The following is a 72,089-nucleotide window of genomic DNA, read 5'->3' as shown; positions in this document are numbered from 1 at the left end:
AATTGGCTTCATCTGTGAGTCCTGCTAGGGTTATCGAACCTGTAGGGTGCAGGTCACTTGTAAAACGGGGCAGTGGTCACTTAACTTCCCTTGATGTCATCCCTTGAGTTCTGGCATGGTTTGTTTATGCTTAGAAGAAAGTGTAGACAGCAAGTTTTTTCTCACAGTCACAGTCAGTCTTTTCACAAGTCACAGGCCATGTGCAGGCTGTTTTAGGAGACGGCATCAGTTCTGTGTGGAATATGTTAATTGTTCACCATCATCAAATTTCCTACAAGAGATAGACAGATAACTATCTATCTCTCATAAATAGATTTTTTAAGAATGTCTTAAATTATATCTCTCTGACTACAATAAGTGTAGAGTGTGAATTGTCATTCAGAATAAAATAATAATGCTGTAGTCACTACAAGCAGAGACTACTCTATTGCAAGACGAGATATATTCAGAGACAGATATGTTAATTTACATCATCAAGTATCATCATCAAGGAGGCAAGAGGTTTTTCTCAACTCATGTAGTGTTATACAGTTTTACTTCAACTCCACTAATCAATATTTTCATATCAAGAATGGAAATAAGGTATCTGTCTCTGTGTAATGTCAAAGGTATGGTGGAAATAATATCTATGAAGCATTTTAGTGTTTTCATGTCATTGTTTTGATTTTATGGACCACAATATAACTGTTTTGTTTCACTCTTGTTTTCAAGCCACAACAGGTAGCTGTTTTCAACAACAAAAAGGCTGTGATAAACCCTGTGCATGCTGCATACCCAGCACCAAATGGCAGACAAAGTTAGCAACTAGCTGATGAACATTGTCAAGCATTTAGCTTCTGAGCCTAGTGTTTTTTTCAGAGGTTGGTAGAGACAGAACACAGAGATAAAATGAGAATGAATATTGGACTTACATTGAAGCATACTTTTGCCTAACTTGTAGCCAAGAAAGGATATTAGCAGATGCAATATGTTAAATGAAGCCAAATATTAGTGTAATGAGTGTTGCTTTCACTCGAAGAAAGACACTAGCTTACAAAAATGATCTGCTGGCTGCTGAAAACAAGGAGGAGAAGGGAAGACATGTAGATCATTTTTCTCTGCAAAGTTTAACACTTTTAAACCTGAGGTACTCCCAGGGCACAAATAGCTTCTTATGTTCTCAACAAAGTTTCCAGTGTGGTTGTCCCTAAATTCCACCAACAAAATACAGATATTAGTGCACTCACTTCAATTCTCTTAAATCACTAAATTTACAGTACACAATGTAATTATATGTACAGTAAAATTAAACCAAGGGACATTTTGATCTGTGAGGTAATATAGGCAGCCGGACATGATACTATGAAAGCTAATGAACATGTCTGCTTTCTGTTTATTCAGTGTTCTCATTTGGTTCATTGCATATCCTGTGCAAATGCATTATGGCAATCTGTGTTGACACTGGGAATACACAGACAGGGGGGGGGGGGCATTATTTGCAAAGTTTAAAAATAGGTCAACTCATGGTGCCACAGACAAGGACCACAGGACAGCCAGGTCTTCAAAAATGTCATAAAGTTATGTCTTCAGGGTCAGATCAGAGTTTGGCAAACATATATCAAAATGTATTTTAAAATAATATACCAAATATCCTAATGTTGTGTGTATTAAAATAAACTACAAAATACTGCAGCCATGTGTTAAAACAAACTACTTTATATTTCTATTTCAAAATCCTTTTAAATTGCAAACCTTCTACCAATTGGCCTATCTGAGCTACCCCTTCATTAGTACACTGACTCAGTTGATTAAGTGGACAATGTTTGAGAGCAACAGCTTTCCTCTGCCTAACGAGTCATGCAATAAATCTGACATATGCAACCAGTTAACAGATAAAATATTTACATATCCATGTGATCACCCAGATGAAGGTTAGTTTTAAATAAATCAACAGTTTAATGTTTAACTAATAGTAATGTTAACTTTGAGAGCTGCTACTTGGGCCAAATAGTTGGCTAGAACATTATGTAAATTGGTAAACAATTTAGCCAAGGCTACTAAAACAAACACCAATACTACTATTAAGAATCGTAGCAATTTATGCTAAAAACCTTTCTCATCTTGTCCTTCTTCTTTGGGTCTGAATCAATTTTTTATTCTGACTCAACAAGTCTGGATAAATTACTAAGTTGGCACCAGTTGGAGGCGGCATTTTAATGATGTCATTATAGACTTCTCAAAAAGTATTTGAAAGTATTTTTAAACTACAATACAGTAGTTTAAAGCAAATACCTTAGCTACGAGGAGGTAATTGTATCTACAAAATGTGATACACACATGTATTTTAAATAGATGTATTATAAAAACTGCCCATCCCGGCTCTAGATAATTAATGAGTGGAAAGTTCTAATTTTTAGGTGATTTTTTTCCTTAATTGTATTTCTTATTAATTAGTGATAAGTAGATAGTTGTAGGTCCTTGCCGTTATGCTCCCTTGAGGGGGGTTGTGCCAGCTCTAATAGCCTGGTGGTGCTGCTTGGTGCACAAACAACTACATTCTTTAACAGGCTTCTGCGCACACACATGTAAACGCACACGCACACTTACAGACACATTCACCCACACGCACACAGACACACACAGTCTCACGCATAGACACAAACAAATTTTGGTTGTCCCTGGTAGAATTATTCCTGATGCTTTTCTTTTCTTTCTTTTTCCAGCTCCAGTGGCTGTGCTGTGTTGCTTATTTATTGTGCGTGACTGTTTCTTGTTTTCATTGTTTAATTTTTCTCTTAGTTGTCTTACTATGTCAGCTGTTTATTGCTGCTGTTCAGCTGGTTGTCTTTTATTATTAATATTATTTTTATTGTTTATTTGTTATTGTTTCTCTCCTCCCCAAGCCCCCCTCTCCGTTCTATTGCAGATTTTGTTGCTTTCTGCAATTGGTGTTTCCCTCTGCTATTCCCTGTTGTCCCCACCTTCCATCTCCCTTCTCTTGCAGGTGTTGTCCTTTCTCTGTGCTGTCGGTTTGTACCCCCCCCCCCCCCCCCCCATCCCCGTGTCTGCCCCCCCTGTGACAAATCAATACATAATTAAATAAATAATAAAACAGACAAAGGAGTATATTAATACTCTCCTGTTAAAGTAAAATCTGTCTGGCACAATATGGTATCCAGCTCCTCATACTCTATACCAGGATTCTGGGTGGGACAGGTTAATTAATTTTTTTTTAAATAGTTGTATTATTTATAAGTAATACGGAATGTGATTCTAATAATAATCAATCAATCAATGAATCAAATCAATCATTTATTCTCGACCACATGACCAAGGTTGGTGAATTTTGTTTTCGGTACAGTATGGTAGGCAAGCTCAATTCAACTGAGTCTGTAGCATCAAACATAGATGACTAACACAATGACTAGCACAACAGACAATATTCATAGACACTTTTGACAAGATCCATACAGGAGTTTAAGTGAAGGTACATCTGTCATTTTTGGTGAGAAGTTTTTAGAGTCCTTATTGCAGTGAGGGGAAAACCGTTTTTAAAATAGGATGATTTGGTGGTCAGGAACCTATAGTGCTTCCTCAGCTGGAAGAGGTGGAGAGTTGGGTGAGAGCGGTCAGTGATTTTTTTTTAGCTCTTTTGATTGTGCATTTGTGAACTCAAGGGAGCTTTAAAACCTGATGCTGGAATGCTGAGCGCTCTGAGCATTGGATGAGAAATACTTAACATAAAGTAATAATAAAGTTTGCAGCAGTGCCATTAAAAGTGTCCTCCAACGATTTAGCATCACTGTCCTTTAACATTGTCGCAATACTAAAAAAAGGATTAAAATTGATGCCACTAGCCTCAAGCAGAGATGAGGAGCGGACTACAGAGGTCTGATAATCTTTCCTTAAGTGGAATCACTTGTAGCAATGCATTTGAACGAAGGTTACGATATGGTAACCTTAGTTCTATAAACACAGGCGGAGCCCTCTACTGGACTCTATGGGTACTACCTCCTCCAATCACATGCACGCACTTGCCCACGTCGCTACCGATACGTGCGTGACGTATAAGTAGTGTCCCTACTGCCTCAGCATCCGACCGCCTCTTCAGCAGATGGCATCAGAGCAGCAGGGCTCATCGGTAGAGGGCTCCGCCTGTGCTTATAGAACTAGGGTTACCAGATACTCCGCTCACTGCAGCAGCTGTGGGGAGCTCTCTTCCCAAATGATCGCAACCCCAGGCTGTTGAGGTGCAAAATCAACTGGGCTGTGTGGAGAAAACTCAAGGCTTCAATCTCTCCATGACCATGAGGTTGTGAGTAGAAAGGAACGCTCATGCCCTTCTTGCGCAACGATTGTAGTGCGGTGAATCTGCTGAGTGTGTGGGGGCTGGTAAGTAGTTGACAGGGAGCCTAATGTATTTGTAGGCTACGCCCTGAGAGGAGGAGCCTAGAAATTCCCGGTTACTGTGTCACCTTGACATGAAATAGTGTCTTTCAGGTTGCACTGGCTCCAGCATTTTCTTGATCATCAGCATGTGGAAACGCCCTCTTGTCCATTATGCTGGTTCAGGTGGCGGAGATCCAGAATGGCTCAGAAGCTTTTTGGGGACCAAAAGTACATGGTCCAAGACCTCTGTGCATGTCATGCGCAGAGATGCCCTAAGACAAGACAGCCTGCTTCAGCAGAAGTTGCTGGATCTCGGCGGCCAGGAAGTCCACTTCCTCTTGAGAGGATAGACTGGCTTCCATTATGTCCAGGAAAACTGGTGGTATGCAGCAGAACTGAAGAGAGTAGCCACGTCTCAGAATGCTGTCCACCCAGTTTGTCCGCATGCAGCGGTGTCACCATTCTGTATGAAAATGTGCACACGTGAACAACGCATCTTTGGCACTTTCCACCGCCAACTTTCCATAAATGGAAGTTTAGCCCAAGGTGGGGCCCAAAGTCAAACGGGCTATAGTGTCCTTGAACGCACCAGGGCCAGTTGCTCCCTGGTGTCTTTGAACGCACCACAGCTTGCTGCTCTGTGGTGTCCTTGAATACTCCACGGTCTGTTGATCCGTGGTGTCCTTGAACGCACCACAGCTCGCTGCTCCAATGATGGCCCAACGTGCAACAGTGTCAGGACAGGGCATCCTCCTCTCCTTGCTAGCCGGCTGTCCGGCTAGCAAGGAGGAAGCCCAGGTAATACTACCGTCTCATTCGGATGCCACCAGGAGAGTCCCGCTATACCGACAGAGACCTGACTTTGGCTGTCTCTCTCTGGCTATAGCAGACTAGCCTAGCTCCGCTGTGACCGCTCGGCGAAAGAGATGTCGGCAGGGTGGCTTGTCTGTTTATGTAACACGCTTTCACCGCTAGTGAGCTAGCAACGCACCCGTGCGAGTCCTCGTGGGCGCGCTGGGAATGCAGCGCTACAGTTCACTGAGGCGGGGCGAACCATTAGCTTAGCGTCGGTGAGCGCAGCCACGCGTTCAACACGGCTAGCTCAATGGGATGGGGTTGGTGGTGGGGAATTAGCACTTTTAAGAATGTAATGTGTTTCTAATAAACAGTTTAACATTCACAAGCATCACCACAGTGTACACACAAGGAGCACATGTTAGAACAGTGGCTTCATGAACACAAGGCCGCAGGGCGAACCCTTAGCCTCACCCCAGGAGTTAACGTTAGCTCTTTGAGGAATGTAATAAACATTACTCAAAACAACGGTTTCCACATTATGAAAAGCCTTGCCATAGTTTTACACAAGCAGCACATGTAAAACAGTGGCGTCTTGAACACCAGAAAGGGGATTGTGGCAGCGTCAGCAGGCCTCTCTCCATAATGGTCACTTGGCCAGTCGCTCCCTTTCCCAGCCGCAGGTCGGCTGGCGGGGGGTGGGGGCCTGGACTCGTCCAGGCAGGACATGGGTCACCTCGCCCGGGTGCAAAGATAATTTTCTAGAAGTGTCCAACGAGGGTTAAAATGAAGGGCAACTGGACTTGGTTGAAGATACTGGAAGACGTTTCGTCCCTTATCCAAAGGACTTCTTCAGTTCTGACTGACTGGCAGGGAAACTCAGCTATTTAACCTCAGTGGGGTCGTTGGCCCGGGTCATCGATACCGCTGGTTCGTTAGTGTTCCTTGGTGTTGTGACGACAGTCGTTACAGTCGTTGAGACTACCTGTGGCCAAGACTGAACGACCATCGTTGGTATCTTCACCTGAGGAGTTGGCCCTTCTGTGTTGAGCCATGCGTTTGTGTAGTGGTTGTTTAGTCTCCCCAATATACAGGTTATCCCCCACTTACAATGCTGTCCTTTCATCACTTCCCAGGAAACTCAACAAATGTAACCTCTTGGCCTCAGGTGAAGATACCAACGATGGTCGTTCAGTCTTGGCCTCAGGTGAAGATACCAACGATGGTCGTTCAGTCTTGGCCACAGGTAGTCTCAACGACTGTAACGACTGTCGTCACAACACCAAGGAACACTAACGAACCAGCGGTATCGATGACCCGGGCCAACGACCCCACTGAGGTTAAATAGCTGAGTTTCCCTGCCAGTCAGTCAGAACTGAAGAAGTCCTTTGGATAAGGGACGAAACGTCTTCCAGTATCTTCAACCAAGTCCAGTTGCCCTTCATTTTAACCCTCGTTGGATAACTATGACCTGGATGACTGAGAATCTTCATAGACATCTTTCTAGAAGTGGCAACTCCATCCGTGGAGGTGGTGAATTCAGTGAGCAGTTCGCGGTTTGCTGAAGAAAAAAGGATGCTGAGGCAGTAGGGACACTGCTATTTTTATACGTCACGTCTACGTGCACGATAAAATTTCAGTGGGCAAGTGTGTGCATGTGATTGGAGGAGGTAGTACCCATAGAGTCCAGTAGAGGGCGGAGCCTGTGTGAAATAGAACAGCTCCCTCTGGAGCCACAAAATATATATACAACTTTTTTCACATAGCATTGCTTGCTAAGATCTCCACTTTAAATTATTTGCTGCTGTGCTTTTGTTTTGCATCTTGTGGTTGAATGCTTGTTTTGGCATTCAGCACAGCAGTGCTTACTGGTAACTAGCTCTGTAATACTGAGAACTGATGACAAATCTAATCTCAGGAAAACCACTAGACACCACTGTGTCAAACTACTGACCTGCCACTCCAGAGGTTTCCTCTATTTAGGCATACTTTTCTTCTAAGCTTTTTTTTATAAGTTTCCCCTGGTCTTCTGAGAGAGCTTGGCCTGGGTCCGGAAGTCATCCTTGTGTCGACTTATAAAGCTCTAAATGTAGCAGAGCTATAAAAATTTACTTGACATGACTTGACTATACTGCTTGATCTCGAACACCAAGAGTACAACAGCCAGCCAAAAGCATGTTAAAACCATCAAGGATTGAAAGTCAGGCTGGGGCATTTCTTGATGTTGTTCCACTTGCATGATATTTACTGAAAAGAGTTCAAGCAAATGTTGGCACTTTAATATTCATAGCTTGAGAACGTACTGTCCACTTGTGGCTACATGGACATTTGTATATTCTTATATATCTTAGAGACTTATGCGGTATGTACAGTCAATATATGTAAGCAATTCAATGACCTTTTACTTAAATAACATAATTTAATTATCTGGTTGACACCTCGTAACCTTTTGAAATACAATAAAATAATATCCACCAGACTTGAATCCCTCCAAACTGTACAGCAGGAATCTGCACGGCTTTGTTTCTGTTCTCTGTCGCTGCAATCATCAAGCTCCACATTACTTAAAATTTTAAGTTTAATCAAATGTAATCAAATCAAAATACACCTCAATTTTCATAAATATGCCCAGCAGAAACACTTACATATTTCTTTTTATTCATGCAAACATGGAGGATCGTACATCCTGAGGGGTACATAATAATTCAAGAGCAGGTATTTATATTGTTTAATCCTGTTTGTTTCTCTCAAAAGTGTAATTTTGCTGCTCTACTGGAATGATACATCAAGTCCACCTATTACAAATACACATCCAAATTTTATTATCCAGTGTTGGTGACTCATATTCATTTATTGAACATATTCTATCTACTGTACATGCTACAGAGAATGTGCTGGCATCTAACCATATCAACGCAAATTAAAGAAAAACAAGCTCAAAACATGCAGACTGTAAGAATAACAACACTTTGGTCTAGATTTCCAAATTAGAAATACTGCTCGGATAATTAGCACATTCTTGCTGCTTATATTATGCTGTGTTACTTTGTATAAGATGTTAATTTTGTAGGTGTCATGGAAAACATGGATTGTGCTTGTCACATGACCTGCACAGGGTCTACTTAACACACAGGGTCTACTTAAAACAAGTGTTTTTGTAATTTCATTATGTGAGCCTGAAGAAGCAATGGGCGAAACGCGTTGCTCACAATAAAGGTAGTAAAGTCAGACCAGTGTGCTGTAGTTTGTTTTTTGATTTTTCTTAGAAACACTGCCATTGATCACATCTATCTGCTCTTGTGTTTTAACAACAACAATTCACGAAATATCATGATCCCATACACATTTTTCTCTCTGCACTTGTGATCAAAAACATAAAAGGAATCATTAAATAGGTTACTTATGTAACCAAGACTGTAGATAGTCAAGTTTAACATATATGTCAGACAGGCATACAAAAATCATCCAGACTGTTTTCTGTGTCCATTTGAGACTATCATACACATTAGTGTATTAGTTTCTTCGCTTAAATTCCTAGAAATCATGTATCATAATCTTAGGATAAGGTTATGAAACAAGGTTACCATGAAGCTAGTTCTGTAAGAAAGCTCACATTGGATTGGTTATTGTGTGAATGTAGAATATGTACACAGTTAATGTTTAGGCTCCAAACTCATACCTCAAAAAGAAACACCACAGCAGAGAGTGGGGAGTAATCATAAACTTCGTAGGGAGAGAACTCAGAGCCTACAGTTTCATGCTATAGGGTGTAGGCTTGCACATGACACGTGACTGTGGCACTTCTTGGGGAGAAGTGGCCATACCACACATGAACATTTTGTTTAGTATGGCAATCTGCTGGGTCTCAAGGAAAGACGATAAATTTACGTTTATTAATTTAGCTGACGCTTTTCTCCAAAGCGACTTACAATTGCTACATATGTCAGAGGTCGCACACCTCTGGAGCAACTAGGGGCTAAGTGTCTTGCTATCTCTCTCTGGATTTTTTTGAATTTGTACCAAACTTGCCGTGGATGGCCGTCACTAAGGAAGAAATTATTGCAACACGGTTACAGGAGCTGAAAGCCACAATCAGCATCTCTCCCTCCCTCACTTCCCTCCACCCCTCTCTTTCTAGATGTTTAGGATGTGATATAATAGAAATTACCTTCATACACTGTAGTACAATACAGTAACTGCATCACAAAAAGCAGTTAATACAATGCCACCACACATCACACAGCTGAGACATTTCATAAATATTAGGTCATGGCAAGACTAAATGCTGCAATTTGATCCATAAAATAAATTGCTAAAACTCACAAAGAGCCTTGTGTAGACTGGAACAGAATGTGTAGTAGGAAGGAAGGAAAGAGCGCCAAACTGAAGACCAAGCATTAAATCAACGAAACACCTCTAGGTTCAGTTGTAGTTTATTTATTAACTCCTCTTACCTTAACTACTACAGTATCACTCAAAGCTCATTTGGTACACATGCAAAAGCAATCTGCATTTAAGTACATTGATGACAAAGAGAACATTTATTTAAGAAAGTATATGAATTTGAAATCAATTTAGTGTATAGGTGTTGGTATTATTAAACAGTTAAAAGTTCATGATCCTAGGCTGCCGCATATCAGGAAAGCTTGACCTTTTGTTTTTGCCAAGGTGTCCCAAATATCAAGCCATAACATGTCTCAGTGAAAGTACAGTGAAAGTGAAAGTACATGCAGCTGTAGAAATTTACAGCACTGTACTTCCCTTGTGTGTTTTGCATGCCAAGAGGATAAGAGAGGTTCTCGTATATTCTTACTTTAAAAAGGTTTAGGAAGTCTTTCAGCTCTCCTGCATTGACAGTCGTCATGTCTCACACAATTTTAGAAAAACAGCATGTGACCTTTTCAAGAAATAGTTTTTGCTAAACAGTTTAATTGTCATTTTACGAGAGTGTTAATCATCAAAGCATAACAACACAAGTGAGATGCTCTGAATCCCTGTGAGAATGGTCAACCCTTTTCAAAATCCAATAAGTTTTTTTTCTTTCTTTTCATTTTGTCTTGTGGATACATCAGAGAAATAATGACGCGGGTTATACACAAAGTCAGGTTTTTGATAGTATCTTATTTGTTGTCATTAAAGTGGTATTATTACAGAGTATGCAATCAATTGTCCCATGCTACATTTCTATCTTTATTAAAATGTATGCCATGTGATAAAAGCTATGAACAACAGCCCAAAGGAGACAAGACACGCGCAGTCCCTCATCTCCCTATGATGCTGTAATTGATCCAATCAGTTTTTATTAAACTTCCAATATGAGGGCTATGGAGGACAAAGCGTTCTCGTCTTCTGTCAGCGAGGGTAATTACACAAACTCTGTTGTTGCGTGCTTCGGACGTATGCCTACAAGTGAGCTCACCCCAGGCTAGTGTTCAGAAAAAGTTACTGAAATAAAGAGAAATTTTGACAGTTCTAAGACAATAATTCATTATTTAGGTAGAGTAAATGTATTAGCTACTTAGCCTACTCTAAATATTTTACAAATACCAATCCTAGACCAGTAACAAAACATCTGTTACTAGCTACACCAATTGTTATCCGTTTTTGTCCTCACCGTCGACCACATTCTTTTTTTACTGTAATCCTTACTTTAAATTCCAAGTTTCTTTTTTATCTGGAACATCAGAAACTTTTCTTGGAAACTTCTTAGGTATTTCCAATATAGACTCTGCCATTGTCCTAGTTGCTGTAGCCTACTCCATCACTATGGTTTCTCCAGAGCCATGTGGAGATGGAGTTCTGTCCTGCACTCCAACAGAATCAACAGGTGTCTGGCACAACCTGTTTTTGATCCATATATTCAAGTGATATTTTCACAATACTGATGAGCAAGTGTTTGTGAAATACTGTACAGCAGAGACTCATCAGGAAATCAGTTATATCTGGTGATGACCAAATATTTCACAATACAAAATATTTTCTAATAAAAATATATTTGGTTGTTTGCTTTTTTGGCTTGAGAACACATGCACAGGCGTGCTTCTTCCAAAAAAAGAATACGAGCTGCAATGTGAGTTCAGACACACACGTCTTCGCATCTGGCAAAGCAATCATTGCGTCACTGTTATTGATCAATGACAAACAACCCTATCAAACCCACCAGTGTACTACAGTCTACTCTCATGGGAAAAGGATAATTCATTGCAGCTTCCAATGTACATGATCAGAAATACTCTGGTAGATAGTTATTGTCAAACTCATGTTGAATTTCACATACTCTTCGACAAAAATAATCAGAAAATTACCCCAGATAGTTTTGGCAAACCTCTGTAAATACTGTAATAAATCAGGCTATGTTTGACAGATTTACAACATCTCATGGAACATTCGGCAAGCAAAGTTGGATATAAGCTACCAAACTACTGATAAACGATGGGCCTGATCAAAACCAGATTTTTCATTCAGGCCAAATTTCAGTTTTGTCATCAATCTTCACTTAAATTCTGTTACTAATCAAAAATAAAAGCACAAAGAAAGAAAGAAGTGAATAAGTTACATTTGTTTTCTAAAATTGTCTAAACTTCTAATACTTTACATTAACAACTTCAAGCACTTAGAATAAATCTTTATTCAGCAGCGGTTCACCGGGTGTACATGTTATTGTGCAACAGTGCTTAAAGGATAACTTCAGTATTTTTCAACCTGGACCTTTTTTTGCCATTATGTGTCTATGTGACTAATTGGGAAAACATTTTTTGAAACTGGTCCAGTATTGAGCAACTGTGCTACAGTCATCAGCAGCAAGATGCAATTGCGCCCTGTCAAAGTATGTCCACTAAAGTGCTTGTTTTTGCCACTGGCTCAGATTGTTATTACAAGTGTCTCACAACATTGTTGTTTTTTAAAAAGAGAAAGATCCCTTTTGTTTAACCAGGAAGAGTCACTATATATCTCTCGTCAAAGCGACCACCTTGCAGAATACGGGAGTTGCTCTTCTACTGTCTTTGTTATTTTTGTTTGTTTGTGTTTTTCTGTGCCTTGCTGGTTTAAAAATAAAAAAATAAATAATAATACTCTTTATTTGTATAGCACCTTTTGTACATAAAATGCGGTTCAAAGTTCTTTACATCACGAGCACGTAAAAATAAATAAACAAAACTTGCAATACAGTAGCATCCACATACGCGACAAGCACAAAACCCAGGTATTAAACCTGGAAAAGGGTAGCAAATACAAATATAAAAATGTGTTTACTCGGTTAAAAGCAAAAGCACAAAAGTAGGTCTTGAGCTGCTTTTTAAAAGTATCTAGAGAGGTAGCTTCTCTTATCTGTAATGGGAGTTTGATCCAAGCCATTGGTGCATAGAAACACAACGCTGCTTCATCAAACTTTTAACTTTTTAGTTGGAATATAATTATTAGATTAAAAGTCAGATAGATAAGATGGTGCTTAACCATGAAGCGCTTTAAAAAAAAAAAAAAAAAGTAAAATAGCTTTAAAATCGATTCAAAACACTACAGGACGCCAGTGCAGAGAAGCTAAAACTGGAGTGATGTGTTCTCTCATTCTGGTTTGTAGCCTATTAATATATTTTCTGGGTAACCAGTAAACAGTGTATTACAATAGTCCAATCATGAAAAAACAAAAGCATGTAACAACTTTTTGGCATCTTCAAAGGCGGGGAAGGGTCTAACTCTGGCAATGCTTCTTAAATGAAAAAATGGGACTTTTAATACTGTTAAAATCCAACTCAGCGTTAATAAGGACTCCCGGGTTTTTGACAACACTCTTTTTCTGCACAGACAGAAACATCTATTTAGGGATCCTTTCCACAATGTTGTCAGACACTTAGATAATTAGTGGTGGAAGAACTACTTAAAAATATCTTACTAGTTACTTAAAATTTTCATTATAAATGACAGACACTGCTAATTCAGCTTCCACAAAACACATGTTTGCCTAGTGTAATCTGCTCTGTTGCTCTCATGCTCTCCACTTCAATGCATTGTTTTCTTTTCTGTCCAACAACAAATATAAACAGGACTCGTCAAATAATCATGATTAAGTTAAATTAACTAGATCAGATATGTCAAAGACGTCACCAACGTTTGAGGAAAGCAAACTACCACCCTCAATTTTGTTGAGTTTCTCGACAGCTTCAGTGATGTTGATAGATTTTATATATAGTGAGTCACCTTATGTACCTGTATGTAGCATAGGGATATAGCATAATGCATAAATTAATTAATTCATGGATACATACAGAATCTGAAAACATAAGCTGCTTTTTCTGTTTGTTTGTTTTTTTGCATGTTTGCAATAACTTCACTGGTCCACTTGCACTGCCGACTAACACCAACATGAACCTGACTGTGCTCCGATATCCAGGTAGAAATTTGAAGGAGTGTGTTGTTTTTCTCCCAGCTGATTGTATGACCAATAATCAATATACTGTATCATTCTTACTCTTACTGGTTCACACCTTTATAATAATTATAATACATTTTATTTATAGGCATGTTTTTGAACACTCAAGGTCACCTTACAAAACATAATAAAACAGTCCAGCAATAATCAATAAAATTAGCAACTATAATTACAGTGCATAAAATCAGGGTAAAAAACAACTGGAATCAAAGATTGAGAAAGATTGATCACGTGGGATATGTCAGTTTAAATAGATGGGATTTAAAAATGGAAAGTGAGTCAATGTTGCGAATGTCTGGTGGAAGAGAGTACCAGAGACGAGGGGCAGAGCGGCTGAAGGCTCTGAGAGGAAGACCAACGAGAAGAGAATTACAATAATCAATGCGGGATGTGACCAGTGTGTGAACAAGAATGGCTGTACTAGTGGGTGAGAGAGATGATCGGAGGTGATTAATGTTACGTAAATGGAGTGATATTATTAGAACCCGCCCTGAGTGCAATGTGTTTTTTGAAAAGTTGCAGTGTTAAACATGTTTATAGATGGTATGGTTAGGATTTTATTGATACTAATACTCTTATCGGTTAAGTTCTTTATCACTACTCTTATTGGTTCTTTTTCATTACTTAAAGTGCCCCTTAAAATATATTATTTAAAGAAAAGAATACATTCAGAACATGATTAGAATAAATATTGTTTCTGGAGCATCACTAAAGCTGCAATAGCAAAGTAACTTATACTCTACGCTGTATTTGTTTTCTACATGTTTACATGTTTATGCTTGTTCAACAGGTGTATTGATAGTATGGGAGTTATCTTAACTTCAGCTGGTTCACTTCAATATCTCCACTGCAGCATCCCTGATCTGTTGACCTCTTCAAAAACAAAAACACAAGAACAAGAATACTGTGTGGAAGCATTATGGACGCTATCAGAGTTTGGGATAATGCTAGCAGCTGATACTCCAGAAACCCCAGCCCAGTGCCAACGTTCCCAGAGATAGCGTAAGCCCTCATCCTAAAAGCCTTTAATGTTACTCTTGTAAAGCTAAAATGAAAACAGACAGCAACAGACAATTACATTATCTAAGAAGCCAAACATGTTTGTCATAATGAAATAATCATGAAATAATAACTACTTCCATACAAGAACAGGGCTGTTTCTTTATTTCCATGACATACCGCTTTAACCCCAGTCTTTAAGCATGGTATCATTTACGTAACCATGAAGTGCATATTTTTATTTAACTCCTTTTACAAGATTCACATTTTAAAACAAGTCAGCTGGAAACATCACCTGGAGTCTGACGTTTTATCCAACTCATACTTTTGCCTACTTCTGCAAACTGCATTATGTGCATTGCAACAGTAACTTTGGGGGTCAGTCAAACAGTCAACTCTTACTGCACAACAGCACATATAACCACTCTACAGAAGCAACAGAGGGTTACTTGTAACTTTCCTTCTGGTACTTCCAATAGCAATGTAGTACTTATTATTACTCAGTAGTGGAAAATATACCTATTAATTTATATAATATGTTTTTTACTGGTTAATGTTTTTATGTTTATGTCCTTTCACACATCTGTCCTACAGTAATAGCTGCACAGGGAGAGAAACTTACAAAATAGTTTCCTGAAGCTGTAAGTGAGCTTGAATATCACTGTATTTTTCATTTCACTTTACTGTCAAGCTCAGACAGTAAATTATATGATTTTGGTGGAGCGTGAGGTGTTTTTTCAAATACTTTTCAAGGCATTTTAGTTTATGGACTGTGATAAATAAAATAAAAATTAAATGCCCCTCTAGATGCCCCCTCCTATGTTTATTATTTGACCTTGGTTATATGTTTCAATCAATTTTAAAACTTCATTGTTTTTTAGATTTTACATTGACAGTATGCAGGTATGTTAACACATGATGTTCCAAGTGCACACATCTCTCTGTGCATTTTGGATGTGGATAGAAAGATGATCTGCAGTCCAGCTATTTTACTGTCAGATAAAGGCCCAAACTAAGTGGAAACATGGTTCACACCATGAAATGGTCACCCACCTGGCATACCATCCTTTTCATCCATAATCCTCCTTAATCTCAGCCTGCTCAGGTCGATCATCATTCCAGATGAGCCGTCTGGAGGAGACAGCAGCTGTTTTCAGTGCAACAGGGCTGCAACAATCATTGACTTTCAAGCTCCTCTCATAAGGAGGATTTCATGCCCTTCACCAGGAAGATAAAGACACGGAAAGTGTCTACCACACAGTCACAATTTATATTTATATGATAACTGAACACTGGTTGTGCCAAATGTGCTAGAGGAAAGAGCAACAGAGACATTTAATGTGGTTATAGTGGGATTTGATTTGGGATTTTCTCAGGCCTTTCTTCCCCTCCTCTGAATGGCTGAGCCCCAGAGGTGATGTAAATTTATGATATTGTGAGTTTGCTAAGTGAAAGCTGGACCTTGTCTTTGTATTGCTCAACCCCGTTTGAAACATGAAACACGCAGAGGCCATGCAGTGAGGCCATGAAAAAAAGGTCAACACAGCGTTGGTATTGATCATAAATTGATTCAGCAGGAGGTCACTAAACATGATTTGAGTTACCTGGCCTGCTGCTTTGAATACAATGGCCAGCCCTCATTCAAACTGAGCAGAGTCACTTAGAAGAAAGCATATCATATTGACTACTTGTGAAATTATATTTCTGTGCAGATGTTCACGTTGTTTTTCTCTCTGTAAGTGGTGAACCGATACCAGATAAGGGGAGGCTTTCTCATCCACAGCTGCAATAAACAACATTCTTGCCAAGACCCTGGTATCATTCTCCGATCTATAGTATTTAGCAATGTTTTGCAAGAACTGATCACTTGTTATTTTTGTGTGTCTGCCCAGTTTTGACCTCTTTATCACACTTAGTCATGATCTGCTGGGAGAATTAAAGAATTATCCCCATTAAAAAGGCATCATCACTGGTAAAATGATTGCATATTTTAGAAATGATATAAAATACTTCTGAACCCACACTTCTGGTAAAATAATTGATGATGGAAGAAATGGAAACTAGCAAAGTATGTTCACTCAGTGACTAAATACATGTGTGCAAAAGTTTGTTCTTCTTTAATTGCTAGTTACATTATATTGTGAAATGACTCCTTACACAATACCAATGTGACAATGAGGTTTAATTTTAAAGAGTTTTCATCAAAAATTGTGTGAAAAGTGTAGTGCAAGACTCAAACATTAGCCCCTAATTTTGGGGCAGGTAACAGGAAAATTATTCAGACTAGTATTGGGCAACTGTGGCTCAGGAGATAGAGCGGGTTGCCCATTAATCAGAAGGTCAGCAGTTCAATCCCTGGCTCCTCCAGGCTGCGTGTTGAAGTGTCCTTGGGCAACATATCAAATTGCCCCTGGTTCCACCAGTGTGTGGATGTAAATTTCTGTTTGAGCACTGTTTGGCTCAGTGTGTCTGTCTGTGAATGGTGGGTGTAGTGTAAAAGTGCTTTGAGTGGTTGAAAATACTAGAAAGGTGCTATATGAATACAGAGCATGTATGGAATTTCTATGAAAACACAGTTTAATGTTAATAAGTCAGTTGCTTGACCTCCCTCAAACTCTATCATGTGTTTAACTTGCTTATGACCAGACTGAGGGCAAAGACCCCTCCGAACAAGCAAGGGGGTGAGGAAGTACAGGCCTGGTATCACATTAGCAGCAAGGAAGCTTTTGCTTATGTCTGTGGACTGTTTGCACATTGGCTGTTCTCACCAACCTTTTAAAGGATAAACAGAAGTTTAGAGCCATTTAAGCTAACATTAAACTCTTTTTGGTTTAAATGTCCAGCATAGAGATGGGATATGTTTAGCCGATCTTAGTTCAAAGACTGAAACCAAGGGAAAGATTGTGTTATGCATGAAACTAACTTGGCTTGTCAATGGTAAATCCTAACCTAAGAGGTACGCTATTCGGTAGGCTGGTCCCTCAGGAAGAACTATAATATCTTTGGTGATCTTCTGATTTTTTATCCAGCACCATTATCGTTAACATATCCACTACTTTGGTTTGACATTCCCTTTAGCCTCAGCTGTACGATGTGTTTAGTGCTAATTAATAAATGTTAGCATGCTAATGCGCTACACTAAGATATCATCAAATGGGTCAAAAAAATTGCAAATACGAAGCAATCATAAAAATTATTTAAAAAAAACATCTGTCACGGTTTAGACATTTCTGGGTATTTGTTTGTGTTTGTGTTCGGGTGGCTTTTCTCTCTCTCTCTTTTTGTGCATGGGGGCGTGGCAGTCATCACAGCACCTGTCTTTCTTCCACACCCGCAGCTCATCAGCCTGCTACATGTCAGCTCTTAAGCTCCTGCTTTCCAGACGGCCGGTGCCAGATTGTTTTTGCCATCTGTGGTAAAACTGGTTGTCCAACTAGCGCTTTGATCGTACAAATTTGTTCATTCGCTCTTTTTTGCCGCAGACCTCTGCTGCCAAGTGCCTCAGCACCTCTCCAGCCACACGCCAGCTCACAATCCACTCCACCATCTCCAACTTTGGGTTCCATAGCCTTTTCTCTATTTGTACCAAATCTCAAGCTGCATCTGTCTGTGCCTGGGTCCAACCACCACCAAACCCTAACAAAAACTAAACTAAACAAAGAGAAGCAGCGTTCAGTTATTATGCTCCGTATATCTGGAACAAACTCTCAGATAACTGCAGGTCTGCTGAAACAGTCAGTTCTTTTAAATTAAGACTGAAGACTTTTCTTTTTACTGTTGCTTTTAATTAAATATTTAAGATTTTGTTTTTATTGATAACTTACACTGCACTGTAACTTTTATTGTCCTGTTTTCTTTTTCTTTGTTTTTAGCTTTTTATCATTGCTTTTAATTAAATATTTACACAGTGAGAAATGAGTAGGTAATTAAATTGGGGGATTATGGGAGTGAGATTGAACAGAGTGAAGGAAGTGGTCTTAAATCTCGCGCCCGAGTGATTTGCAGGAACATCTGTCCACCTGTAAACGCACAGGTGGGTCTAGAGTATAACTCGATCAAAGTGGCCTGCTGATAGATAGGTCTCTGTAGTGTCCAAGGGTTTTTGGAGTTTCAGTGGACCCAAAGATTGCTGTGGACCCGAGTACAGACTAGCTAGAGAGAGTAAATTAAGTGTACTTCTCTGTTTATTCTTTTTTCAGAATAACTGTAGCTCAATTATTTGCACAACCCCTCAGCCTGTTTTTATTTTCCATTTAACTCTTTTAACCCTGATTGTACACTGTAACTTTTATTAAATTTTATGTTGCTTTTAAACTTTTTTATATTTCCCTGTTGCTTTTATGTTTTATGTAAAGCACTTTGAATTACCTTGCTGTTAAAATGTACTATACAAATAAACTTGCCTTGCCTTGCCTTGCCTAACAACATCAATTAATACCTTATATTCAAATACAGAATATAGTGGCACTCGGAAGTATACCGTTTCAATATGTGCATTCTAAAGGGACCTCACCTCCACAGTGCCATCTCAGTGTTTCTGCCGATAGCCGGCCTAAATGGATTACATCAATATGTTGGGCTGTTCTGGTAATCTTTTTGGGTTTATTTTAGGTGAGGGATTTTTGTGTTTGAGTTGGATTGGATATGCCACAAGAAGGATGCAGAAGGCAAGACATTTTGGAGACAACTAGAGACAGAGTTTGTTCCCATACCAACACAAACTGTTTGTATACACCTTTTAAACTGAGCGTCCACATTGCTGGCAGTCTGGACCAACGGAACGGCTCCCAGGGAACGTCTAGAGATTTTGCCAGGTCTGAGTGAGCTCTTTTGGGAAGCAAGAACACACACACACACACACACACACACACACACACACACACACACACACACACAAACACACACACACACCACACACACACACACACACAGCCTAGATAGGAAAGGTTACATTCATCCAGGGGAGTATAGGTCACATTTTCACATATGCAAGAAGAGGCACTAGGTTACTATCAAGAACCTGGGTTAGTGTGGCAGAGTGACACAGGCATTTACATTTTACCAGCTGGTAGCGCAGCTGAGGGTATGAGAGTAATGTGGCAACGAGAAGCCTCAGTGGGGTCTGAACATATCAAGTCAATGTGATATTGACATGCAGCTACTTGAGTGCTCAGGGGGAAATGGATTATTGACTGCTGTATTGAATTAATTTGTCTGGGGAAAACCTCAACTTTGTATCCACCTGCTTAAGTTTTGCAGTCTACGTACTTCAGAAAAAAATCAATATGATGTAATATGTACCTGACCTCTGCTCTGTTGCTTCCACTTCATAGATTGTATAGATCACATGTTTGTTGTTTCTCTAATAGTTTCAGTGTGGGTTTGACAAAATGAGTATTGTACACATTATTCATTAATTCCGGTTGAATGAATTCCTTTCACTTTCCCAAAACAAAACTTCAGTCAGTTCACAGTGTTATTCTTCTGGGAGCTGCTTCTTGTTGAAAACCCGACTGGTGTGCCTTTATCAGTTTTATCTTGCCATTCCTCAGCATTTGAATCTCCTCAAGAACTAAATGGATGCTGACACCAATGTGAAACTTTTGTAATTCACTACCCTCTGTGGAGCTTTATATCTGTGTGTGACAATGGTATGCCTTATTCTACAATTTTGTAGAAAGTAGCAAATATTTCACAGTGCTAGATCATTTTGTTGAACACTTCCATATGCTTATTAGTAATTACAAACAGGCACAAAACTGTTTGAACTTAACAATAGTTGACACAAAATGTCAGGGTCTGCAATCACTCAGTACATCTGTAGCATATTTACCCAAACCAAACAGTTTTAAATATAACACGTGGCACATGTGCACGTTTCTCTCCGCCTTTTTTCATATACTTTTATTGCTCAACCATTCTGACAGTTTTTCATTCAGTTTTCTGTGGTTTAGAGCATATCACATGTGCACATTTAAGGCTCTGGAAAATTCCCTAAATGCTGATGCTCGTCAGTCCCTTGCTCTGATTCCCAGCTGCTGGTACAGTGTTGACTATGCTGTCAGTGCTATTAGTGGTAAAAGAGGCCTTAGCTGAAGTCTACTAGCTCTTAAATATATTAACCCTCTATTTTCCTTCAATTCCTTCAGTTATGTGCATTAGAAAACCAGACAAATGAGCAAATTAGTATGCAGTCTCAGGCAATCTCTGTCCAAATCTTATCCAATTATTTACATTCAATCCTGATAGTTCATATACATTTTAAAAGGAAATAAGTGTCAAGAATCATGTCAAATGTATTACTCTTTTAAACTACTTTATATTTAAGTGAATGATGCATACAATTTGGGTGAAAGCTACTCCAAGCCAAATATGCTATTAGCTCAAAGTGCCTGAGAATATTGTTTCAAGGACAAAGCAAGATGCCAAACTGTTTTTTGTATTTTTTTTGTTAAAAAGTGTAAAGATAGATTTTTGTTTTTTAGACAATAAATCTAAAGTTGAGAGCACTTTCAAATTTTACTTTAGTTATTCCTCTTTTAAATACAAATTGTAAATATATAATATACACTGCTCAAACAAATAAAGGGAACTTTATGTGTTTATGTGTATAAAAGGGTTTATGTGTTTGCCCTTTGACATGTTGTTTGAAGTTAAAAGAAGTGGCCATATTTAAAAAGTCAGTTGCATTAACATTGGTGGGGTCATCAACATGAATATTAAAGTCGCCACAAAGAACAATTCTGTCATAATTTAAAACCAGAGTAGATAAAAATTCAGGAAGTTCTGATAAAAATCCTCCAGGCGGTTTTGGGGGGCGATAAATTACAACAAATATGATAGGTTGCAGCCCTCCAACTTTAAGAGTGAGAACTTTAAAGAGTTAAATCCATCACAGCGTACTTGATGACATTTTAAATTTTTCCTATACACGCTCACTAGCCCACCAACACGACCACTGACCCTCGGTTGACTAAAACAATCATATTCAGGCGGACACAGTTCAGCTAGCTGGCTATAGTCATTCATTTGCAACCAGGATTCAGTTAAAAACATAAAATCTAGATTTGCAGACAAGATAAAATCATTTAAGATAAAAGTCTTACTTGACAGAGATCTCACATTGAAGAGAGCCATTTTAAATGAGTTTGTTTTGGGTGCTGGAGTTGGTGCAGTTGTCCTAATCCTTAAGAGATTACTAATATTTCTGTGTGGGATGTGCACATTTCGGTTTACTGGTCTATGCGTGATGATGACAGGAATAGAAGTCTTTGGAACAACGCTGGTAGGAGACGGCTTTACGTGCCAGCAGGTGGAGACAGGAACTTCTCAGTTCCTATGCTTCCTGGCTGATGTTTTGGTCACTTTTGAATGCTGGCGGTGCTTTCACTCTAGTGGTAGCATGAGATGGAGTCTACAACCCACACAAGTCGCTCAGGTAGTGCAGCTCATCCAGGACGGCACATCAATGCGAGCTGTGGCAAGAAGGTTTGCTGTGTCTGCCAGCGTAGCGTCCAGAGCATGGAGGCGCTACCAGGAGACAGGCCAGTACATCAGGAGACGTGGAGGAGGCCGTAGGAGGGCAACAACCCAGCAGCAGGACCACTACCTCCGCCTTTGTGCAAGGAGGAGCAGTAGGAGCACTGCCAGAGCCCTGCAAAATGACCTCCAGCAGGCCACAAATGTGCATGTGTCTGCTCAAACGGTCAGAAACAGACTCCATGAGGGTGGTATGAGGGACGTCCACAGGTGGGGGTAGTGCTTACAACACCGTGCAGGACGTTTGGCATTTGCCAGAGAGCACCAAGATTGGCAAATTCGCCAATTGGCGCCCTGTGCTCTTCACAGATGAAAGCAGGTTCACACTGAGCACATGTGACAGACGTGAAAGAGTCTGGAGACGTAGTGGAGAATGTTCTGCTGCCTGCAACATCCTCCAGCATGACCGGTTTGGCGGTGGGTCAGTAATGGTGTGGGGTGGCATTTCTTTGGGGGGCCGCACAGCCCTCCATGTGCTCGCCAGAGGTAGCCTGACTGCCATTAGGTACCGAGATGAGATCCTCAGACCCCTTGTGAGACCATATGCTGGTGCGGTTGGCCCTGGGTTCCTCCTAATGCGAGACAATGCTAGACCTCATGTGGCTGTTCAGTTCCTGCAAGAGGAAGGCATTGATGCTATGGACTGGCCCGCCCGTTCCCGAGACCTGAATCCAATTGAGCACATCTGGGACATCATGTCTTGCTCCATCCACCAACGTGGCGATGCTTTAGTCCAGGTCTGGGAGGAGATCCCTCAGGAGACCATCCGCCACCTCATCAGGAGCATGCCCAGGCGTTGTAGGGAGGTCATACAGGCACGTGGAGGCACTACTGAGCCACATTTTGACTTGTTTTAAGGACATTACATCAAAGTTGGATCCGCCTGTAGTGTGGTTTTCCACTTTGATTTTGAGCGGGACTCCATCTCCAGACCTCCATGGGTTGATAAATTTGATTTCCATTGATAATTTTTGTGTGATTTTGTTGTCAGCACATTCAACTGTGTAAAGAAAGGAGTATTTAATAAGTTTATTTCATTCATTCAGATCTAGGATGTGTTATTTTAGTGTTCCCTTTATTTTTTTGAGCAGTGTATAATGAATGGCATGTTTGGAGAACATTTAGGGACTTGTACACATAAGTAATCAGTTGGACTCTTTTCAGTCCGATAAGGTTATCACATATAAATAGAGTTTAACATTTTTTGAGGCTATTCACTTCTAAATTAGTATAATAATGTACGTCCCCTTTTTCATGTTATTACAAAATTAACTACTTCACTTACTTATTCTAGAGATACTGTGGTATTCTTGCAGATCATAATAACATGAAAATCAGGAACCAACATGTAACGTTTCATCTCCAGTAAAGTTGGTGCAAATTGCTGCAAATGCCTGAGGAAACTCTGATCATAATAAAAGGTTGACAAGGAGGCTGAAAATCTCTCTGGTTCTGATAAAAGAGTTTCCATTAGTCCCTCTGATGCTAATAAACTTAAATAATGCAAAGATTTGAGTATTTTATACATGGCTACACTGCACTCCCTATGTTGTTGACAATACGCAAAGCCATACCAAATCAAAATCTAAGCAGTAGAGGAGTACATTTATTTTATTAGTTCATAATATTAAAAGCAGTTTCAGACTAGAGTGCTAACAATTACAGTTGTATGTGATGTATCTGTGTGCTTGTATGTGCATCATACTTAACATGGCTTTTAGTCTGAGAATACAAGAGTAATTTTGTTGGTGAGAAGTGTGGGCTTGTCCTATCTGGCTTATTGATTTGTTTGGATGGGTCACTTTCATGTGACTTGCTCACTTACAGGAAAGAAAAGCAAATACTGTGTTAACCACAAAAGCAGCCTTCGTTCATGATGGTAAGGACATTTAAAGGGTGAAACTGAATTGTGGTAAGAGATTTAGTAGGTGAGGCTGACCACAAGTAATCATATGTAGACTTGATATGTAAACTGTTTTAACACAGTTCCTTTCAAATAGAGCAGATGAGATGTATACTGATTTAATTAATTTATGTCCTAAAAGGTTCCATCTAATATAACACAAAAAGCACAGAAATGTAGCTGCTTTACCTTGAAAATAACACCACAGTAAACACTTGCCAATTCCATCTCTAAGGACTTAACATTGTTATGCAGCTAATTTGCATATAGCGATGTATATTCACTGGAAACGTTTAGTTCCATAGCAAAAAGCAGTGTGGTGCTCATACAGCACAGGAAAAGTAAGAGTGAGGCGGTCAACAATGAAGGCTTGGGTTTGTATCCAACCTCATGATTTAAGTTAGTCATACTTTACCTTTCCAAATATTTTACCAAGACCACAATGATTTTTCTAGCCTTAAAGAATACTCCACCAAATATCTATTATTTGAGTATCAAATACTCACAGCCTTCAGGCTTGAAAGGTTGCTCTGAAACGTTTGTAGCTTGTAGCTTGTATTGTGTAGCTGTAATTAGCTTGGATTGAATGTTATAATTCAATAAGTTCTGGAAAGTGTGGCTTCCTTTTTCATCCATATGTAGGGGTAGCAGGGTAAACGCTCCCCATAACCCTAATTACAAGATTTGTAGGTGCAGGTTTGCTCCTTTCTCTTCTATCTATGATGCTATGAGTGTAAGCTTGCCTAATAATCTGAGACTGACTGATTTACCGTTATGTTTTCCCCTTTTTCTCTTTTTTAAATGTAATTTTTGTTTTTGTTTTATTTTATTATTATTATTATTATTATTATTATTATTATTGTTGTTGTTGTTGTTTATGTGTACAGTTTTAGGTGTTAAGGTTGTAAAACCCAATAAACAACTTCTGAAGTGTTAGGAGGCATCAGTACCACAAAGAAGCAGTATTTTTTACCGTGTTTGGATTGTTTGGAACATGCTGTACTGAACATACGGATCATTTCGCCTAAACTAATTACCCTTAAAAAGCAGCGACCCACTGGGATTACTACTGAAATTTCTGCGTACTACACTACCACTGGTTTCTCCAAAACCTGGGAACACGTTTTGCTGTTGATGCATTATAGCGAACCCCCTCAGATTGTGACTGGGTTGCATCACATTCATTATAATTTTACAAATATCCAGCACTGCTCTTGTTTGGTCTTGTCTTGCCAGAAGTCTGTAGGATTTTACGGGACTAAAGCCCATAAAGAGATTTTGAATGCAAGCTTTAACCTCATGCTTAAGCAGTATAGGACCATCTCATCCATGTTACATGTGGATTATGCAATTGTGAAAACATTATGATGCAGGTCTTGTCTCTGAAGTACTGTATCACATAATAGTTGTTATGATAGAAAATTGTAAAGTAAGCCTTCTCCCATTTGGATACACCTAAGATCTGAGACTGAATCTAATTAATAATATTAATTGGAATTGTCCAAGTAACATTTAAATGAGGTTAATCACCCGTGTTTTTAATTAATGTAAGGCAACATTATTCAATGTGGATGTTGACCATTTTAAATGTGACAAGTGTATTCATGGTGCTTAAAAGTAAACACTACTACATCCAAGCGTGATAGTATGTTTATCATTTCTCTCCACTGTCTCCAAGGGGAAGAACTTTGATGTGTACATGCATGATAGAATTCCATGGGATTTCACATGGTTCCCACTTGTTAACAGAGTTGAGGTCTTCTTCCATGTGTTCTGGTTTTAGCCCCAGCACTTTTGTTAAGCACACACAAACTGTCCTCCAATGAAGCAATGTGAGGATGAACAGCTCCTTTACTGAGCCAGGATTCCCACTGTGAGTGATTCCCTGAGCACTCACAACGGTTGGAAACAGTTGGGCTTCATCAAATGTGTTGATGTTATGAGGATATTTAGTGTGTTGTGGTTGCCAGGGGTTTACTATGTTTGTTTGTTTCTGTGAACCAGTCAGTAAGTCATGTGCCATTGTTTTTAAAATGGTTGGGACATGTATACAAAATTGCATTCTTCCACTAAACAATAATATGCATGCAAATTCTGTGGTTTCACACACATCTATGTTTATTATATACCCTATTATAGTATAAGATTATGTACATCTGAAAATCCTATTTGTTAGCCTTGCTTGGATGCCCAGATAATTGGATAAAGCTATTGATTCTTCATCTTCTTGTATTGATATCCAACTTCATACTATCAACATGGATTTGTCATTTGACTTGAGTGAGTAATGTATACAATCACAAACAGCTTGTTCAAATAAACTGACATTTTTAGAAAATTGGGAAAGTAAATTACTGTCACACTCATACACTGTTTAATATGAATGTATGTTGTTGTATATACTGTAGACCTAGGAAAAGCATTGATCTTCTTGCATTCTACACTCAACATCACTTTGCATTGTTGAGCTTGAACATAGCTGTTGTACAAGCACATGGTCACTACTTTCATCAATAAATGGGCAATGGCTTTCATCAATAAATGGGTAATGCTCATTTGTCATGGAGATGGCTCTTACCTGTTGTAACTGTATACACCATAAAAATTATAAAAAGCACTACCTACAAATTTGATGGTCTTTTTTGAGGCCATAATAATGCAACATGCCAGCATGTATTATTACTACTTTCTCTATAACAGTGTAACAAGGAGATTCTCTTCTTACATGTCCTCCTCCTGAGGGATCAAATGTCATTGCTGCCAAACACCACCTAAGATGCTGAGAGATATTAATTGTTCTGTCCAAATGCAACTACGTTTGGATGGTGTTGGTCAAAATGCTGTCTGAGAACACGTTTGTCCTGGTCAACAGTGGTCTCTCTATATTTACTGGGAGAACCCCAGCTGCTCCGTTGTGTTTTCTCATGGTTAGTGTTGACTCATTAAACATGAACCGTTCCATTCAGTAATTGCATGCCACTACGCTCCCTCCCACCTCTTTGATTCTCAGCTGATGTGACTTGGGATATTGCTGTGGTTTCCTGACTGCAAGCCAAGGTTCCCAGCCGAGCAGACGATGAGAAACAGTCAAATCCTTTCCAGATGTTCTGACCATTGGAACCAATGGCCCTCATTTATCGACTTGGTGGTGACCTGGTGGGGAAAATAGGGATTAATTTGGGATAAGTTTGTGGCCTCACTCACAGACATCATGGGTGCTTCCTAAATTAAAATAACACTACCCTGTCAATGCGCAGCACTTAAATTTATGCTACCAGCAGACAATATTTATATATTAAAGAAGGGAACGAAAAAATAACATCTGATCATCAGAAAATTTTTACTGCATGAAAGGAATATTGTTTTAGACTCAACCAAGAAGCCTACTTTATTGAATACGTAATAGAAAGAAAACCTTAGATTTTGTGGTTCGTGCTCATGTGGTTTATGACATCTGCACCAATTTAGCTGTCTTTGCTTGTGTTACTGTTTCTTGCCTTGTCTTGAAGTTTTGTAGCCTACTTTTGGAAGTAGGCCTATAATTTCCTTTTGAGGAATTCAAGAATAAAGTATGCAAGCTTTATATTACATTTATATCGTGCCTGTGCATGATCTACCAAACATGTTGTGTTTGGTAGATCTATTTATCTTTTAAAATTAAATTTCTTACAGAAATGCAAGAAACCCCCTAACTGTAATGTTTGTAATTTAAGTAGATATGAGAAGTGGTAAATGAGCTGGGTATCTTGGCTACATCTGCAATACAATGCAAAATATCACATTTTTACTTAGAATGACTGCACAAATGTTGTGACAAATTTAAAGTCATGTTTGACAGAATGTATGAAATCTAACCTAGCTTATGTTAATTGTTAAACATGAGCTTTGAAGAACAGTATAAGTTATTAACAATTACGTATATGAAGCAGAATGTTTATATGAGTATGTCAGTGTGTGTATGTAGGAGTATGCAAGGGTAAGTGAGCAAGCATTTAGGTGCTATTATGCCAGGTTTGCTTTAGTTATATAACAATTAAGAATTTCCCACATTCCCTGCTTTGTACACCAATTTTATTATGTCAAAATTGTATTGAGCAGTGTGATTTTTTTCTACAGACCTGTACAAATTTGAATGGACTGGAAACAACTGCGCGCCTTTCGCCCAATGTAAGCTGGGATTGGCTCCAGCCCACTGCGACCTTGTACACAGGATAAGCAGTTGACGATGGATGGATGGATGGATGAAAACAACTGCCATTAATATTGAATTTAATGAATATGTTTTGGATAATTTATGAATATTACAGCAAATACAAACACCAGCTATCTAATGTTTAGGTTGTGATCTTGCAAAATTGTGTAAACAGTGACTTAATTTAGTCCTCCAAATGCAAAAAGATAAACTATGTCAGATATCAGACAGGATGCATTTGTTTCAGTGAAAGGAATCTTTTTCCTGTTGTTTTCTATAGGCATTAAGGGATTTGCTCTCATTACTTCACTGAAAAAAAAAAACATAAAAAACACAGCAAGCTGCTCTTGCTCTAAATTGTAGGCTTGAACCAAAATGCAGTTGGGAGAGTGCAGCAAGGGCATGAGTCATCCAGTGGCGTGGGGTGGGGTAGAGAGAGGGGATGTCTTTTTTGGAGGGCAATTATCTAATGTATTGTGCTATTACAGTGTAGGGTATAATTTTACACAAAATTGAATCATACTTTCAAGATGCACACTATCTGTTATCAATACACACCCTGAAAGTTGCATTTACCGACACAGACACCCTCTCTCTCTCCCTCTCTCTTTCTCACTCACTCACTCTCTCTCACCCTAAATAGCATACATAGCCCGCTGCTTATAGTGCACAGTACAAATAGGCTAAGGTTAAGAATACGATACGATAGCAGTGGTGCTTGTATCAAATAGGCCTACATAGTTCTTAATGCTTGGCCAAATGTTCATAACACAACATCACTCAAGACTAACAACCGAGTACCAGTCCAACAGAGTAAAAACAATTATTCAGGTAGCCTAACCTGGCCCAGTGTCTATGGTGCTCATTATCTATGCGTACACAACTGCAGTAAAAATAATAAGGTTACTGAAGCGAACTATTCATTCACAGCTAAATCCAAGCAAGCAAAGCAAAATAAACAATATAACCACATCAAAAATCGCACACATAACTGCAGTTCAGTTACGTAAGTTCAGAGAGAGAAGGAGGACGAAGTGGTCAATACCCAAGTTAAAGAATTTCCCACTGGCTTTTAGGTCCTCCGAGTCAACTGAAGTTTGGTGCTACCAGCTAACATTAGCCACTCTGTACGGATATAGTTTTCCTCATTGAACGTCCAAAACCCCTTTTTCCTCTCCACGAGCTCCAGTTTTGGCGTTGGTCTTCCATCAGATTTAATCTTAAATTGCTGCTGTTGTGGTAGTTTAGTGAAACTATGTATAATTAAAAACTCCAAATCTCCACCCTCCATAACTGCACCAGCTAAAGTTGCTAACAGCGCCCCTCATTTCATCTGAATTACGTTGATCGCATGCTGTAATTTGATTGGCTTGAAGCCAGACAGCGGCTGGCTTCCCTTGGCATAATCCTGACACACTTAGGCAGTGGCATGACAGTGGCCTCATCTGACTGGTTAATCATTTAATTTTTTTACACAAAGGGATGCCAACTCTGCCTGGCCTCCCCGCGTAGTCAGACTGCAGGTCAGTCTATGGTGGTGCAATATAGTGTTTCACCACACATCAAACGTGTAGCATTTAGAGGGGTGCTGTTTCACTTATTGTAAAATAGTGAGTGAGAAATGGGGAAGAGATGACAGCAACAACTTATAAGATTTATCCAAACTAAAAACATTGTGTTTTTATTAAAATGATAAATAGAGTCTGGTAAAAACAGGGGAGGCCTGGCTTCCCTTGGCCTCTGGGAGAAAACACCACTGGAGTCATCTCCTATAATGGTAGCCAAGACTTTGCCCTGATGCTGGGGCCACAGGAAAAGGTCAAGAGGTATAAAAATTTATGAGTTTTTTTATTTTGGAACAGACAGATAAAAAGGCAGCCTATTGATGGCACTGTTGGAAAGGTCATTGGGTCTCAAAAGTCAACAGCTTTCTCAAACAACAAATTCCGTGTCAATAACAGGCAGGGGTATGTTCATTTGAATATTGAATTTTGGCTGATGTAAAGCTCATAGAGACACCAAAATATTTTTGCTTTTTGATCATTCGTTTTCAAAATATGTTGGTCAAAGACAGACAAACAAGTAATTAGATGTGAATAATGACATAGTTCTTTGAGATCTTTTCATATTAAATTGTAGCAGGCCTAGTCTAGCAGAAGAAAATTAGGAAAATGTGTTTGTTTCAGCTGAAAATTCACAGTTTGATGGTTATTTATTACTGGTTGTTTTTTTTTTATACATTTGAGTAATAGTGAATGAAATGGAACACTTAAAGGAATTATGTAGTAGCTGAAGTTGAATCACAAAAAAAAAGTGGCAGTAAAAATGTTCAAAGAAGTTCAATATTTAAAAGGTCAGTTGGAGCGTAAGCACAAAGTTGAAGCACTTAATGCAATTAAAATATATGTTGCAGGGAAGAGATTTAATAAATTGGAAGTGCTGAAACTGAAATGTCTGATTTTGATATAGTCTTAAATACTGTTTCCCTTCATGTACAGTTATTGTATATACAACCAGACCACTTTTGACAGAAAGCCAGTGCTGGGCGCCTTGCATTGATCCAACAAGTTTCCCCTTGTGCCAAAGAAGAGCAGTTAAGCAATTCCCTTAAAAAGTACTGATGTAGGGTTTTCCCTTACAGCACTGGTCAGATTTCATAACCACAGTGTGCTCTGCAGATTAATCTTTGTATTTCACCACATGTCGTATACATGAGTATTCATAGTATATCCTTCCATGCATTCTTGGCATCAGAGGGAGAGCAGTAAGAGACAATTTGTGGAAGCGGACATTTCTCTCTTCCTCAAAGCTTGTCCCTTCCTGAGCTAAAAATGAAGTGGTCTTTGCTGTAAAGCCACTTGAATTGTTTTAATTAACCTTACCACAAAATGCCTTTCTAACATGAATGGCATCAGCTCTCTGATGACAAACAGCAGATGGTCCAGATAAGGGATATCATTGACTTCCTGTTTTAAGCCCAGTTGCGTCAGACTAAAAGGCAGCTCCGTGGGAATATTGTGCCCGTCTTCATTTCCCCATTTCCAGTATTGCATCACTGTTCACTCAGGGAGTAAAAAGTGTTCACACTCAAATCACAGAAGGTTACTGCTAATACACACGTGAATGTTGTCCCCCCCCTGCAAGCTTCATTCCACCATTAACACGACACCTTTCACAGCTCTTGCAGGGGGACCATTTGTCCACTGTCAGTGAATTTGGTGTTGATTAGCTTCTTGTGAGAAAAAATCAAGTCTTGTGGGGCACTGCTTGGGTCCATCAGTGTGTTTTGACAGGAAACACGTGTGCTTTCCCATGACGTGAACAGAATGTAACTGTATTAAATTAACATTCAGGCTGTGTCTGTATATAACACTGTCAGATAAATGGAATAGCTAAATTTGTTTAGGATGTTTTATTTATTTGACCACTAAACAAGCATGCATATGAAGAAATACGAGATTGGCAACACCAAACCTTTTTTTAATGCAAAGTCATAATCTCTGAATAGAATTTGTTTAAGAATGTTAAACTAAATTCTGTGGCTGAGTCAGGCAGAATTATTAGAAGTAGAGGTCTGCACCAAAGAGGAGTCCTCTCAACCGTTCTTTTTAGCCACACTGGAGGCTGGAAGAGAATGAATTCTATAAATCTGGTGACTTTTCCTCTAATGCCACCATGAGGCTGACACTTTCATATAGTGAAATGTCTCTACAGCTGTCAGATGGATTGCTATGAAATTTTGTACACATCCTTGGTACTCAGAGAATGAATCCAGCTGATTGTGCTCTCCTCACTTTTTGTCTAGTGCCATTCATCGGTTCAGAATTCTCATTTGTGCAATACTTTAGTTCATGACAAACTACCTGCAAATATTTTAGCCCGCTGACGCTCAAAACACTGTTGTTAGTATTGCCTCACAGAGATGCAAGCCTGGTTTTAGACTCTTATGCTGGTACACCGAATACTGCAGATTGTATTGCTGTTAAAGGGTGAATGAGAAAGTTCTTATCAGGATGGAAGAGGAAATCAGTGTGTTTAAGTTTACTGGTACAGATTAATAACTGTTCTGTATATACTGTACTTTGGTGTAGTTTTAATGATATGCTGACTTTGAGTGAACACCTTACAGATAAGCGAAAACAATGTTTAAGCTACACGAAGAACTTTGAATAACCTAATATGACTGTTGAAATATTTAAAATGTTTTTTATGTCTGTTAGGAAGGAAGATATTCTTTGGGATCATGCTGGATGAGAGACATCCTCTGCACTAAACTCATATTGTGGAGTGACATATTGAACACTGTGGCACGTTTTTTCAATTTATTTTTTTAGTTTTAGACCTTCAAATCACACACCTGCAGTGAAGGGAGACCTTACAAAAAAAAGGCTGGATGGCTTTGAAACAAGTCCTCTTCAATTTGAGACTATAGCTAGTTATTAAGGATAAGGAGGTGGAGGAGTGAAAATATAATTAGTACACCTGCGGTTTAAGGAGGGGGAGACAAGACTAAGATTTGTGACAATGATGGGCATCTGTGTTAGTGTGTATGTCCCATCAAGGATGATAACAGAGAGTGCAAGAACACAAAGGAATAAGTGCATAGTCCCCAGATCCACCTGCCACACTGTGACATGTAATTGGTCCAAGCAGAGCAAGTGAGAAATTGAACAGGAGTGTGACATTAATAAAATAACTAGTCTCTAGACTGTGTCCTCTTTTTTGCAACAAAGATTGGGGGGCTTAGAAAGCCACATTACACCAAAACCTCTCATTTGCACAAGCAGAAGGATCAAAACAGGATAATTGCTTGTTATCCACAATCCAGACTTGCAGAAAAGTTGTGCTGTAGTGTCAATTCTTGTTCATCAAATTAGAAAACAAGATAGAATTTTCCCTCAGTAACTCCTAACTAAGATAATCCTTCAAGAAGATGATTTATGTGACAATGATTTATAGATGGATTTTGGGGGATTTACTGTAGCGTGGAGCCTATGTCAATGACATCACAAATAACTTGTTATACTGTTAAAGGCCTCAATGAATTACATTATTCACCTTAGGTATGTAAATTGGAAGATAATAATGATGGTCTAGGGCCAGCACATCTGTTTAACAGAACTGAGGACCACATTTTTGTATTCAAATACCTTTTTTTGAAGTAGCATTATAGAACTTGATAATGTGTTAAATAAACACTTTATTGTGTTTATTATCATAATATCATATGCCAAATTACACAACAGAATAACGACACTAAAAATTATTTATATTAGCCAAAGGCCTTGCAGAATCAAATTAATCCCATATTATTATATTATGTGTTGTGACTACAGATTCTATGAGTATAAGCACAGCCCTCTAAGGCTATCGCTATTGGGTTTACCCCTCTGCGCACATGCGCGGCACTGAGAAAAGCTTGTCTACGCCCACCCGTGGTGTGGGCCTCTCCTACGTCTGCACCTTGTATATATACAATGGTGAGACCTGGCCATCAGCTCCCATAGTACCTTTTCTTCAGCACTGAAAACCAAGGTCCAATAAGGCCCACAGCTTAGAAGGCTGAGCCTATACTCATAGAATCACGAGTTACAATACGTAACTATTGTTCCATTTCATATAGGCTTTGCCCTCTAAGGCTATCGCTATTGGGTTAGAGGCGACGCAGGATGAGTCAATGCCTCACTGGCCCATATGGTACCAGAGCCAACCAAATATGCCACCCAGTACCCCGCAACCGGCGGCATTGGTGTCTGTGTTTGCACGATCACCAATGGCGCAACGAACGGCAGGGAACCGACCCAGCTGTGCAGCTACACATGAGGTCAGGACAGCGACCGCATCAGCTGCGCATAGAGTAGGGCCAGTGTGAGCACTGGCCGCTCCCCCACTGTGGGAGAAAACGTCCCGCACACTCACAGACGACAATCACTTACACAGAACACTCAGTACTAAGTGAGTCAGCGAGAAGCGGGAGACATCCAGCAGGTAGAAACTGACGAAGGAGCACGGGGAAGACCAAGAGGCCGCCGTGCAGATGTCGTCAACCAACATTTCTCCATGCAATGCCACTGAGTAGAAGATGCCTCTCATGGAGTGTGCCCTGATGCCGTCCGGGGGAGATTCACCAGGAAGGACAGCAGAGCTGCTGTCACCCTGGATCCGGAGACACAACGCAGCCACAGAGAGGGCAGTTCGGTTCGCTGACCCACTTTGCTGACGTCAGAGCCACAAGTAGAGCCTCCTTGGCCAAAAGGAAACGCAGGTCCTAGGGAAAGAAGTTAGAGCTAACAGAAAGTGTAATCAATACAAGGTAATTGTAGGGGATAGAAGAAGAAGAGCACAGGAAGTGCATGTTAGATGTTAGGAGTTAGAGGTGTTATAAGAGGAAGTGTTCTCGGAAGAGATGAGTTTTCAAGAGCTTCTTGAAATTAGAGAGGGACGCTGTGATGTGGTAGCTCGTTCCACCATCATGGTGTCACAAATGCGAACAGCCGGGACTGGGATTGCTTTGTGTGAAGGGATGGCAGAGCCAGGCGCGCTGCTGCGTTCTGAACCATTTGTAGGGGTTTCACCACACAAGCTGGAAGACCCGCTAGGAGGACATTGCAGTAGTCGAGGCGAGAGGTAACCATGGCCTGTACCAGAAGCTGGGTGGCATATTGAGTGAGGTAGGGCCTGATTTTACTGATGTTGCATAGAGCAAAGCGGCACAACCGAGAGACGGCAGCAACATGGTCTGAAAAGGACAGCTGGTCATCAACCATGACACCCAAGTTTTTCACCACCCTTGTTGGAGTGATGGTTGAGGAGCCAATTTGTAGTTTGATGTTATGGTGGATAGATTGTTTGGCTGGAGAGTTCAGTCTTAGAGAGGTTTAGTTGAAGGTGGCAAGCTGTGATCCGCGCAGAGACGGTGGGGTAGTCTGGCGGGAAGGATAGGTAGAGTTGCGTATCGTCTGCGTAGCAGTGGTAAGAGAAGCCGTGCGAGCGAATGATCGGCCCCAGCGAGGTGGTGTACATTGAGAAGAGAAAGGGCCCTAGCAATGAGCCTTGGGGTACCCCTGTGTACATTGTAGGAACGCCCCGAGAGATAGGATTCAAACCACAGGAGTGCTTTACCCGAGATGCCCATTTCTGAGAGTGCAGATAGGAGGATCATGTGATTGACTGTGTCAAAGGCAGCTGATAGGTCGGAGCAGGATAAGAACCCAGGATTGGGGTGCAGCTTTAGCTGACCTTAGGGTTTCTGTTACGGACAAAAGAACCGTTTCAGTAGAGTGGCCACTCTTAAAACCAGACTGATATGGATCTAGGAGGTCATTCCGTGAGAGGAATTCTGAGACCTGTTTGAAGACTGCCCGTTCGATAGTTTTGGATAAAAATGGTAGAAGAGAAACTGGCCGATAGTTCTCAACTTGAGTTGGGTCGAGTGAGGGCTTTTTAAGCAAGGGTGTAAACTGAGCCCTTTTGAAAGTGGTCAGGAAGGTTCCTGAAGCCAGAGAAGTATTTATCATGAGTGATTGCCGGGACCACAGTAGAAATATGGCTTGGAGGAGATTGGTAGGAATTGGGTCCAGTGGGCATGTAGTGGGACAGCTATGGGTCAGGAGTTCTGATACTTCGTTCTCCATGAGAGGAGTAAACGAGGAGAGTGAAGTGCCATTGTCCTGGGAGGGCAGAGGAATAGATGTAGTAGTACTGCCTCGTTGACAGGTGTGCAATGTCTCCACCACCGCCTCGTCCCAGGGCCGCGCCAACAGCAGCAGGTCATTCAGGTAAAACAGGACCCTGATGCCCGCCCACCACAGCAGCTCCAAAGCCGTCTTGACGCACTTGGAGAAAGTGCGTGGGGCCAGAGAGTAACAAACGCACACACTACAGTACCTGTTTCACTGTCAACATGCGAAAAGGTCCATAATTGTTTTGTTGAACAGCGACAGATCCAGCACCAAACCTGGTTCTCCACCGGAGGAACCCGGGCAATGGCCTGCTTCTCCAGAAGCTCCTGGAGCTCTGCCTGGAGGATGGTGATCTGAACCAGAGAGGAGAGAAGTGTCTCCACTATCCTAGCAAAGGGGGTAGGGGGTAGGAGGCGAACTGCAACCTATGATTTGGGGGCTCTTGGGGTCCTCCCCCAGAAGATTTTGAGCATTAAACACATTTCCTGCATTCTGGAGCCATTTTCTGGACCAATTCATGAGGATGATGAAATGTCTTTTATATATATAAAGTGAAACACAAAATTCAGGTGTAAGTGATAATGCAAAATATAAAAATATAATGCAATACAATGTAGTAATCAGCAACTTGTTTTTTTTTAGCTTAAGTTACTTTCTTGGACAATGCAAATTTGTTTCTTCTATATTCACATTGTATTGCATGTTTCTTATTGTGCAAATAAACCTTTCTCAAAGCATTCTCATTTGTTATTTAACATTTCTTGTTGCAAGCTATTTATCAGAACCATTTTAACAAATACTTTCAAAATGTGTGCCCAGTATAAATGACACCTATGGACCGGTGAATAGAAGAAGCAGAGTCATCCAACTCCTGTTCTTCCGGTAACAGCAGGTCGAGGGCTTCATCCAGGGAGTGGGTGGGCCACCACACCTCCTCCTCCTGGACGGCAAAGCTATCCGCCCGGCGCTGCTCCGGTCTGAGGCAAGCCTCGCAGCGGGGATGGAGATCCCCCGGCATGATGTAGCCCATGTTTCAGACATCACACACCAGTACGGACAAAGCGGCGTCTTGCCCTGATCCGATCAGCTTGCTAGGAGACATCGTTTCGCTCTTCGGAATCTTCTGCTCTTTAGAATCTTCTTGCTCTTTAGACAGCTCAGTGCTGAAGAAAAATGGGAGCCAATTGGCAGGTCTCAACGTTGTGTATATATACAAGGAGCGGACGTAGGAGAGGCCCATACCACCCAATAGCGATTTCCTTAGAGGGCGAAGCCTATACAAATTAGAACTGTTAGGCAATATGTTGCAGGTAAATAAATAAATTGCATTTCTACGCATTTTTACATCTTAATATTATTGTATTTCTATTATAACATATTTTTTTACTATACTGTATTTGAGTGTGACAGTTCTTGACTTGGAAATCAGAGTTTGACAAAAGATCTAACTCAAGGTTCACTTAAGGTAAGGTTAGGTAAGGTGAATCTTTAATCTCCTTGAGAGGCAATTTGTTGCACAGCCAGCAGTACAATCAGCACGATAAAAAACACATAAACTATTCACACGCAAAGAGGAAATAAACATATAAATTATTCACTACTGTTCAGAAGGTTGATAGCAGCAGGGAAAAATGAGTTTTTAATTTTATTGGTTCTGCACCTTGGTAAGTTAAATTTATGACCAGATGGGAGCAACCTGAACTCACTGAACATGGGGTGACTAGGGTCAGCAAGGATTGACTTATTCTGACTTTTTGTATGTGGAAGAGGTCATTCATATTTCTTTCCATCCCATGGGTGGAAAACATGTCTAATTTGTCTAATCTAAAGCTGAATCTCTTGGAGGTGTAAGACACAATATGTAGTTTCCTCCTTTGAGACAATATAACATTGCTTTGTGTAAAGCAATGTTACACTGAGGCATGATGATTCCATAATGTTACATTTCAAACAATACTGTTACTACATGTTCAGCTGCAGCACAAAGCAATTTTGAGCAGCTATGCTCAATGGAGGTGAAAGTCCAGCCCAAAGGGAGTTCCCATCTCCCACAGAAAGCACTGCTCTGAACCGCTTGAAAACAGCTCGTTTGTAGTCCAGCCCTTCACTTCCTTTACTTGTGATGTCACAATGAAAACGCGTCATAAAGCTTGCCAAGCGGCTAGCGGGGTCAGGCACGCCCTCAAACCAAGCTAGTCTGAGCAGAGGCCCTTTGGCTCGACTCGCCTTTGTTTGGTTTTCCATTGTAGAAATGTTGTACCTGTACCTGCTTCCAGGTACTTTTTTTTGTATCACCTCACCTCCATTGAGGTTCCAAGCGAACTGAGGGAACTAAAATGTAACGTGAAAACATGACAGACTGCTGATTGGTCAGAGAGAATCGTCACTATTCACTGCATCATCATTGCGTGCACCAGACAGAGGCCAGCAATAGAAAGTTTTATATTTTACGGTTTTCGTATGGAATTTCATAAGCTGTAACACAGCTAAAGTTATAACTATAATGCTAATGTTACACCTGATGTGAAATCTACTGAGCAAATTGTTTGGCCAATTGTTATGTAAAATTGAGTTGAAATATGGTGATTTTTGCAGTGGTTTATGGTAAGATGGGGAACAATGATGTTGTGGACTTGTGAGTAACTTATACCATTTCTTACGACCCGCTCTTTTCTGCTTCTGATTGGCTAGTAGTCCTTAGCTGGGAACTGCGCATGTGCAACTCCCAACAAAGATTTTGTACAAGTAAGATGCATCACTCTGTAGCTCAAGAGCAGAGCATACAACACATAGGGTGAAAAGAGGAGCTGCAGCAATGTGCAGTATGAGAAAAATATGGTGTTTTTTGAAAATTAAACCATGTAAACCTGTTCTGGTACAACCCCTAATTAAGATTTTGAACCTGAAAATGAACATAAGACCACCTCTTTAAACAACTTTTAAAGGTGGACATATACAGCAGTCACATTGCTGTCTTGCTCTGCATCAATCCTGTCAGGGCTGTAAGCGTGTTCACTGTTGGAAGTTGAACTATGTGACTATGTACAGTAGCATAATTCTCAGTTGGTAAGTACAAAATTTGGTAACCGAAGTACATGCATATGCAAAGAATAATTCATTCCCTGTATAATGTCACATGATCAGATGTGGAATAAAACATTCCATTCTGTAAACAATGTGACAGTAAATAATTAAAATAATAAGAACTAAATGTGATGTATGAGATTCAACAATATTCTTCGATTCACTTGGAAATAAAACCAGATCTTAGAGGATTGTTTTGATTTAAGGGACTTTTTGGCAAGACAGTAGCCTATAAACAGTTAAGATTAAAATTAATGATGTGGTTCTCTGGAAACAGTCTCAAATCACAGTTTCAAGAGCAAAACATTAGCTGACAGAACCATGAGACTGTGGATCCCTGTCCTGGATCTCAAATATGAACATCATCCATGCATCTAGTGAAGGTTTGGGGAAAAGAAATAATGCAATTCACTTGGATGTCTTAAATGAACCTCTAATTAACAATAATTAGCACTCTCCTTTGCATATAAAGTTGCTTAAATGTGTTACGTCAGAATGCACAATGCAACTCTACTCCATGTTGGGATCTAAATGAGGACGGATGGAGCATATAATCAACACTAGAACTTCAATTAGTGTTACATCTCAGTGGGTCATAATTGAAAACATAGAAATTATATCTTTACATTGATTTTTATCTTTACATATGCTGTAAATCTCTTTTGGACTCACTTACTTACTTATAGCTTAGGCATATTGTTTCCAAATAATTATTAAACCCTCACCCCACCCCTCAAACTTTAAGTTAGTTACAGGTCTTTGAGCCCCTGCCTGCTGTCTGCTGTTTTAAATGAGCACATTACATTTTTAACATCAGCACGTTAGTCTACTATATACCAAAGTGATTATAACATTAGTACAGCCTAAATGTAATTATCTACTAGTTTTGTACAACAGTAGTTTTGTCTTTTTCAAGTTACTATTTTAATTCATATTCTAAATAAGGTTGTTATTATCTTATAAGGTTGACAAAGATAAAAAGCATGCAACTGTCTTTTGCAACTGGCAAACATGATACCAAGACAAATGTTACCATCCAGTGGTAAACCTCTGCCATTACACAAGGCTTCTTCGACAGACAGCCCTGCGTTGCTTGTAAACCAACCTTAAACACACACTGAAGCCGTCTATTGGTCAGTAAATGCAGTCTTCACCTCGAACTCCTTTCTGATTGGTTCGTTGAAAACCCAACAGCCAGCACTCTTTTCTATGCATACGTTCTTTAGCTTTTAGTGGTCTGACTCCGACAATCAACAGGTTAGTGTTTCAGTTAATGTACGTTACTGTAAGTTAGTTAGTATTAATTAAACACATGGGTACCTGATTTAGCGTATTATAACGTTAACCTCACATGGCTCCTTTACATTCGCCTTACAGTTATCGTTCTTTGCAACCCACTTATCTTGGCTTTACTTTTTAGCGTTTGCTAATTAGCATTGAGTTAGCATGGTTAAGATAGTTTCACCTAGCGAAAGGTTAGCGTTGGCTAACAACTCCAGCACAAGTATATTTGAACCGAAACGAGTCTTGGTCATTAGCTTTGCGGTTTCAGCGCTGCAGTGACAATCGCCGCTGTGCTCGACTCTGCTACAAATTCGGTTTAAATGTGGCGGTATGCATCATTTGTGTAGTGACGACGTGGGAGGCGCAGCACGCAGCCAACAGAAGCTAATGTTGCTAGGCAACAGACCACCGTGAATATAAGCTTAGGTTTTAAGTTGACACTGACCAAAACATACGTTGTTTTCTAACTTATTAAAGCTGTGTAACTTATTTCAGAATAGCACAGAAAACCTGTGAGTTTATGGGATAACCTCTGGTCGTTACCATAGTAACAAGCCACAAGCTATAACGCCAACTACAGCTACGTCCTTATCAATAACGCTGAGTAACGTTAGCCAATTAGGACTTGTTCGGTCCTGTGCATCGTAATCGCATCAAAATCGGTGTACTAATAAACCGCTAACATGTATTGTCGAGTAATACAGGTACTTAATAACGTAACGTTAGATGAGGTCCTGGTGTGAGGTATGAAAGAAAATGAGGGTAAGTAAACGTTATGTGAGTCGTTAGCTTAGTTAACGTTAGCATTTTATGTTGACAGCTGGGTTTTACAATCACCTACCTAACGCTACATTGAAATAATATAAACGTTATGCGTATTGGCTCCTTTTATATGCAGTTGATTACTAAGTTATGCGGTATAACGTTATGCGCTGAAGCTAATTTACCTCAGTTTATGTGACTGTGTGAGTTACAGTATTTCGTGTTACTTAACGTTAACGTTATTTATAATTTATATCAAGCAACACCGCAGTGTGTTCTCAGCACGGTTTTATAGGCTTCTAATCCGCTTTGTATGTCTTATTTTTAGGGATGGGAGAGCCGCCTGTGGTGATCCTCCAGCACCAGATGAGTGGCAGGTAGTGACGGCGCAAAAGCAATGTTGCGCAGCAGTGTACAATGAAGAAGATATTCAGCTTTACTAAGAAAAAGAAACACCCCTCCAGTACCCCCGACAGTGGGAGTGTGCTTTCTGTTGGATATGAACTAAAAGAAAAGGACCTCGGGAAGGTTCACAAGGCTGCCTCAGTGGGTGATTTGGCAAAGTTGAAGCAGCTTGCTAAAAAGAATGATATCAATCAACTTGACAAGGAGAACAGGTAAGTGGGATTAAAGCACTTGATCGAAGTCTTCCAAATTGTCACCCCACAGAAGAATGGCGCCGTGCAGATTGATCTCATTAATTCTAGGGCTTTTGCAATAGATGTAATGTGGCAAACCTAGGATATATTTTTGATAATTACATGTAGTAGGGCCTGTGGAATATTTTTTGTGTAGTAGAGCTTGGTTGTGGTAAATGTATGTCCAATATTTTAACTGCAAAATTAAGCTGTGTGTCACCCCATTGTTTCTTTTCTACTTATGTTTCAAGGTAGGATCTAGTTACCCATAACAATTAGTTTGTGTCAGAAGTAACTGAGTCGTATACATGGAGTTCTTGAGGAAATTTACAGAATGTGATAGTGAAAGAATTGTAGAAGTTGATCTTGTCTGAAGCTAAAATGTTCTGTTTAATATTTATCAAATGTGGAGCGTTACACACTCAGTAACTATCTAATAACTCTCACACAATTTTATTTCTAAAAGGGAATTCCCTTTTTTGGACAGCTAATTAAATTATTAGTTATGTTGTTATGTTAAGCGCTGTGAGATAACTGTTGTTGTGATTTGGCGCTATATAAATAAAATTGAATTGAATTGAATTAATATTATCTTTGAATGCATGTATTGTATGTTGCTTCAGATATATAGTATGTCAGGCCCTGCAGTTAACTAATAGAACAGAATGTTTTGATGGAGTAATTAGCTAAGTAAGGCCTAGGTTAAACATAGCTGTGAAATCCATGTTAAGGTCAGTGGAGGTGTTTTAGTAAGAAACAGGTTGCTTGCATGAGAAACTCTCTCCTTTACTTTTACAGAACTGCACTCCATATTGCCTGCGCCAGTGGACATGTTGAAGTGGTGCAGTTCCTCGTTGAGAGCAAAGCCAAGCTTAACCTATGCGACAATCAAAACAGATCCGCCTTAATGAAGGTAATCCTGGGTGATGAGACTCCAAGTCAGAGTGATTCTTCATTTAATGTTAAATATATTGTGAGGATCACAGTTGGCTACTTCTCTGATGCATTGTTTCAAGCCTTGTTCAGACTTCTGGGTTCATGTCAATTCTCCACTATATCAGGCAGTGCAGTGCCAGCATGAGCGCTGTTTGAACATACTGCTGGAGAATCATGCCGAGCCTAACCTGGTGGACATCAATGGCAATACAGCCCTACATTTAGCAGCAAACATCCCATCCATTTCCACTGCTGTCCTGCTGCTCGAGCATGAGGCTGACATTAATGCAAAAAATAAGGTGATCTCATCTTTTTTTGTACTACAGTACAGTTTCTCAGCCTAGGCAAAATATATAGACAATCTTCAGACTTCATGACAAATAAATTTGAATCCAGCTAAGATGCAAGGAGTTGGACAATAGTTGACGTGCCCCTGTATCTTAATGATAAAAATGTTAACAAAATATTAGCTGATTTTATCATAACAGTATTTATTGTAGTAACCAACTTTGGCCATTTAGGGAGGACCTCTTAGTGTGCACTGGTTTTATACCACCAACAATACTGTCTACAACACCAGCCAGTAAACCTCTTTTAAATAACAATGGATATTAAAAAATAGAATTTCAATGTTTCTGCCACCTGTGATATTTGAATCTTTAGGAGGGATTCACACCCTTGACTGTGGCAGTCCGCGAGGACCATATCGAGATGGCTGAGTTTCTACTCAAGGAAGGTGCAGATGTGAATTTTATGGACCAAGACCAAAGGTCAGTAGTAAACACATTTGTGGTAACTATCTTATAACCTTAACCTTGCTGAACTCATTGTTAACAGTTGGTCATGTTGCTGTCATTGATTTTACCTTCAGGTCCCCATTAATGATAGCGGCTGGCAATGGACAAATTGGTATGTTGCGGCTGCTGTTGAGGTTTGATGCAGATATCACACTAAAGGATGCCAAAGGATGGTCAGCTGATGACTACGCAGTGATGAATGGGCATCATCCGTAAGCTGTGCTTCTTTTCTTTGCAGTTATGTTCCTTGAGTGGTATTTCCTCTGTAATTTATGCATTTGCTGTGTGTGAGAGGAACACAGATCTGAAACAAACTAAACAACTAAAGCCTCCAATGGGTCATTGTGTAGGTATATTTCATTCATTACAAATACAGTTCCTGTAGATTCTCACGGCACAGTTACACACAGTTGCAATAGCAGAATCATGATGTTATGACATTTTCAGTACGGGTGGGAATCACCAGAGGCCCCATGATACAATATTATCACAACACTTATGTCACGATACGACATTATTGTGATTTTAAACATATTGCGATGTATTGGAATTTATTACTGTTTTCCAACTTTAAATTGTGTCCCCAAAGGAAAACTCTTTTTCTAGTGGACTGAAAAAGCTATTGATTTTATTATTATAGTACTAAATTCTCATGTACAATTTATATAATAAAAGATTGATACTTGGCGTCTGTGTATCGATACAGTATTGCCACGCAAAATAACGCGATACCATGCTGTATTGAATGTTTCTCCCTCACCCCTAATTTTCAGTGTCTTGACTCTCCTTGTAGTTGTTCCCTCCTGATCATTGAGCACAGTACCCAGAGGAACGATGGCCAATCCCTATCACATCAAGGTCCAAGCAAAAAGACGAAAAAAACACTGTTGGGCAGTCCTTCCCAAGACGCTGAAGCAGGCTTCTCTTTGGGAGGACCAGCTACTGACAAAGATGGTAGGGAGATATGTTTTCATCATATAATAGTGAATGAATGTGGTCTGAGGGATATTGTGTGAGGATATTATTATTGTTTGTCTATTCATTATTGACTTTGATTATTTCATTTATTCCTCATGCATTACCTCTTCACTGGATCTAGAGCATGGAGAAAATGAAGCAGGGAGAGGTATTACTTTACTTAGATGAGCTTTGTTTAGCCAAAGGCTGTCAGTTTCTTGCCTGTAAAGATTATTAACAGCAACCTTAACTAAGGACGGATATTCAACCTATTCCCGTTTTCAGGCAATGCTGCTTTGACCAACATGCTTTTTCCACTGTTTCCAAGATTTAGATGCCCTAAAGAGCTCGCTATTTGACAGTTTTAATATTAAAATATGACACCTACCTTTTGAAGTTGATGTTGAGTGTTGATCTGCTGAAAATATGTTCCTCTGCTTTGTTGCAGATTTTGAAGACAATTCTCAGTCGGAGTCACTAAGTCGGTGAGCACACTTTTCTTCCTGTGATCTTCAGCTTACAATTACAATCGACTTCCCGACTCAAACCATTTTTCTTCCCTCCTCAGGGTTTCAAAAAGTGCTGCGGATGAATGGCCTTCATCAGAAGATGATGATGAATCGGTTTTAATAGAAAAGGTTGGTGTAACGTTTTGTCCTTGTAAAGTGTGTTTTCCTAAATTTTGTTCTGCCCTTGATTTGATATGCTGTCTTTTAGAAACCACAAAAGGTCAACCTAAGGAAAATGATTGCATCTAAAAAGGGAGAAGGTACTGAGAATCTTTTAACCTTATTGACTGTCCCTCTATAGTTTGTGGTTTTGGTGGTAATCTTTTATCCCTGCCTACCCTGTAGCTTCTGCACTAGCTGACAGATCCTTGAGTGGTACAGAATCTGAGCCAGAGAGTGAGAATAGAATCCAGAGAATCCCATCCCACCCAAAGGCTTTACCATCCAGCAAAGCTCTGCAGCACCCAGTAGATCCCTCTCCCGTTTCCTTACTTTCCAAAGCACCCCAGATGACTTCTACCCCTCTTCTAAGCTACAGAAAGGTAAAATATATGTGTTGAAGTTTTGCCGCTTCCATTTCCATGACATCTTTCTCCTTCTATTTTTCTCCCAAATGCGTAAAACAAGCAGACAGTGCAGCTGAGCAGGAGAAAGGCAAACACTCTGGGCAGCCTTCAAGTAGTAAAACAATGTCAGGCTCTCAAGAGGGAAGCCCAGGAACCGAGGACTCTGAAGAGGAAGTTGGAGATGAAGAGGAGGAGGAAGAAGAAGAAGAGGATGACGATGAGGAAGAAGATGAGGAGGATGACGAGGAGGAGGAGGAGGATGATGATGATGAGGAAAGTGAAGAGGAGGATGAGGAAGAGGAGGATGGGGAAGAAGACGAAGAAGATAATGAATGTGAGGAGAAGGATGATGACAACGATGTGGCTTCTGTCAGGGCCGGCACTACTGAATATGAAGATATACAAAAAGCCTATATTACTGGTGCACTTCAGATTACTGACAGTGCTGATGGTGAAAACATACCTGGTGCTGACATCTCAGTGAACAGTGAGACTAGTATTGCAGGTGAGAATATAGATGCCTCACTGAAAAAAAATGAATTTTCTTCCCCAGCTGGAACAACAAGTTATGCAATGGCAGTGACATTAGATGTAGAGGAGGATTTTGTTGTGTCAGCCGTTAGGGTAGAATCAAAATTTTCTGATGAAGATGACAGCCTTGGGAAGGAATGCATATCGTCATCAGACCAAAACAGAATTTCAGACATGGGTTCAGCTCGAGGCCCCACACCATCCAGACATCATATGGAATCTTGTTCAACTGCTGAGGTTAAGGAGGAAGAGTTTGAAAGAGAAATGGAAAAGGAGGATGATGACTCCTGGAGCAAAAAACAAAACAGCACCGATATAGTGTGGAATGACAGCGATGATGAGGAGGATAATCAAAAAGGCGCATTTGGTCGCAACACAGTACTTGCTAATCGAAGAAATGTGGTGCTTGAGGATGGTTCTGCTGCTGAAGATGATGCTGGATCAAACAAAGAGAAACAAGGATCCTCATGGGGCTCCTCATTAGAGGACAGTGACGCTGAACTACCTAGAGAAGATGAGTTAAACAAGGACATGCTTGATGAGAAAAGTGATGTTCAAGCATTAGATTTACAACCAGAAGCAGCAACACTGGATTCGATATGCACATTACCTCAACCAAATGAAGACCACCCGGATACCTCATGGGATTCTTCATCACCAGTGGTACCATCTCCAAAATGTGTCTCATCTCAGGCAGTGATAGATGAACCAATGCCCTCTTTAGTATTATGTTCAGCAAGCACTCTACAACAAAACAGACCAGAAAAAACAACAGTAGATGACTCAGGTAGGTCAGAGTGGGATTCCTCTTCTGAAAATAATGACGACAATGACAATGGCTCCTTCGCAAAAGGTGATGTGCTGTCACTAGTTACTAAAATAAATACTGGAGCAGCAAACCAGACTGGACAGCAGCAGTGTTCTGATGGCTCTTGCGAAGAAGAAGATAAAGAAAGTATTGAGAAAGAGTCAAATGACCCCTCCCCTGCAGTGTCACCAGTTCCTGAGGTTGAAAAAATAACCAGAAACCAAATGCTAGATAAAGATGATGTAGAATCAATTGGTCAGTCGTCACTAATGGAAGGAAAATTAGACTCAGATAATGAGAAAGGCGATGATAGTAGTTGGGATGATGAAGATGAAAGTGATGAGTCTGAAAAGCAGAAGACAAAGGATGATGAAGTTGCAGACTGTGGTAACGTCTTAAAGAGATGTCTTTCTACCCCAACCAGTTTGCTGTCACCAAAGTTGAGGCCCACAAGTGCAGTAGAAAAGAGGTTAGAGGAAGAAGCCGAAATAGATGATATTGAAGGAGATGAAGACAATGAAAGGGTTGGTCAGTCTAAGGTTGATGGAAATGATGAGTCTTCAGAGGATACCAGGCTAGAGGAGGAAAGGCTGGTGAGTGTTCAAAAAGACAATCCCAGCAAAGATGATGAGACAAGTGAGGACTCTGACAGCAAGGACCAAAGACTGCATTACGATTTTGCCTGCACCACAGTGAAATTGTCTGATGTGGGAGGTGATTCTGATAACACTCTTGACGGATGCCTGTATGAAGGCGACAAGTCAGACCATGAACACAAAGCTAGATTAACTGCATACGTTCTACTAGAAAATAGAAGTGCTGTCGTTCCCCAGGCCGGAGTGTCATCAGATGACCTCAATGAAGAACGAGTAAGGGAAAAGACTTTTTCAGACTCTCCCACCAAAGATGATGTCACAGCTGGTGAGCACCACGATTCAGGCGGGAACTCATTGTCTGAAATGTTACCTCAGACTGACATTGATGATGTTGATCTTGACTCACCTGATGAGGCAGAGAGCAAAGGCATGATAAGTCAAGAGGTAGGAAACATTGAAGAGCCTGTTATTCAGGTAAAACAGTAGTGCAACAGCTAGTCTTGTAGTGTAGCATGTTCTGGAAAGTAATGTGTTCTCTGCAACACTTTCATCAGTTTTCTTTTATTCACGTTTGTTTGCAGTTTGCGTAGTACTTTTCCATTCATTAGAGATGTCTTGTGTGTCTAGTAATGACACATGCACTAGTAGAAATAGGTTTTAAAGTGCATGATTATGAGTAAAATTCATTAATATTTATTTTTTCTTACACAGAAAGAAGTGACCACAGAGGAACAGGATGATAATGAAGAGGAGGAGAGAGAGGAGGAGGATGAAGACGACGAGGAAGGAGACTTCTCAGATGAAAATGATCAACTTGAAGAGTCCCTTGATTCCACTTCACCTGTTCCTGAGACAGAAGTCTCTAAAGATAAGAAAAGAGGTAAGAAGCAAATCATTTACAGTTGTAGTTCTTAACAGTTATGAACAGCTGCATGTGCATCACAGAATGATGATCCACCAAAATTTACTACAACTCTACAATTACTACAATTAATACTACAACCTATCTATGGCAGTCTTGTCCAACAACAGCACAGCCGTGCCCTTATTTTCTGTGGTTAACTTGAACAATTGTGAGCAGATTAACAAGAGAACGGGGTCTGTGACTTAACCTGATTAACAAGATCAGCAAGCCACTTTCTCCTTGATTTCATTTGATTTAATAACAGTCAAAAACGCTGGTAATAGTTTTCCACTGAATGAAGAAATTCTTAAGGAATTGGGAAATTATACCATGTCATTATTGCTGTATATCAATATTGACCCTTCTCTGTCTCAATTCTGCTAGTTACCAGCTACACTTCTCCAAGTGGTTGCTTTTTAATGTACCCAGAGTTTTGACAGATCTGGGGAAAACTGCATTTTCATGTTATGCACCCTGGGCATGAAATAATTTGCAAAAAGATCTTAAATTAGAAACGTGCATATCAGTTGATAAATTTAAGAGCGTCAGAGCATCAAGAATGTGTTGAAGGAGACATGTGGTTGTTTTTCTTGAGAGCCCGTTGTGTTTGAGTAGATGTAGAATAGAATTTATTTTTATTTTTTTTGTGAATTTTGTCATGATTGCATTTTAATATGTTGTGTTTATGTATGGCTGCTACTTTGGCCAGGTCTCTCTTGTAAAAGAGATTTTTCATCTCAATGAGACTTCCTGGTAAAATAAAGGTAAAATAAAAATAATTTTTTGATTTAATGGACTAGTAGCTATGTTGTTGTAGATGTGGTCACACAGTAAAAAAGTAGGGGACTCAAACGTTTAGATGCATAAAAGTACATCAAGAACTGTATTGAATTGAATGATGACTAAAAATGAAATTACATTGTTTATGACCCAGAGCGTTAAAATATTTTTTTTCTTCACTGCTGCTGTCTAAGACATTTACTGCTTTTCAGTTACTACACTGACTTTTCAGCCAGTATAATTAATGTATATCTGTTGAAAAAGATTTCCTGTCTGAGCTGGGCCTAGAGAAGGGAGAGGAAGACCAGGATTCTTGGGACTCTGAGGTATCGTAAAGATGCATTTTGGAATATTCTGTAAGGGCCGGATGTTTGCTGTACAGATTTCACAGATTGATTTTTTTTTTTTCATCTTTCAGTCCCACTCTGAAAACGCCAATATGCAGCACGAAGAGAAACAAACCTCGCACACTCAGGATCAAGAGGAGATGTCCACTGTTGAAAAAGAGATTAAAGAAAGTAGGCTTATTTGTTTGTTTTTTTCCAGACCAATCAAATCATTCCAGGCACCATTTCATGCTGCAGAAACAATGACCTTATTTAATCATAAACAAAGAAAATTGTGCTTTAGTGTATTAATGCATGCATTAATTCTGTCTGTGAGTAATGGTTAAAAATGTCTGTTTTCAGTCTAAATATGGTGTAAAATGTGCAATGCAATATAATTTCCATCAATCAAAACAGACTTTCCAACAATATGTTACATTTCTTTTGTAGACTTGTTTTATATTCCCTCTTTTTTAAGAGGGGAAGGAAGCAATAGGATGGCAGTGCTAGAGCCTCGGAGGAGTGTAGGCAGGCCAAGAGGCAGCCAGGGAGAGGGTATGAATGTCTTGACTCATAGGTCTGAGGAACAGCATGTTGACCATACCAGTGGCCTGACCATCACCTCATGATTATTATAAGCGAATGCATGCAGTATAAACTTTTCCATCTTGCCTGCTACCCTTAAATCCCATTTTCCCAAATCTGTGCCACAACAACTTCTTAGTTTGCTTGGTTTCAGCAGGTGTTGGCTCACTTAATATTATTAAGTAAGGACAGCACTTCCTGGCTGATGCTGTCATTGTGTCCAAATAAAACCAGATCTGGGAATCTAAATGCTTGTCTGATGCCTAACCATGTATCTTTGTGCTAATTAACCATAAGCTCATTTGCATGGGAATGCTTTTTACAGTGTTCTGGCAAACCCATCCAGCTTCATCAGAATGTCATTTTAATTGTGCTGACATGACAGACATGTCTTGTCTCCTGCAGTTGGTAACAACAACGATGTTGATAAGGGAGAAGAACATGTTGATAAAGAGGATACTACACAGAAAGAGGTAGGTTCAGCAACCAAATGCTGTAGAAGGTAAAATAAATTGATTGGTTGGAATATAATAGTAATGTTTTTTTCTTTCTACCAGACTGAGAAGGTAAAATGGGAACCGCTCAGTGTTTTGAGCAAACTTGAAGGAGATAAAGAAAGAAAGACAGGTAAATAGAATAATCTGGAGCGTCATGGTTCCTGTAGGTCTAAAAGTAAAGAATTTATTTGAAGATGACTATTTGTAACTAATGTGGTGCTTTGTTTGTTTTTGACAGACTTAATGGAGGAGTTTGGTCTGGGTGATGTTGATGATCTTGAAGGTAAGATGAAATAATTCACTTGGTTTTAATATTTTTGATTCTGTTTCGTCTGCTCCTCTTTAACTTAGACATTTGAAGTTGTTGATCAACTGATGCCTCAGCCTACCCCTAAACCCAATGCACATGTATCCTTTGCAGGGTCACTGCTGGTAAAATGTCTGATATTTACAGAGTACCACCCAATATCCACATTATGAAAGCTTCACTTTCAAACACAATATGAGTTACTATCTTTTCTGAAGCTTTTGATTAAAGAGGTCATATTATGCTCATTTTCAGCTTCAAAATCTTATTTAGCCAGAACAGGTTTACATGGTTACATGGTTTCATTTTCAAAAAACACCATATTTTTTGGCATATTTTCACCCTGTCCGTTGAACGCTTCGTTTTAGCTATGGAGTGATACACTTACCTCTACAAGATCTTTGTTGGGACTTGAACATGCGCAGTTCCTGGTTAAGGGCTACTAGCCAATCAGAAGCAGAGTAGGGCAGGTCGTGTGAAGCCGGTAAGCATGGCTTCAGTTCAGCTGTATATCCCCTTACCAGCTTAGCAACATGGACTGGAGCAAGAGTTTCAGAGTGGTGGGTTATTAATTTGTAACAAATGTATCTTTCATCCATAAAGTTTTAACATAGCTCTGTTTTCTACATCGCAATAACAAATTTATGTTCATTGACTGCCTGGAGGGTAGCTAGTGTTTGGAAGGGAGAGGAGAGGCAGCAGGCGGACGTCTTGTCACTGTGTGCTGCAGCTCAGTGTGTTTTTCCACTGGTGTCTTTGAGGGCGTGTCGGACTAGCCGCTTAGCAAGCATTATGACGCACGTTTTGCTGTGACGTCATAGAGAACAAAAGAAAAGTGCTAAACTACAAATGAGTTGTTTTCAGGCAGTTCAGAGCAGTGTTTTCTGTGAGAGATGGGAACTCCCTTAGGGGTGGACTTGGAGCTTTTTCACTTTGCAAACCTATTACATGCACAAAAAGATACATAACTCAATTAAGGTGAGTGAAAAAGCCTAAAAGCACAATATGACCTCTTTAAAGTGGTCTATCTGCATGCAATTCTGACTTTACTACCTTTTTGTTTGTTTCTGTCATCACACTTTTTGAAGCTCAAAAAGCAGGTCAGTAAACATAAACTAGTTTACTAGATTAGATAAGATGAACTTATCTATACACTGTTAGCTGTAGTTCCTCCTTTGAGACCTAAGTTTGATAGTGTAATAGCACAAAAACCTATCCCATTTATTTTACATTGTCATGCATTGCATGCAAGTGTAGTGGTTATCCCTGTGTAAAATGACCTACCCTCAGCAACATCAATGTGATATTTTGTTCATTGACCTGTAGCTTCTTGTGTTAATGACCCAGATGCATCAGACTGGGATTCGGCCAGTACTATCAGTAAGAGAACCCTGCCTGGCCGCAGAATGACCTCTCCTGGACTTGAGGAGTTTCCAGAGTGCTCCAACCAATCTGATAAAGAGCAAGATGAAGATGTTGCTGCAGCAGCACCCCTGACGCCTCAGAGGAACATCACCTCCAACAACAGACTTCCCAGCACACCCCCTCAACCCGTGCCCCATCCCCAACCTCGAGCAAGGAAGATCGTGCTTCTGAAACCAGAGAGTGACGAAGGTATGCCATATAAAGCATTCTGTGATCAAAATTATATATATTAACTGTATATAGAGACACACACAAACATATGAAACAAAGGACATTAAAGCATTTTCCTCTTTGTTTCTTTCTTTGACTTTCTCTCATTCAGAATCAGATTGGGAACCAGACAATTTGACATCTGGCAATACAGGCAAAATTGACAATCAGTTGCAAAACAAAGCTGAGCTTCAGACTTTGGTAACACCAGGTAAGGCTAACGTTTTTCTTTTTACCTACGCTGATTGATATATAGTATTTGTATGCACACACTTTTATTCGCTGACTAAAGACTCTTTGTCTCCGTAGGTATCCCTGAGCTCTCACTGATGGAAACGGACAATAAAAGTAATGTAGAGTCTGACAAGCAGCAACAAAAGGTGAGAAATACAGAGAATATGCAATCTCTTCTTATTTTTAATCCCTCAGTACCTTGTGTCCCAGATACAACATCATACTGATGCTTTCCCATTCGCAGGGAACTTAAAATACTGTACATCATAAATTCATAACTAATAGTAAATATATGAATATTTCAAAGTAGAGTTATACAAGCTATCAAAATTTAATCACATGATCTACTTTGTTTGTCGATGCTTTGTGGATCCTCAAAACCCTTTTTACCCCTGTCAAATAAAACAAGTGGAACCTCTAAGTGAGATAGTTTTGTAGTTTTAGCTTGTTTTAAGTAACTAGGTTGACCCATCTGTCATCACGAAAATTGGGTAAAAAAAACTGGGTTAAACATTTAAATGTGCATTTGCCATTGTTGGATGCTGCTTCACATTCTAGACGCCTGATAGTTACCTCTGTTGTATGCACTTTTGACAACTTTTTTAGACAAAACAAATTACAATTTACTGTGCCAGGTTCTCTTTATATGAGAATGCAATTTTGAAATGGCTCCATATTTATTTGAACATTATTGTATTGTAGTCCAAACTTGTTTTTTTGCATTTTTGTCCTGTCTGTTTTGTGCTTTTCCTTGTCCACCCATGCCATCAAAGGAGAAAGATGATGCAGTAGATACATGTGAGGTAGATCTAAGTAATCCGTGCCCGTTCGGCCATGTGGGCTCTGACAGTGGAGACAATTATAATGACTTTAGAGATCAACACAGTCCTGAAGAAAGACATGAAGCAGGTTATAACGTCCCATGGGAGAAACGTTATGAGAAGCTCTGGGTAGAGGTGGAGAAAAGGGAGGTAAAATCTTCTTTCAAGAATGTTGCTGGTGAATTAAAAGAGAAGTTTGGAGAACTGCTTAAATCGAGACGTCCTGCACAAGACATCACTGTAGAAGAACAGACCACGGCTGAATATACTTCTGTAGAAGAAGAGTCAAGCGATGAAGAAGGGGAAATCATTGTGCGCCCCGCGGCCAGAGCAAGGAGTACTGTCCTTCTCACCATTCCTGAGCAGAGGGAGTCTGGACTCGAAGACTCTGTGACAGAATCAACTGACAAGTCCGCATGTGAGGACAGAGTGCAGGTCTGTGAGACCCCAGCTAGTGAGAGCAGCATGTGTCTAGAGCCAGATCTACTCGCTGATGATGTTCGTGAGGAGAGCAGGTCTCATTCACCAATACTCACCGCAGCACAGAGGGACAGCAGCATAGATCATTTCACCACAGCTTTTACTGATGAATATACCAGACCCATGTCTGATGTCGATGGCGGCACATTCTTAAAAGATGAGACCGAACTTGGGCCATTCCAGAAACCACATCTAGATATTATCTGGAAGGACAAGACTAATAATCTAGACGAAGCTCAGAAGAACAATGCGAGTTTGGTAGAGGATGCTGAGGAATTCACCAAGTCTCGCCCTGCTTCACTAAGCAGACGTTCAACATCTATCCCAGGTGTTTCTGATGAAGAGCTGGAAGAGGACATGGAAAGGTTTAAACTTGAGGTAGGGATGCTGAAGGTTGTCTTCCTGGATTTGGCAAAAGAAAAGGTCCAACTCCAGAAAGAGGTAGAGGATGGCCGTTCCCATAATCCCTTCTTAGATCGCCTCCCTTTCTCTTCATTTCATCCATGACCTTAATTTCAGTTCTTTTAAAAAAATGTGTCAAAGGGTCCTCACTGGCCATCTACCATGACCTCATCTTATTTCTTTCTGTTAAATGTTCATTTTCCATGTCTTAATATTTATTTTTTTAGGTTTGATTTTAAGTATAAGAGTTATTCTTGCATGTTTCTCCTTACATTTTTGTCTCTTTATCTAACCTTATAGACATGTAGACTTGAACGACTTTGTTGAAGGTCACTTGCACTGCACTCAAGAAATGTGTTTGGCATTTTTGATTGTACTACAAAACTAAACAAAGTTTAATCTTCTGTGTTCTTTAGTAGTGACTTGTCCTTCATCATGCATGGGCTTTGCATGTGTCTCTGAATAGGTTCTGTTGCATAAACTCTCTCTTTCTATGTGATGTGTGAAGATTACACAAATAATAGCCTTCTTTGACTTAAAAAGAAGTGATGTTCATATGGATTGTTTTGTGCTTTTAATGCATGCTCTGTCTTTAAACATACAGGTTTATTTTTATTAAGATTGATTTCCATGGGATGAATAGATTTGATCTCCATGGGATGAATAGATTTGTTTTTTGGCCAACCTTTTGTGTGTTTGGATGTCTCTGAGGAAAGAAATATATCATTTGTACTAGGCCTTTGCTACACAATTTGACAGTTTTATTCAGTGAGAGAACAACTTAACAACAGATAATACTTTAGGAGGGAGTTATATTGTAGTGCTGAGCTGTCTTTAGATTCTAGTTTTTAGTTTTGTGAAGATCGCTACTAGACTACTCTCTTCTAGTGTTTTGATGTTTACCATTCATATCATAATTCCAAATTTGGTGAGATTTTTTCCCAGTTCAGGTTTTGAGAATGCCACAGCAAGCATTGCAATGCATGGAATCTTGCGTCTTTGTAATTAACTGAAAATACCATGTTAAATAGAGTAACCACAGTAAGGTGTTAGGTCTCCAAAGGGAGGGGTGACACTAAATTATGTATTAGTAGTGCACTTGGCCATGTTCCAAAACACATCTTAAAAGGTTGGCCCCAAACTTGTTTCAGTAAGGAATACTCTCTCAAGTCCAGTTATCAAATATTTACCCTTGTCTTTTCAGGTTGCCAAAGAAACCACAAAGACCGCAATGGAGATGCAAAAATCCAGTACTTCCTGGGATTCTGGTGGAACGGCATTGGAAGAAGTGGGTACTGAGAAACCTGAGACCAGGTCAGGATGCATGTCAAGTCCAGCTGGAGACATTCACCATAAACGGCAGCCTGTGGCCACCGAGAGGTATGCATCTATTTGCTTTTATACATTTTTAGGCCCTGATTGTGATCATTAGCAAATTTTAACTCTTGCTCTTACAATTTCAGAACATGTCCAAAATCCTTCTCTAAATTTAGCAGTCAGATATTACTGAACAGATTAAATTTTTTCTTTAATATTTGTCTGCCTAGTCATCCTCTTAATAATTTCATAACACTCTTTTCGATAAATGCCCTTAAGCTGAATGTATTTTCCAGTGTCACATTCAACAGAAGGCGCCCTGTCCAAACACTACTAATAAACACTTTGACTCCATTTAATGAGGGTTTTTTTTTTTTTAGCAATACCTCCAAGAGCCCCAAAGTTTAGATAGTCACAACTCATTGACAACCAGGTTTATTGCTCTCCATAGCACCACCGAGGCACCAGTGCAATTGCATCTCCCACTCCAGCAGACCTCCACTAGCAACAAACAGGAGGGGCAAGCTGTAGAGGAGATCTTACAGCTGGAGCTGGTCAGAGGGGCCCGGCGCAGTAGAGCCCCTCAGACCAACACCCATGTTAATGGAGACCCTCTCTCTGTGTTTGACGATAGCAGTTTAAGTGACGTGTCGGATGATGAAGGAAGGTATATATGCAGTATGCCACTTTTTTGTATCAATTTCACCTCTCTTGTCACTAACCCATAAGGTGTGTTTAGACTGAATGCAAAGTCAACTATACAGGCAGCACAACTGCAGACAAAGTCATTGAAAAGAAGCGAGTGGATGTGAACAGTCACAGATTCGCTCGAGGGAGAACTTGTAGATCTTAATTTACAGAGAGAAAAGTAAAAGGGGGGGAGACAGGAGGATCGGAAGAGACACTACTGGAGTCTTGGTAGGTTATAAGAGATTGTCTGTAAACGCAGACTTCTATACCACTCCTGCTGTCAAACTTGAATGAATATACAGAGGGGGAAGTTCTCTTTGCGTTCAGTTTAAACCTTTACCATATTCTTGGTGGGTGATGTTTGGGATGCAATTTTTCTGGATTTTAATTATTTTCCTCCCTACATAGTTGCATGATTAACCACTGATTTTCCAAAGCTCGAATAGTATACTGCATTATACCATTACACTTCCATCAGCTCTCAAAGCTTGAGAACATGCACATCTGTTTTCCATGTAATCCGTTATTCTTCGTGTTTGTTGGGCTCAGGTTGTCAACCAGTGGGCAGCAGAAAAAAAGCGAGGTAAAACACAATTTCTCTTTGTAACTAAAGTTTGAGTACACAATACATGATGAGAAACTGAATAATATATCAGACTGCATTTTGTTTCCATATTAAGAACCCTGAAGAAGTGGAAATGGCAGAAGACTTTGATGAACTCACTCAGTCATCGGACACAGCCACAGATGACATCGACTCTCCCACATCAGGCTATCGTCACGCATCCCTCCTCATTCAGAAGCTGGACTCAACCACTTTGGGTACCAGTTCTGCTAGTTCAGCTAATTTATATAATACAATTAATAAAAAATAAATGAGGTGAGTTTTAAAAAGAAATTAAAAACGTGTTTTAATGCTTTTGTAACTTTATCAGTTTGTTCATTTAATTAGCTAAATACATTTACATAATCCACATTTGAAAGGGAGATCTTGTAGATGCTCATTAAGTGATGAGACCTGGAACACTCCCTTATGCCATATTATATCTCACAGACTCAAGAAGCATGGTGAAGCTGCAGAACATTTTCCATGAATATGAGCGCTCCATCCAAAAGGTAAGAAGTCGCCATGGCTACCTGGCGGACAAGGTGAGCCAGCTGGAAATGGAGAGGGCGGAGTTGAGGAGCTCTCTGGAGGAAGTTAAAGATGTAAAGTCTAGCTTGGAGCGCAACCAGCTGGAATTGCAGACTGAAGTCACAAACCTCAAGTGAGAACTACATCCTACTTTATCAAAAGCTAGATTACTCTGTTGCTATTTCTTTTCATGGTCTTGGTCTCTTCTAATATCTCTGTGCCTCATATCTTATGTGATCGGCTGTTTCATGGATCTTTTTGGATTTGTATTCTGATTTCTTGACTTGACATGAATTAATGTCCTACACTTGGTATAGATTTCAGCTTAAACAGGAGCAGGAAAATCGCCGCAACGCCACCATGATGTACAACACCACCAGAGATAAGCTGAGGAAGACAGAGGAACAGCAACAGTTCGAGGTTCAGGAGAGACAGAAGGTGGAGCTCATGCTCAGGAATCTGGAGCTGGAGATGAGAACACTGGTCAGCAACATGAAACAGGTACACTAGGTTGTTTGTCCAAATTTTTTTTGTGTTAATGTTGGCTAATGTTAGTATTATTATTGTGTAGTATTAATATTGATTGATATAATTTAACTATCAATATTAAATTATTTTAGTTCTGTTGTTTAGATCATTTCACATAACATTATGTATGTTGTACAGTAAGTAATACTGTCATTATACAGCATTTTATCAGTAGCCAGCTTATCCAGTTGTTGCTTGGTGTACATGTAATTGTTACAAGCATGGGTTATATGTCCCCCACCCAGCTTGAAGAGGACCACAGTGAGACCCAGAGGCTTTTGGCTCAGGAGCGCAATGCTCGGACGCTGCAGGAGAATCTGCTCAACAGTCATCTCCGTAAGCAGCAAGAGATAGAGGATGAGAACAAAAGAAACCTAAACAAAAGCAATGAGGTAATCGTTACACAGTGGTGTCAATAACTGTAGAACATATTAGTTTATGGTTTCTTAGATGCTATTTTAACAGTTAGCACCCATTAATGTTTTGTTCTTTATACGTGGCTAGAAATTAACAGAAAAGGGTGTGATAGGTTTAAGGTTTTGAACATTTAGAATTTGTAATAGAAGAGTGGGGTACTATAGTGTCAGTAATGGAGGAAATGTTTTTTGAATTAATAATACATTTTGAAATCTTAAAAGAAAACATGCAGACTCTAAGCAATCTTAACTTTTTCCCCTGTTGTTCATAGGCCTTGTCTCAGCTCACTGAGGCCAGTGACAGGGAGAGGGAGTTGCTCCAGCAGACTGCTACCTTACAGGAGCAGCTGACCATCCTGAGAACAGACCTCGAGCGTTCGCAGGCCAATAGCAGTCTCAAAGAGAGTCATCTTTTGGAGGAGAACGATGCCCTCAAGGAACAGCTAGAGGATGCTCGGCGAGATCTCAAACTCAGTAGTGAAGCCTTGACCCAAACTGTCTTCAACTGCAATAACCAGGTGACCACCCTGAAGTCTGAGCTAGCCATAACAACAACCCGCCTGGAAAATGAGAGGCAGACTCGTGAAACACTGGAGTCAGAGGTTGAGTCTGTTCGTGCCCGCCTGGCTGGAGCTGTAAAGGAGGCAGAGCTTTGCCTGGCAGCTCACACAGACACAGAGAGAGCTCTGCTTCGGGAGAAAGAGGAACACCAGCGTCTTAAAGATAGATTCACAGGTTAGTAGCGGTAGTAATAGATGGTCAACTCCAAGCTCAAAATTGTAATAACTCAAATTTTGTATAATACTCACTCACTCACCTATGCCCTACTAGGCAAGTGTTTTGTGCTTGAGACTTGGAAGTTATTTATCAAACAGGCACACCATCTTGGAAGAGCAGTTCGATATCTAATGTGCACCTTATGGACTTAAAATGCACTTTATATTATATCCATTTCAGGGAAAATCAAGTGAAAGGGGCTTGACTATAGCACATGCCCAGTTACCACTGACCTAATTTGGCATAATATTTCCTTTTGTTTAAAACAAAACTATTTGAACCAGTATCACTCTTTACCCTGACACTGAGTAGCTGTTGGACGAGTTGCTCTGTCAGGGCCAGTTCCACCTCCCACCATGGTCCACACTGGCTGTGTTGCTTGTATTAAACTGTAAGCTGCTTATTGTTTTGTGCATCTTTTTGTGCAATCTTTTTGCTTAACCCCTGATGTATTTATTCCTACAGGTGAATCAGCCACTCAACGTGAGGCAATCAGCAGCTTGTCCCAGAAGCTGGCCAAGGCAGAGGCTCGTGCAAACAGCATGGAGAATGAAGTTCACAGGGTCACACTGCAGCTGACGGAGAAAGGCCTACTGCTGGAGGTCCTACAGCGTGAGAAGGACCAGGCAGCTGTACGTGTCAAGGAGCTAGAAACTACTCTGCAGGCTGAGAGGGAGCTGGTCAGCCGTTCAGGAGCACGCCAAGAGGCCACACAGGAACGGCTAGCCCAAGCGCAGAGTGAGAGCATGTTGCTGCGTCAACAGCTAGAGGAGGCCCAAAACAAAGGTGTCGCAAAGGAGCGTGCTGTGACAGATGCCCAAGAGCGCTTCAGTGACATTCTGTCCAAGCTGCGCTCTGACTGTGAAGAAAGAGTACAACTAGTGGAAGAGAGAAATAAGGAGCTTGCCAGTAAGGCTGCAGATCTCCGAGATCAGATCTACAAATTAGAAGAAGAGAAGACCGAAAGAGAGGTAAGATTAGGACTCTGCAGGGTAAGAGGATTACCCTAACCTCTTCCTCCAGACCCACTTTTAGCCTTTTGTCCACATGCCAGTTAAGGATCTCCCTTTATATCTAACCAAACCATGCTTTCTTTGGATTCTGTTTGAGCACAGACTAGTGTAAGACAGCTGCAGCAGGAGCTAGCGGACTCTCTCAAAAAGCTGTCAATGAGTGAAGCTTCTCTGGAGGTCAACACACGCTATCGTAATGACCTGGAGGAGGAGAAGGCTCGGCTCTTTAAAGACTTGGACAGGCTCAAAGGAAAGGTAACGGCAGGGAACAGTGCCACCTTGTGACCTCATATTCTCGCCATGTCTCTGAGACAAGCTGTTTTAATGATTATGAAGCAAACAATTTAAGCTGTACTGAAATTAGATGGTTCATTATCACTGTTAGTTTGTTTATTTAGCATTTTTAAACATTTTAGTATAGTATTTTAGGTGATAGAGCAGTTGGTCATTAGCAGTAATAACTTTCACCCCCTATAATCCCTGAACCAAATGTTAACTTTGCTGATGAGGTGGATGCTTTGTCTCTGTCATGTAGCTGGAGGAAAGCGAAGACCAGTATGTGCAGTCTGAGAGACGTATTAACAGTCTGAAGAGCAGTCTGGATGAAAAGGAAAAGGAACTCAACACTGCTGCTCAGAAACTCCAGGTGGCGCTGTCTGCCTCAGCAGCTTCTGATACCACCATCAAACAGTTGGAGGAAGCTGTGCAAAGGTATACAAATACACAAACACATGCTGTCCACACACACATGGGACTGAAAGATTGATCAATTTATTTTATTTTAGTAGATATCACATCTACGAATGAATACTGTGAAATTAATTGTAATATAAAGTTAAAAAGATAAGCCAGTTCCATAACACAGAAATAATTAACACTAACATATGTTAAAAGCATTTTCAGACATGACTGTAGATATGTTTTGAAATATAGAATATGAGTGTCTCTGATGCAGAGTGTCAATGTAATGTCACATTAGGCTGGAGATAGAGAACGCCAGGCTAGAAGCTGCTGCAAAGCAACAGTCCAACAAAATTGATGCACTTCAGAAAGGGGCTCAGGAAGCTGCCATGGTGAGTGCTGCAAACCTAATCCTATTACTTGCTTACACTTTACACAGGATCTACCTATCTACTTTTTTTGTGACTTTAACTCAGCATTGTGATACTTAGAGAAGTCTCTTCAAAATCACATAGCTGACCCACATTATGAAGTCATTATTACATATTAAGATATTGAATCTTTTTCCAGCAATCTGACTGCTCACCTGGAGGAGGGGTTGGTATTGTTGATGTAGGCTTAGTTTGTCTGTGTGGGTTAACCTCTGTTTTCTCAAAAATAATATAAATTAACAAAAATCTTAAAATCATACATATTTACAAAATGAAATGCACTTGGGCTTTGCTGGCTGTCTGCACAAGCTGCTAGACCAGGAATCCAAACATATGGGAAAAATAATAACTTTATGTCTGTTTGGGGTTTTCTTGGTGACGTCAAAATGTGTTTTCTCTTTTAAGCCTGATCTTGGTTTGCGGGGTCACTTTCACTACTTTTTGCCTCAAAGCTGCATGATGCATGCTACTTCCTTTGGTATAAAGTGTCTTCTCAACTTTTTAAATTGATAAAGAAAAAAATTTAAAGGACCTGTGTTATTCACTGTTACAATGCTTGTCTTATTGCTGTAGGTCAAAGGTCATTTGGAGGACTTGGTTACAAACCTTCAAAGCAGTAAGATGACTTTGGAAGACCAACTCAATAGAGAGGTTGGTGGCTAATTTTGTGTCTAACTCTTCAGTTTAGATTTTCATTTCTTCCTCTCATTTTCTTTTCTAGTCTTTGTGTATGTAATTCACCTGAGATCAGTCTGATCAGGGACGTCCGACATTTCTGAGTAGCCAACCAAATGAGAAAAGTAGCCAGCTGAGGAGTGTTTAGACAGTGATATATTTTCTTTTATGATACCTTTTAATTATTACTTATAGAAACAGACCTTGTAAACCCATACTTTTTTCAGTTCATACATAAAACAGAAATGTAGCCCCTAGGGAAGCTTTGAACAAACTGTTTTTATTTTGAATGTTTCTAGAAGCAGTGGCATGTACATCATGAATAAGGCAAAAACAAAACTATTGAAGCAAATTGTTTCTCTTTCTGGAAAAAAAAAAAGAACCAGTTTCACCTTTTAGTCTTTTCAGACCTTCTGTTACATACTTACATTCAGTCAAATATTTTCTCTAGAACTGAACTGCAGTTCTAACAAAAGAATATAGATAAAAAACAAATGAGAAATATGCCACCTTTTTACAGCAAATTTGAGACAGAATGTCTCATAGGTAAGATGAACAAATGTGATCATTGTAACAAGCTTACTTCTTTTTATAAATATTCACTTCTTTACATACAGTAAATCTTGCCTCTGTCTTTCTCTTTCTTAGGTCCAGAAGCAAAGCATGCTGTCTCACACAGCCCAGGACTCCCAGGCCTTGTGGGAGGAGGAGCTGAAGAGCCGCTCTAAGTTAGGACTGCGCCTGGCAGAGCTTGAAAAGGAGAAAGGAGAACTGAGCACCCAGGTGATCATAGTGATGCATTCATGTGCAGGCTAATGTTATGATGAATTAAGTAGCTGTCTCTCCTGATGATAATATATACCATGGCCTTGGTCTCAAGAGTTATCAGCCTTTTGCCTGTGTTCCAGATGGAAATAGAAAAGAGGAAAGCCAAGAAAATAGCGGAGCAGAAGAAAGCTATAGATACCCGGCTGGATCAAGAGATGAAGAGAAACACAGAGCTTCAAAAAGAAATGTACAGGTGACTCCTAACGTCCTCCTTGCGCTCTCCTCACCTGTGGCAGTACTTCCTCCTACTATTTAGACACAAGTAGGATCCAGTAGAGCGCAGTCTTACCTGGCTTATGTGGCTGTGGTGAACCAATGTGTGTAAGGTTGTACTTTTTTCAGGTTTTTTTTTTTTAGCTCAACTGCTTTTAATGTTTAATAAGTCTCTGCAGTGCTTGTGTGTCTTGTGTTTTTGTAATCCGCTTAATTGTGGCTGATTTTGTGTTTCTTATTCTTTAATGTATCTTATTCTTATTCTGTTGAGGATTAACATTCATTTTGAATCTGTGACATGTGTAACATATGTGTTGTATTGATAGGTTTTGAATCTGAACATGTCACATTTACAAGTACAAATTAGTTAAATGTAATCAAAACTGGTTGCATCTTTGTGCTGCATATCAGTAATAAGAGAAATATAGTTTGGAATAATAGTTATTAGCAGAGGGCAGGTTTGTGAGCTGTGAAAATTGTCTTTATTCATTTGTTCACTTCATGTTTTTGTGCATGTGTTTTAAGGTTGCGTACTTTATTAAAGACTGCAAAGAAGAAATTGCGAGAGCAGGACGTGGGTGGAGCTGAATTTGCCTCTCCTATGAGCAGTCTGCGGATGGATCTAGGCAGACACAGCCAGGCCGATGGTGCCTTTGGACGAATGAAAGAAAAGGTTTATCTGTCTGATACATACTGTGATTTGGTATAAACCACCAAATAATATACTACTACTAATAGCAGAGTTTGAAACTTTGTCTTTAGAGACTCCTTGAGGGTCACCTCAGCTGTTAGACCTTGGCCTCAAACATTTCCTCTGCCTTTCTTACATCACTAGGTGGACGATCTGCAAGTGCAGCTGGAGAAGGAAGCATCCCGTCGTAGCCAACTAGAGAAGGTGAATGGGGAGCTTAAGGATCAGTTGGCCTCCCTAAAGAGCTTGAGCCGCAGTAATGACCAGCTGGAGAGGAGTAAAAGACAGTTGGAGGAGGAGGTGCTGGACCTGAGACGCCGAATGGAGGCTTCTCAGATGGAGCAGAGCCAGGTGGAGCAGTACCGCCGTGACGCAGAGGAGAGGGCCCGTCAGGAGATACAACAGAAGCTGGAGCAGGTCAATGTCTTCCTGCAGGTAAACATTCTGTTGGGTGAATTTTATTGGTTAATATGAACAAACCTGAACATGCGTTACTGAGCAAATATGTGATTCACACGTATTAATCAGAATAAGAAATGAGATTCTAAAAATGTACTGAATAAATTAATTGGTGTGTAGTTTAGTTTGACTTTGGAAGCTTGGTACATATAGATTAAAAACATCACTAAGTCTGATTTCATATGGTTGTGTCTGTCTGTCGCCCAGTCCCAGGCAGCTTCCCAAGAAGCATTGGATCAAATGAAAGCTGCCAACGAGGCCAACCTGCGCTCCCAGCTGGAGCAGAAGATCCAGGAGATGGAGGGGGAACTGTGCCGGGCCCGCACCACCCAGCGGGACAGCCTCAACCAAAGAGACTGCACACGCACAGAGCTAGAGCGATACCGCCAACTCTACACAGAGGAGCTGCGCCTCCGCAAGTCCCTGGCTGCCAAACTAGAGAGGTGAGACCAGCATTTTAACAGTTTAGTCCCAGGCTTTCAGTGAGGTAGAGGGGATGCTCTGATCAATCTTTTAATACCTGATATCTGTGATGTAATCAGACATAGACAGTGCCGATGGTGACAAACGTGTATCGTTATCAAGGACTAACCTTTGCTGTGTTTTCTCCGTCAGGGCCAACAGTCGGCTCGCAGAAGCCAATTCCAAGTTGCTCAACGAGCGCAGCAGGTCTCTGATCAACAGCAGCATCGTAAACGGTAGCTTTGGAGGGCCCACACTGGACGTGAGCTCTTTAGGTTCACCAGCAAACTATGGGGCCACACTAGGGCCCCTCAACAGGAGCCTAGGCCTGGGCCTCTCCCTCCTCAGCCCTGTGACTGAGGGACAGAACAACAGGGTGGAGGACTACCTAGCGAAGGTCTGTTCAGTAATTAATTAACACACTCATTCACTCATGGAGATTACAGAGGAATATTCTTTATGTAGACAAGTTTATATACTTTGGGCCATTTTCATTTCCATAGCGTCATGGTTGTCTGTGTTGTTAATGTTTAAATGGTGGTGGTTTGTTCAAAGATGTTGCTTTTTATACATAAGTTAGTGCGTTGTTATGTTGTCATAACTGTATTATGCGTGACAGTTACACATATAATGGTTCTCTAAATTCTCAGACATCTATCTTCCCTCTACAAGAATACCAATAATTTCTTCTCCCAGTTTTTTCCCGCCTCCACATTGTTTCTTCTTCACTCTATCTCTAGTCTTTATGGTAGTGGGACTTTACTTCTAACCTGTCTTCTATTTCTTACTCTTTTAGCTGCTAGCTCAAAAGTCTGTCTCTCATCTCTCTTCTCTTCAACCAGACCCATAACCAGGTTTGTAGATGTGTTAAGCTCAGTACCTGATTGGCTGCTGTTCTCTTCACCCTGCTGGCAGGCCTACATTTATGGCTCTGTGATGCAAACCAAGATGTTCAGGGTTCGCATGGTGAAAAAACTACAGATGTAAAAGTTTTGGGAATCCTAGCAAACTTACAGAATATTTATGTATTTGCTGAGCTTCCCTAATACTGCGTTCCGAAGACATTGTAACCCTGTTATTAAATCAGATGACTTTAATTGGAAATAAAAGTGAAAGTTACAACTCTACTTTACATTTCTATCACAGCTTTTTCCTGGTTCATCTTTCAGGAATTACCTACTTAAGTGGTTCACACAGTTGGTATTGTAACTGAAATAACAGATTGTCAAAACGGATATGACAAATATTATAATAAATTAAAGAGTCAATAAGTTGAGGTTACAAAAAATGTGAATGAAAAATCCAAGAATAACAGTGAGAACTGAACTGGTGAAATGTGCGGGAACTCTGGGTTTTGCATTGTGTGGTTACCCAAGTGACACCTGAAATCTCAAACCCTTGTTGATTCTCTGCTTTGAGTTGACTTTCTCCATGCTCTGAAGTTGGCCAGTACAGAGGATGTGGTGTATTCAAAGCTGATTTTAAGATTGAAGTTAAACACCACCCGTTTTATTAAATAAATGTCCTCATGTAAAAAGTTTATATGAAGTTTGTCGTACATCCATTTCAAGCATGCATTAAAGAACTTAACAGAAAAAAGCCTACCTACATCTAATTATCAATCGGAATAAAATGTGTTGTCTGACACAAGACAGCACAGCAGCAGTTTTATGGCCGTACACCTTACCTTGCACCTATGACAAAGACAATGTGAAGAGAAATATAGTTTGGAAAAAAATTTTTACTGAAAAATAGACAGATCTCCCTTAAGACTTAAGCTAAAGTAAAGAAGTTAAGCAGAACTATGTGATTATATATAGTAAGATACTTTAAGTACCTCTACCCATCCAGAAAAGTGTGTGTGTGTGTGTGTGTGAATGCTACACATGCATACAGTATATAATGTATGTGTGTGTCCAGGCACATCTGCGTGTGTATAGTTCAATACATTAAATTCTGCAATAATTACAATTAGCAGAGAAATAGTACCATTTTCCTAGACAGCAGACATTTGTATTTGCGTTGTTAGTTTAAGAAAATTTTTATTTACTGTAAGATTTTGTTGTTTGTTAAAATGACGATTTGTCTCATTGAGGGAGAAATCTGACATCAGTTGACTATACTGACTCAGGTTTAAAAGGCAACATCAGATAGCCTGCAGAAACTCTACACTGAAGCAGAGCTTCCATGCTTGGCTTGTCTTGCTGTGTTTCACATAACACTCCTAATTTTTTGCAGTGTTTTTTCCACTATTCAAGTACTTGTCATTTGTCATTTACCGTAGTATTGTGAAATATCATCCCTTTATCTTATTTTTCTACATGTGTACATTTATTTATGTTTGTTAGCTGATATAATTCACAATAAACTTTTTTTTTCCAGATGCAGACTGAGTTGGATAGAAACATATCAAAGGAATTAAACAACGGTGAGTGCACTGAGGCTGGAAACATGGCACAAATCTTATCTCATATCTTAGCGGCCTTATTAGATTAGTGGCATTATCTGACTTGTAGACTGTTGTCTCTCTATGGTCCTCAGCCACAGCAGAGCTGGACGTTGCTTCAGCCCGTATGTCACCAGTGGGCTCTGCCTCGAGGGAGAAGCTAGACCCCGTCAGCAGGGCGACACAGCAGTACTTGGAAGTACTAAAGAAAAATAATATGATTTGAACACTCATCACAGCTGCTGGCAGTCAAACGTTGTATTTCAGCCATTACAATCATTTAAATACCGACTGCACCAACAATAAGGCCAAAGCCACTGCCTAGTCATATTACACCAACACTCCAACTTTGTACGTATTCACTCTCCCTTCTTTTCACAAAAGCAAATATAATGCACATTGCACTTAACCACTCAGGAGCAAAGGGCATGAGTCATATATATATATATAAAATTATAATTAGAGAGCACCTCAAAAGTATTTGTTCTTTCTGATTAATTCTTTTCTGTATCCGATCTGTAACTTTTTTGTTTAGCACTATGTCTATATAGACATAGTATATGTATAAAATACGTATACAGAATTGTGGTTTGGATTTTGTTATGTGAATATTGGTGTTGCTAAATTTTAATTTTTAAGTATTTGATGTATGCATCATTAATAATTTTGCCAAGATATTACCCGGTACGTGCCATCAAATGGTGCAATATCTGTCTTGGTCCTTAATTTAGTAGACTCGTTGAGTATTGTGTTGATGATGATTTTATTTATTATTTTTTATTTTAACATGATATACTTGAATAAGACGAGCTGGAATACTCTGGCTATTGAAACAGGGTGACTTCATTTGTACAACTGTCATTCAAACCATTGGTTGCTTGCCTTTAGGGCCACCAAAAGGGAAACATGCTTGTTTTGTTTTTTGTTACTTATAAAAACTGTAACAGAATACATATATACATATAGGAAAATATTTATGACGCCTGTATGTCACAGAAGACTCTAAAGTTGTAAATAAAACAGTTAAAACAAAAACCTGAACTTGAATGAGCTGTATTATGTCTGGATACCAAGTGGACATGAGAAAGGAAAGAAATAAAGTGACTAAGGTTATATCATCTTTTTTGTAAATCCATCACTAAATTTGTGTAAGTTCCTTTCTAATTTCTTAGTAACTTATATTGTAGCGGGTTCAAAATAGGGCTGAGGATATACAAAAAATCAAACTGCAGTTATTTTAATAGTTATTGCAATTTCAATATGAGTCACAATTTTAGTGGGATTGCATTTCATTTTCACTGAAAGAAAAAAAAAATTATGATTGTATTGTATTGTCTTTTTTTGTTGGTGTCTGTACCAAACATCTGAAGAACAGGATGTACAATATAGGCATAATGCTTAATTTATAATGGTATGTTGTGACACATTTGACCTTTATCAAAAAACTGCAGCTCCTGCAATTTGGATATTGCACTTGACCATATTGCAATTTCTGTAATATTAATATAATATGTTATGTAGATTGTAAAGAATTTAGTAATGCCTAAATCAGTTGCCAGGAAATATCCGTATTACTCTCCAATCAAAAGCAATTAACTATATCAAAAGCAATTTACTGGAGCATGTCAAGCTGTAAGTAAATAACAGATTTAGGAGGGAAAATGATTTACTGAACTTATACAATTACAAAAGACTGGAAGATGACTATTTTATTTATACAGTATATTTATGAAGAAATGTGTGTCACAGATGGTAGTATTCATGCAGTGAGTGGGAAATTTCAGATTCTAACATTAGTTTTGTAATTTAAAGTGTTATTTTTGTGAGATGTGATTTAAAATCTCCCAGTTTACTTAATTTTTTTAACAGCATTTTAATCAAGTGTCATGTCAGATTTGTTTTTATTATTATCACTGTTATCTCTTCACTCTAAATAGGTCATATATTAGCAAGCTAATGTTAGCTTTGTCAGTTGGCAATTATTGGGGGTAAATATGTATTAACTTATCTCTAGGTAAGAATTAGTTTGTGTGGTGCAACCTCACTTAAATTTAGTGATGCTTGAATCCCCACTTAACACTTAACTGCTACTTTATAACTAGGTTGATTTTGAATGTATGAACCACTGGCAACTTAAGTTGAGTAAAATGTTGCTGTAAATGTGACTGATGTAATTTGATTTTAACCTGTCCTCAACAACATACATACGTTCTGAATAAGATTACATACTTGTCCAAATATTGACAAAACAAGATGAAGAAAAAAACAGATAAAATCCAACATGGGATATGGACATGCTGAGACAAGAAAATAAAATAAATTATAATTAATAAAAATAAACATGCATAAAACTTAAGCATGACATTTGATAGAAATACTAAAAGTCAATGTAACTTATTCGAGTGCTTATAATCAGATGATGAGCCTTAAAAACAAGCAGAAAACTACATTTGTGCTCAGTATTTCTTTATTAAATTAAGAGGAGCAGTAACAGTAGCAGAACTGGCCTCTGTTTGAATCACTCCTTATTCTGCAGTTTTAGATTCCATGTATCTTATATCCAAGATATAAATGCAGCTTGCCATCAATATTTCATGCCCCAGCCCTCATTAGATATGTTTTGATGTACTTTACTCCCCCGTACTCCCAAACACATGAAACCTGATGGTATGCGCTGGTTTAGAAACTGTTTCCCTCACTTATTAAAATGAGACAATGTGTTTATGATTGCCCCCCTCTGCTGTGTTTCTCTTCCCTTTGATCCGTCCTCTCTGCGTCAGCCTCAAATGTTAGATATTCAAATCTGGTTACATTTATTTTTGTTTCCTTTACAGCAGATGGGCACTTCTGACAGACTGACTATTAGGTGTTATTATTTCCCCTTTTTTCAATAGACGGCTCTTCATACACTACACGTAAACCTAGTTTTGATTGAGGAGGTTACAACCATTGTCATAAAGCTTTGGAGGCAGATGAGAATACAAAGAGACAGATTCTGAATAAAAAGTGTTGAAAGGGTTGTTTTTGAAAAGCAACTCAGTTTTAAAACAAACCGCTCCTCACTGGGTCATCCTCCATCTCTGATGCCCAGTCTTATTATCTCAGACTGCCAGTCCAACAACTGTTAGAAAAACAAGGTGTCGGTTTTCAACCTCAAGCCTCCGACGCATGATGGGGTTGTCAACTGAACAGGCCATTTTATTTATAAATCTGGCTACAATGAATGTTCAAATCCATTTTTCAGACTTTAAATGACTGTCGCTCAAATGAAATTATGACACAAGATAACAATATAAGAAAAGTCAAACATGTTGCTCCTCTCAGAACATTTTGACCAGAAACCAAAATGGTCTCTTTATATATTAATTTAATGTAAATGTTATTTCCCAACATGAAGATCTAAACCCACCCCCTTCTCTATTTTCTTTATTCTTTTTGGGGGGACCAAAGAGGGTGGGTAGATTTGCTGTTGATATTTCCCCACCCATTGATTTTACAGTAAGGATTAAATTTTCTAGCAAGGTGGAAAAATCAGAGCACAGAAATTGTCTCTTTATTTTTCATTTAAGCATTTGTAAAATGTGCCAAACTGCCCAAGTTGATTTTACACAGTGCACATTGCTCTAAAGTGACGCTTTCTTGATTAACGACTTAACTGGACAAAACAAAAGGTTGAACTGGAAGACAGACCGTTTCAAGAGAGGTTGATGGCTGATAAATCTTTAATATTTTTTGGATTTCTTTAATGTGACTGTCTCGTCTACAAGGAGAAGTTCAAGTTAATAGTGATACAATCATAGACAGGATTGCTAAACATGCAGAGCAGTATGACAGGAGAGGAAAGGGAACGACATGCTGTATAGCCTCAGAGTGGTTATACTTAAAATTTAAACAACAACACTCGAGTGTTGAAGCGGATGAGAGCAAACTAGCCAGGTACCCAGGTAGTTTGGGTTTGAGAGCCCTTGTGTAAATAGTGTTTCAAAGACATTTTTCCTTATTTTGTTGGCTTAAAGGGTTTCAAATTTAAACGTGATTAATCAAATTTTTGAATCCGCTTATAAAACACCAATCATGTGTAAGTTTTGAATTGTAGAACGTAAACTCCACTTACATTTGTAAACAAATTTAATACAAAATAAAAAGAGAACACAACCTCAGTGTCCTCAGTGGAAGCTACAGTCCTGCTGGAGGTTGTACATGAGTGCATAGATAAAATATTGTTGTGTAAATAATAAATAAATTAGGCCTAAAATTTATCCCAAATAGAGTATCAATAGGGATCAGATATGATAATTATAGTATAATGCCAGTTGCAACTTGTTTTTTCTTTTTCATTTTTCATTACCCCTTCTTTCTACATTTGCTTTTTTATGATTCATAACAAACACAGTGGTTTACAGTTGCAACTAATGATGTAATTTTACATTATTGATTAATCAGCCAATTATTTTCTACATTTATGATATAATTGGGTAGATCTATAAAATGTCAGAAAAATAACTCCCATGGCAATTGTCCAACAATACCCAGAGATATTCAGCTTATCATCACCTAAAAGAAAGAAAAGCAGCCAATCTTCACAAATGAGAAGCTGGACAATATTTGGCATATTTGCTTGAAAACTGACTTAAATTATTAATATTGTAATTATTGTTCAGTTAAATCAATTCATAAAAAACTTTCATTCTAGCATCTTATGTCACCAAAAGTCATCTAAGTCATTTACTGTTTTTGTTTTTACCACCATTAAATGAGAAGCAATGGTACTGTCATCTAGGTGGCATCATTTTCAAATTTCAAAATCATTAATTTCAATGGTGATTTCAGATCAAAACTCAAAGGCAAATATATTCATCCATCGTGAAACAATGTATTGCTGTCTGGCTGCAACGTATGTAGGTTCTGAATTCACTCTGACAATATCAGCTGTTTGTGATTTGTGGCGGTAGACTTCAGCTGTGGGTAAAGGGTATAACAAA

The 72,089-nt window shown here is 39.6% G+C and overlaps 1 protein-coding gene across 9 annotated transcripts; it reads left to right on the top strand.

Annotated features, from left to right (window-relative positions):
- The first annotated feature begins 40,168 nt into the window (after positions 1-40,168).
- On the top strand, positions 40,169-68,220 carry si:ch211-272n13.3 (ankyrin repeat domain-containing protein 26). Of its 9 annotated transcripts, XR_005442820.1 has the most exons (46): positions 40,169-40,247; positions 41,365-41,653; positions 42,473-42,587; positions 42,736-42,909; positions 43,274-43,380; positions 43,482-43,619; positions 44,201-44,361; positions 44,507-44,533; positions 44,813-44,849; positions 44,933-45,002; positions 45,082-45,133; positions 45,219-45,415; positions 48,086-48,254; positions 49,323-49,384; positions 49,477-49,576; positions 49,835-49,939; positions 50,375-50,442; positions 50,527-50,596; positions 50,705-50,749; positions 52,121-52,387; positions 52,521-52,619; positions 52,718-52,788; positions 53,416-54,321; positions 55,550-55,725; positions 56,114-56,329; positions 56,902-56,935; positions 57,033-57,174; positions 57,407-57,620; positions 57,805-57,988; positions 58,261-58,407; positions 58,704-59,166; positions 59,674-60,179; positions 60,324-60,476; positions 60,757-60,932; positions 61,201-61,294; positions 61,473-61,514; positions 61,907-61,984; positions 62,657-62,791; positions 62,917-63,029; positions 63,575-63,722; positions 63,885-64,175; positions 64,407-64,642; positions 64,815-65,058; positions 65,458-65,515; positions 67,044-67,089; positions 67,203-67,285. XR_005442820.1 is itself a non-coding variant. In XM_038705799.1 (45 exons), the coding sequence occupies exons 2-45, from the start codon at positions 41,454-41,456 to the stop codon at positions 67,331-67,333; spliced, it is 7,194 nt and encodes a 2,397-aa protein (XP_038561727.1). In that variant the 5' UTR covers positions 40,169-40,247; positions 41,365-41,453; the 3' UTR covers positions 67,334-68,220. The 9 variants fall into 9 exon arrangements, 8 of the variants coding, with proteins under 8 accessions (XP_038561727.1, XP_038561725.1, XP_038561728.1 ...); XM_038705799.1 differs by lacking the exon at positions 65,458-65,515 and having other exon boundaries at positions 61,473-61,499; positions 67,203-68,220; XM_038705797.1 differs by lacking the exon at positions 65,458-65,515 and having other exon boundaries at positions 67,203-68,220.
- The last annotated feature ends 3,869 nt before the right edge of the window (positions 68,221-72,089 follow it).

The sequence above is a fragment of the Micropterus salmoides genome, unplaced genomic scaffold (genome assembly GCF_014851395.1).
Source record: "Micropterus salmoides isolate LMB-PRFRI ecotype aquatic unplaced genomic scaffold, ASM1485139v1 Ms_hic_scaffold_8, whole genome shotgun sequence".
NCBI classification, from domain to species: Eukaryota; Metazoa; Chordata; class Actinopteri; order Centrarchiformes; family Centrarchidae; genus Micropterus; species Micropterus salmoides.
This window is presented reverse-complemented; position numbering and strand designations above follow the sequence as displayed.

Excerpts from the sequence above, each read along its gene's own strand:
- si:ch211-272n13.3 (XM_038705797.1), top strand. The coding sequence starts at position 41,454 with ATGAAGAAGATATTCAGCTTTACTAAGAAAAAGAAACACCCCTCCAGT. Across the intron at positions 43,620-44,200 it reads GTGATGAATGGGCATCATCC|TTGTTCCCTCCTGATCATTG; the intron begins GTAAGCTGTGCT and ends CTCTCCTTGTAG. Across the intron at positions 60,180-60,323 it reads AAGAGAAGACCGAAAGAGAG|ACTAGTGTAAGACAGCTGCA; the intron begins GTAAGATTAGGA and ends GTTTGAGCACAG.